The sequence below is a fragment of the Cryptomeria japonica genome, chromosome 7, assembly GCF_030272615.1.
Source record: "Cryptomeria japonica chromosome 7, Sugi_1.0, whole genome shotgun sequence".
In the NCBI taxonomy this organism is placed as follows: domain Eukaryota; kingdom Viridiplantae; phylum Streptophyta; class Pinopsida; order Cupressales; family Cupressaceae; genus Cryptomeria; species Cryptomeria japonica.
The window spans coordinates 653,797,962-653,870,050 of record NC_081411.1 but is presented as its reverse complement, the minus strand read 5'-3'; the positions used below and the strand labels follow the sequence as shown (position 1 = coordinate 653,870,050).

General features: G+C 35.7%; 1 protein-coding gene across 2 annotated transcripts; it reads left to right on the top strand.

The window, feature by feature from the left end:
* Window positions 1–45,118: 45,118 nt before the first annotated feature.
* On the top strand, window positions 45,119–50,541 carry LOC131071208 (uncharacterized). 2 transcript variants are annotated; one of them, XM_058006950.2, is made up of 2 exons: window positions 45,119–45,477; window positions 48,333–50,541. In XM_058006950.2, exon 2 carries the CDS (start codon window positions 48,451–48,453, stop codon window positions 49,987–49,989), a length of 1,539 nt encoding a protein of 512 aa, XP_057862933.2. In that variant the 5' UTR covers window positions 45,119–45,477; window positions 48,333–48,450; the 3' UTR covers window positions 49,990–50,541. The 2 variants fall into 2 exon arrangements, with proteins under 2 accessions (XP_057862933.2, XP_057862934.2); XM_058006951.2 differs by having other exon boundaries at window positions 45,120–45,477; window positions 48,401–50,541.
* Window positions 50,542–72,089: the final 21,548 nt, after the last annotated feature.

Sequence of the window (72,089 nt, the reverse complement as noted above, 5' to 3'; positions counted from 1 at the left end):
CTTCTATGGTTGAATCAACAAATATTTGTGCTCGATTTTTGTTTGGCTTATTAATGTTCAATTCTATGTAGGATATTTTTCCTATATATTTGGTTGTATTTTTTGTTTTGTACGTTTTCAAGTTCTATGATTGTGCCAATAAATTTGTGTGTATTTGTGATGTTTGTATGTTTAATACATGTATGCATATGTATAAAATAAACTAGTGAAATTATGAGTAGAAGAATTCATGCTTATTTTTTGTTTCAAGTATGTGTTGTTCATATCTCTATGTGAGAGATTTTCCTATGTTTATGGTTGTATTTTATTTATTTATTCTTTTTCTCCAAGTTTTATAATTGTACCAATAGATATGAAATTAAATGAGGGTCTAAGACTGTTCAATTTTGTTTGGGTACATTTTGTTCAACTAGCCTAAAAGTTTAAATAATTGTTCAACATAAAATTAGGCAATAGTTTAAATAGTAAAGTAATAATTCTCCTTGCAAAATTCAACTATTAATCTTGTAAATGAGATAAATATCGGACCATAGATTTAATAGTAAAATGAGACTCATGTATATGTCTGAGTGAGTGATGAAAATGTATATAGGTAGGTACTACATGTGCATATAAAGTCACTCAAATTTCTTAGGAACATATATAGTCATATGATCCCCATATCTATGCACATATGTACATTATTTATAAATTATTCATGACATTGTTTTTTGCATGGATACTTCTTTATTAAATCTGCCAAGCTCATATTGAATATATGTTACAACCATGACATTCTGTGAGATCACATTTTTAAAAATAGTTTGTGTCTTGGAGTTTAGGTTAAGGACTGAATAATAACAAACCTTCAAATCCCCACCACAAAAAACCCCAAACTTTATCTCCAAGCCAACCATGACTCCTAAACCATAAAATAATTAAATTTGCACTCTAAACCAACCATGTCTCTTGCACAAAAGAAGAAAACACAAATATATATAGCTTAGATTACACACAGTTTTGCACAAAAGAAGAAAACACAAATATATATAGCTTAGATTGCACACAATTTAGACCTACTTCTGACAACATGCAAAGCCACAAGTAAGGCCTCCAAAGAGAAACCTACATCAAGTTGATAATGGTAATTTATTTCTAAATTTATTAAAAATATTAATTGAAACATGCATAGACTATTAAATTGTCAATGTTGCAAGTGTGGTAAAAAATAAGCAACAATTAAAATAATAAAGTAAAAGTTTTCATTGTAAAATTCAATTGTTAGTCTTGCAATGAGAGAAAAATTGTGTGATTACCATTCTAAACATGGATACAATAAAATAACATGAAGTCATTCAAAAACAAACACACACATGAATAAAAATATTTTTAACAATGATATGGAAAAACAACTATATAAAATGATAATAGCCTTCAAACATTCTCTATATTCATATAATTCAATCCAACTTTTAATAACATATAGAGATGAAAATAACATGAAGCTGTTAAAAAATAAACACACGCCTAGATAAAATATTTTTAACAACGATGTGAAAAAACAACTATATAAAATGATAAATAAACTTCGAATATTCTCTATATTCATACAATCTAGACCCACTTTTAATAACGTACATGCCACAAAAACTAATGCTTAACACTCACTAACCTCCCCACTACCTAACACCCACTAAAGCCTTATGCTCAACCACTAGAAAAACCATTGATTTTTCTTACAATCCTCAATAGTGAAAATGAACAAAATAAAGAACTATAAATAAACAAACACACACCTAAAATTAATTGTAATAATGACATAAAAATCAAGTACATAAAAAAGATAATAGACCTTCAAATTCTCATCATGCAAAGCCCCAAACTTTCCCTTTAGGTCATCCATTATTCTTGTCTGTAAAAGATAAAATTTATGCTTCAAACCAACCATGTCCCTTCCACAAAATAAAACATATATAAGCAAACAAAAGAAAACCTCTCACATAGAGTTGAAAAACACAAATTAAAAAATAAAATACAAATACCTAACACAATCACGAAGCTAGATAAAATGCATATTTTGCTCAACATTCATAGAAAAATATATTCATGATTATGAAATGGATAAGATAACTATATAAGATGATAGTAAACCATCAAACCCTCACCAAATTATTGGAACGTAATATTATTAGGGGTCATACCCATGTAACATTTATATATTGTTCTAATGTAAAGTTATATTTTATGTTTTATAAAGCATGTTCCATTCAATAATTAATTATATGATAATTATTAATTATTAATTATTTAAAAGTGGTTCCTTTGAATAGGTGTAACTAATAACTCCTTAGGTATTCTCCCACACCTTCTCTTATATAAGGAGGTTCTCTCTCATCGAGAGATGAGTATGAATTTGGAGATTTAGATTAAGTTCTATTATTTTGTACATGAGGTATTATTGGTCATATGGAGGTAAGGAAAAGTGTTCACTAGTTTTCATCTATGTTTTAATATACCATTTTGTAAGTGTTTTATAATAAAAATGATGCTTTATGGGTTTTGTTTTCCTAAAAGGGTTTCCTCGTATATATGTTATGTAATGTGTTAAATTCATGCATGTATAACTTTCATTTTATTTAAGATGATTACTATCCTAAGATCTAAATTTTTAAAATGGTATCAAAGCTAGTTAGGAAACGCTAATTATATATTTTCAGGTCTTTTGACAAACTACTTAAGTTTTTTTACTTGGATGGCATACATATCCTTAACAAATGTGAAAAGAACATTTGTAGCATGTCTACTAGGTTTTATAAATCTTGATTTCATTTTCTTCCTATTGGTTTTTTATTTAAGTAAATTTGTATCTTTGAGATGTAAAAATAGCCTAGAATTGATTTGAGATAGTTCATTCTTTTGTGGAAAATGTATACTAAGTGTGGTTCTCTTTATTTCTTGGGTTCAGAAAATCATCTCAAAATCCTTGAACGAAATCAATTTTTCTTACAAACTATGATGATTACTCTTGGACATATCATGATGTCATAATTGAGTGGATACCACATCCTTTAATGGGTAAATTGCACCCTACAAAAGTGGGCGAGGTAATTTTTTGCATCAAAAAAATTGCCATAGGATAAAATTAAATAAAGGTAAGTTTCTATATCAACCATTTGAAATGAGTGATGAAAAGATTAAGGTTAAATGATATTATTTTCTATCTATTGTGTGAAATATACCACCTTACTCATTAGTTGATGCATAAAAAATTAACCTTATCACCACAAACCCAAAGCATAAAGAAAAATGAGATTGGTAGAAAATTTTCACTACTGTAAAAGTGCATTTATTCCTTTGTGTCTTATGTGGAAAATCCCATGAGAGTTCAAATCATCTTTTTCTCAATTGCTTGTTTGCACAAGAGTGTTGGATGTGGCTTAAAGCCATGATATATTGGTATTCTCAACTTCATAATACTCTCCTTGGGCAATTTTAGAGTTGCCCGCTACTCTACAAGATTCAACTTTCCCAAGCATTTGGGAAATTAGCCCATCCATCTTAATATGGAATTTATGGCTTGAGAGGAATAATAGGATCTTTATGAAAACTCTTTCTTTAGTTTTGAATGTTATCTCTATCATTGAGAATTCTATTCCATAAGTCACAATGTCTCAAGTAACAATGAATAGTAATTCAAAAGTGGTACTTTCTTCTTGGGATGGGGATTTACTAAAAATATGGAAGGCCTTAACCCCCACCACCCAAGGGTTCTATTCCACAACAAGACTCAAAACTGCTTTGCCTACAAGATAAATGGATTACCCTCCTTAAAATTAAGTTAAATTAAACTTTGATGGACCCTCATGTGGGAAAAAGGTATTTCAAATATGGGAGCATCTTCAATGATGATAAAGGAGATGTTTAAAAGTAGCATATTGCTGCAAGGTGTGTGCCATTTGTCTCATTGTGTTGTGTAACACAATGCTTAGATTTGTGACATGGATTAACCACCTCTCATGGATTCATTAAATCTCACAGTTGTATCAGGAATTAATAGGTCGATCTTTTGGTGCAACAACAATAGTGCTTCTAACAAGTGTTACTAGAGCCTAGGACACGGGTTCAAACCCCTTGCTTGCGCTAGGGAGGATTGTTACAAGGTGTGCACCCTTGGCCTCCTTGTGTTGCATAGCACAGTGCTCGGGTTTGTGATGTGGATTAACTGCCTCTCAGGGATTCATTAAATCTCACGGTTGTATCGAGCATTAATAGGTCAATCTTTTGGTGCAACAACAATAATGCTTCTAACACATGTAAATTCCTTCCTACTGACACTAATAATGTTGCTAAATTGTTTGCCCTCGGACTTGGATCACTACTAACCATTGAATTTGACTTTAGAAAACTATATATTTGAAGTGACTCAATGGTCACAAAAATTAGTTATATATAAACTGGTCACCACATCGAAGCTTAAGTACATATATGATGAAATTTTTCCTTTTCTTGATCTTTTTTATCAATTCCAAGTTGTGCATTATTTTCGTGAAGCTATATGGATGTGAAAATGCTCTGACAAATAAAGATATTGAAGAGGGTAAAATACTTAAAGTCTTCTCAACCAAATAATTTCTCTGTTATTGGGTTCTTAAAGCCAAATGGGAAACTGATGTCATTTAATCTATTGATGTGGTTTGTGCTTGGATGGCTTGTGTGGGTGACTTGGTTCTTTCCATTAGCTACTTACACACAGGGGATACACTAATCATGAATGGTGTTTTTACTGTCATCTCACCCACGGGTACTAGAGTTAATGTTTTGCATGTGTGAAACGTCCCTCCACCCTAGCTTAATCTCAATGGAAAAATCACTGCATATGATTATTAATCTTGATATTTACTTGACTAACATTGTCTTGTCTTTTTGTTAGTGTGTTTGTAAGTAAAATTTGGTTTGATCATACAACTCTCTATAGACACCTAAAACCGTCTCATCAATCATGTACTAATTTATCGTTTTATTAGTTAAATAATTATTTATATTTAATTAAGGTAATTTGTTCTTCTAAACTAATTTAATCATCATCATCATTACTAATTATCCAATTTCTATTCCTTACTTAATTCATCATTAACCCCCTTCTCAAATATTAATTAAATATGAATTATTTAATTAATTACAATTTATTCCTTGATTAAATAATCTTTATTATTTACTTAATCCTATTTTTAATGATTAAATAATTTCATTTAAATTATTTAATGAATTAATTTATTCCTCCAAATCCCCAAATTTAAATTTCAACTAATTCCATCTAATTTCATTTTCTCAAATTCAGATTTCACCAAATCTGAATTTCAATAAATTTCAGTTAATCTCATGTGCATTTTAGCATTCAAAAATCAAAATTGAAATTCAAATCAAAATGAAAATGAATTTCAATTAAATCTCCTACAACACGTGTTGAAAATATTAACTGGTTCATCAAATCAGTTAACTCAGTTAACTCTTCAATCCCCCCTTTTCACTCCAAATCACCTTTTCTAACTAATCAATCAATTCAGTCTCCTCCTCAATCAATTTAGTCAACTAGCTAATCTATTCAATTATCTCCCTAATCAATTCAATCCACTGATCAATCAAATGAGTTAACAAATCAATCTATCTTGTTAACAGATCAATCAATTCACTTAACTGATCAATCAAAATCAATTGAACCATCAATCAACACTTCAATTCCAAATCTCACCCCATCTCACCTGAAAATCTATAAAAGCAAGCCTCATTTCCCAATTTCAATCTAGAATCACTATCTTCAAAACAATTGTCTATCTTATGCAAGAAATCCCGGTGCAACACCTAAGAGCCACCTACATACACAATTCGAAGAAGAGCAATGGAAACTTTGTGGAATCAATTGAGGGAGTTTAATTAGATTTTATGTTATTCAATTGATTTAAGCGTTATTTCATTGTCATTTAGGTGTTAATTGTAATTAGATCTAGAGTTGTGATTCGCTCTTTTATATCTGATTATCTCTTTAATGATTAATTTTAACCCTAGGAAACATTCTCTACAGTTGGTGCCTAATTTTTAATTCATCTCTAAGCTCACTCTGACATGTGGTTTCCGTTCATGTTGAATCTATAACCATTTATCATTACATGATCCTTGGGTTGACGCCTTTATACTTCTCACCATGGGGTGTTTTGTTAAATTTGACTCTCTTTATATTAATTTTACAATTCTCCATGACCTTCTATGCTAATCTTTGATCTAGTAAATTATCCTTAGTTTATTCATGGTGTGCTCCTAGAGTCAACTTACCAATATGCTTTTGGGAGCATCCTGAATAGTCTCCATATGATATTGAAAAGTTAGGAAGAGTCTTTATCCTTGCATGTGATCAAGTCGAAGTTCTAGTCAGAGCAATTCTCTGGAAGAAATGGTTGACAGAGAAATCATATGTCCTATTTTATGAAGTGAACTCTTGCTTCTTGTCCAACTGTCAAAAGGGTACTTGCTTGTTTTCCATTGAAAAAAAATTACCAAAGGTTTTTCTAACAGTAAGACCTAAGGCATTAGCTACCTTAGTGGGCATTACATTATCTAAAGATTCGGAGTCTATTACACAGTTGCTAAGTTTATACCTGTTAATAAGAAGGGAAATATAAAAGGGCTCAATCCTACTTGAAATGGTGGATGGGATAGCAACTAAATTATTCTGAGAGACTACAGGAACTTGAGTAGTTTCTTTTTCTTTGACAAATTGGGACAATCTATCAAATTGATCAAGATTAGCCTTAAGATACTCAACTTATGACATTTGAATTTTTTCATTTTCTTAGTATGATCAATAATGTTAAAAGGTTGGTATTACAAATTAAAAGGAGGAGAAGACACATCACTCACAGGTTTGGGATTAACTGACACATTCCTTGATACACTAGAAGAAGAAGGATCATGTGTACTTGTTTATTTACAATCGGATCTTTGGGTAAAGTGGGTAAAGTAGGTAAAGGAGTACCTCTTTTTGCAAGTGTCACTGGCAATTGAGGTGCATCTTTTGCTTTGCACTTATCACTAGACTACTGATTAGATTGGTTAGGCACTTGTGAATGATTGAAAACTAGAAATGCTTCACTGTTACTTTCTTCTTTGGCTTTCTGATACTGCATGAACTGGATACTAGAGTCGCCATTTAATTCACTTTCATCTTTTTGAAAGGAATAGCAATGTCTTCAAGGGGAAGATTTTCAACACCGTTATCTCCTTTCTCCATCTCATAATATCCCACCGAGGCATTAACATGAGGTGCTTCAAGGGTCAACCTTTCAGAAGGAGGAAGCAACTTATTCTAGTTTCTAGCCACATAGCTAGAAGCATTGTTTGGATAGGTGCTTCGTGGAACATCTTTATATGGAGCAGAGAAAGACGTTTGTGAAATTTTCTTTTTCAAAAAAAGAACCTCATTCTCAAGTCTTTGCAACATAGGATCAGTTGTACTCAAAGAAAGAAAACTAGAAGTTTTCAAAGTAGAAAAACTTACTTTAGTTTTATTCGGATCCTTCTTAATTTTTCTTTTAAGAATCAAATGATCCTCAATTCCTAAAGCTTGAGACTGTGCCATGACCAAATCTATCAGAGGTGTTTTCCTTAACAAGAAGATGAATTCAGGTTATTGCACGTTCACAAAGAAACACTTGAGATTTTCCTCAGTTGGCTGAGAATTGGTAGGAATTCTATTCTTCAACTTGTTGAATTTAGCCACAAAATCCCTCATGCGTTCATGGAGTTCCTTTCTTATGAATTTAATTGGGCTAAGAGAGCATGTGCATCTTCCGCTGACTTAAAATATGCCTCAAACTAAGTTTTAATCACATTCCAAGTAGTAATAGTTTGAGGTGCCAAATGGTAAAACTAATTTGTTGTCACACCTTGTAAAGTTTCAACAGAGATGTATTGCTACGTCTTAAAATTCCACTCCAAGAATTCCACATGCAAAATGAAATGTTGCAATATGTCCATTTGGGTGTTAATTTCCATCCCCCAAAAAATTGGGAATATTCTTCCTCGATCCTTGTGGAAGAGGATGAAGTGGTGAAGTCAAATTTAGAGGACCAAAATTCTATCTCCATGGTCCTTGAGCAGCCATCTCTACTAGTTGTAAAGGTTGATGTGGAGGAATTGCAAACCTTTGTACTTGTGGAATTACCAAAGACCTTTATGCACTTGAAGCTTCACTTGGATTAGGAGATCTCTGACTTGTTGGCAAAAAACTCCTTGTTTTCTGAAGATAAGAGCTTGCATGCATAGGTAAATAATCATAATGATTATTTTGAAGAAGTTCAAAGATAGGATCAACAACACCTTTATTTATGCATCCACAGGTGTAGCTTTGACTAGCCAAAGTAAAAAACTATTTATATGCTTGTATCCCCAGCAAAGTCACCAAAAAATTGTTGGGTGAAAATTTTGTAAACTGATGAAGGTTTGTACAATGTGAGTTTCACAACAACACATGAGATAATATCTCTCAGAAGGCAAGATATGATCTCTCTTGATTGTAAGGGAAGGCTCCCCCTTTCTATTGCAATTACTTTCTATTCTATCTACCCACTAACTTTACACTATTCCAAGATGAAACAACAACTTAGTCCTCTTATTTTAGAACCATTTATATCTAATTCCCTTTTTAAAACAAATTCCTTTAACTAAAAACAATTCTAATTTTGTAGTGATATTAAAACTAAGCTAACTAGGAAGTAAAGTGTCCATGAAAGAACAAAGTCTTATCTTACTTCCCTTTTCTGAAAATGACTTGGGGATGGGGCTTGTGTACACCAAGATCTCAAAGATTCTTTTGAATGCCTAAGTCCTATCAACCACTGTAACCCAAACACAATATACTTCTAGCTCAAAGACTTATAGGCATATTGCAAGATTTTTTACTCTAAAAAACTAACCAGCACAACACAAAGACATTACTTCATACCCTCTCAATATACACTTTGGAGATAACTTGTAAAATCTCAAAGACTTTAAACAACTATCTCAACCTATTTCCAATTCTTTAATTTACTAAGTAACACAAATATTAATTGTAAAAACTCAAACAACTTTTCAATATTTTGCATCAACAACTATACTCAACATTAATCTTTCAAGAAAATATGACATAAAAGACGTAAGAACATTTATACCAAACACAAGATTGATCTCACCGCAAAGTTTGAAAGCCAAACTTCTCTTCTCTTTGATTAAATTGCAAATTTACAAAATGAACACAAAGTCTCAATTTTCTCTTCACTTTGGTAGAGTTTTGTTGCATAAACAATGATGGAAAAATATCCTTATTACAAAAATAGCCCTCATATGTATAAGAGGGGTGCAACATGAAAATAGGAAATTACAACTAACTAAAATACTAAGTCAAAAGAAGAGTTAGATTTGACTTATGACTTGTGCACCCAACATGTGCACATGAGCATATACAAAATGACACTTAAGGTGTCGATTGACATAACAAAATGCCACTGGGAAAACACAAAAAATGACTGAGTGTCATCTTCTTCATGTTGATTCTCACTTTTGGAACTCTTCAAATTTATGCAAGACATTCTTCATCTAAACTCCATTGGGTCCTTGGGTATGACTGGTGATGTTGTTGACCCATGTAATGGAATCCTCCAAGTTAGTGCAACACTTCTTGTGTTCCTTCAAAAGTGAATCCAAAAAATCTAAGATAAATTGAAGGTCAATCAATCTACAATCAAGGACAAATAGAAATCCTCTTTATCAATTTCAACGATAACAAGCAAGCTAAACTCTTTAATGACCTCATCAACATCAAGAACTTTTTCATTTTAATCAAGGAAAGCACATGGAATTTTAATTTTTTTAATCAAAATTATCTTTCTTCTTGTTAGCACATTCTTTATGGGGTCTCCTCGTGTCCTTAATAAGACATTCTAGGATATTCATTTCATGTTCTAGGACCTCCCGTATACGCCATGAAGAAATAATACCATTCTATATGAGATCATCTAGATCAACATCTTCAAGTTTCAACCACACTTCAAAGTCTTTCTCTCATGATTCAAGTTCTTGGGAGAAAGCTCCTATGGTGTTGTCTATTTTTGTCTTTACGGTATAAAGATTATTGACAATGGTGAAATATGAATTTAAGAGTCATGTGTACCTTGACTTAGCATCCGATCCATCCATTCTCCCATAGCTCTTCTTCATAACACTGCTTGCTCGACTCTTTTCACAACTAGTTCATCTAGTGACGAAGTCACTGGTTCGATAGCTTCTAAGGACTTGGTCACTTTGATGAGTATTGAGGTGAGATGCTCAACTCATGCCTTGAGTTGATCATTTTTAACCTTATCTTCATCATATATGAATACAAGAACCTCTAGAGCTAACGAAGCACCTTGTGTAGTAGAATCATGAGTTTGCTTCCCCAACTCGATCCTTTTGATCACATAGTCTGAATTCTAGATTTTGTCAATATCTATATTTGAAGGAGGAATAGAGAACTCAACATACTCATTCCTCGCTTTATCCACCTTTATCCTTGAAAAGGTTTTAGCTTTCTTGGTGGTCTTGGTTTTGATAGGAACAAGTTGACTAGAGTCAAAGTCATCAAGAGACCCCGCTTACTTCTTTCTTTTAGGAGCATTGGAAAATAACCAAGGTGGTAAAGCAGAATCATCATCCTCACATGTCGCCACATCTTGAGAGGGACTGATTGATTTTTGAACAGTGGTAGTTACAATAGGCGATGTCATAGTAAGAAAATTGGTAGGATTTACAAGGGATGAATCATTTGACTTAGGAATACTCTCTATCATAAACTTATCAAAGTCATCTAACATAGAGGAGGATACCTCAGATAAATTGAGAAAAACGGAGAAAACATTCTCAATATTATCATGGGGGGTATCCAAGGCAAACTCACTAGCACTAGCATAGGCGACATGAACAACATTGTTGGAGAAATACAAGTGACTACAAGAGGCTCTGACTTAGTAGTAGAAATAGGGACTTGCATCATGGATGAAGAAAGGGATACTAGGGGTAAGGACTTATCTACTTGCGATAGACCTTCTTCATCATTTTCTTCTTACTCTTGATCACCTTATTGATCATCTCCCAGCTAGTCGATATCAATAGGTTCTTCATTAGGATGCTCACCTTCTAATTGTTCATTTGGTACCTCAAAATTCTATGTCTCATGAACATTAGAGGTCAATGGCTCTCCTTGGGATTTTCCTTTCTTGGTTCCAACTGTGAACTTCAATTTGGGAGCCTTTGCAGGAGTGGCAGGATCCTATTTGTTTTTGGTTGTGATTTCTGAGCTCTTTCCAATGGGTCCAACTATGTCATCATCAGAGCAAGAGGATAAGGGTTTCAATGAGATACCCTTGCTTGAAAGCCATGTATTAGTATTCGCAAGGATAGTTTAAAATCTATCTTGGATAGAAGTGAACTCCTTTTGTGACCATTGGATGAGAGGCAAAGGGGTAGAGGAGAAATTCTTATCAATATAGGTAAGGTCCAAGACATAACCATCCTCTTCTAGTTCATCCAGGATGCCAACAAGGTCAAACTCCTAGATTTGATCAACTGTCAACCGACAATAATCAAGCTTTCTTATGTCATGATTGGTCTTGCAATCAGCCAAAACATCCTCAACACAATGCACATGAATGTATGCCTTTTTCAACTTATTCCTCATCCCTCTATAATCAAATTCCCTCTTGGCCTTGAATAATTTCATAGTCACTCTTCTCATCTCTTCTTCCATTGCTATATCCTTGTAGATTGAATTGATAAAATATCTACCAATGTTAAGAGTGAACTTCAAACCTGTTTTGTGGGAACCTGATTGGGCCTCATGAACTGCCACCATTTGACGAGCCAACTCCATTAAAACAATTTTGTTTGAAGAATATCTTGGGAGGATGAAAGGCTCACCATTGAAGCATGCAACATTGAGATATGTGAAGGTAGTAAAATGGAGGAACATACATCTATATCCATTTACCACCTCCCAAGCATGATCTAATACTCTTCTATTATACAATTCTTATTCAATATACACATGTAGTATCCAAAGAAAGCACCATTCGCTCTCCAAAAATGATTGAGACTATTCTTTAGTACTAACTGAGAGTAGTACTTGTGCACAACAACTTGCCTCCTATCTCCAACTGTAGATAGACCTAGGAAATGTCTCATTAAAGCTACAACGTACACCAAGTAAGAGGTCATATAGAATTTGAGAGTGGTTGGCACCTTTGTAAGTTGCTCACAAATTGCATCACTAATTTTTTCCCCCTAGAATATCTTCTCCTTATTATGTTTGATAGCATGGATATATTGATACATCCATTTATAGTAGGTGTTAGAAGTGGGAAGACCTTTCACCCTACTCAGGAGAGTTATCAAATCATTTACTTCTTCAATGAAGTCACTTCTAGGAAGAGTTTCCGATCATTTAGCAATGGTGGGCCTTGGGGTCTTCTAAATATATCTCAATTCTAGGACACTTAAATATAGTATCGAAGAAATCCTCATCTAGCCTGATCAACTTCTTACTAGTTTCATCTTTCACACTTTCGCTAGCCGAATAAAAGTGATTGGAAATTACCATGACAAACTCAGGGTCTTGAGTAGACATAGGGAAAGCTACAATTGAATGGATACCATTGTTGATAATGGATTCCATTTTGTAGTATGAAGGAGGCTTTTCCACCCTTTTTAGAAACTCGGCTAGGTCAATATGACCTATCTTTGTGCCCCTTATATGCTCTATGTTTGATGAAACTGAGGAAGGCAGAAAGATTGAATGTGGGTCTTGCTTCTAGAACTTCATTTCCCTCTTGGTTGGAGAAGCCTTTGTCATTTGCATAATAATACCACTATGACAAGAAAAATTATCAGTATTGGAGAAAAGCAATTGATCAACCATTTTGTTCACTTGAGTTGAACAAACTCCTGAATATGATGTATTTGAATCCATTAGGGTTTCCAAAAACCTTAATTGTATCTTGGTAGTTCAAAGGTAAATCGAGCTTATGAATTATGTATGTGCAATAGGTTTAATTTGGGCTGATAAGTCTAAATTACACTTATAACAAAGAGTGGTTAATAGGTATAATTTGGGTTTATAACCCTGATTTACACTTAGGGAAAAAAAGGTTTAATTTGGATTTATAAACCCAAATATCATTTATTGGGTAAAAAACAAGGATAGGTGTAATTCAGACTTATAAGTCTGATTTACACCTATTGGGAAGAACAAAGTGTAAGGTAGGTTTGTATCTCCACCATACACTTGAAAAGAGAAAATGATAAAACAAGGTGTAAGGCGGGATTACAAACCCATCATACACCTTAAAGCAACTTGGCAAACTTGGTGTACGGTAGGTTTGTAAGCCCGCCATACACCAAGGGAAGCATATGATATCTTTGGTGTTTGGTGGAGTTTTGGACCCGCCATACACCAAGCTTTGGTGCATGGCGGGCCTACAACCCTGCCAAGAACTGCCCTTAGGCAAGGCAAATAATGTGAAGGATAAAAAATAATACACTTGGTGCAAGTCGGGGGTCATAGACCCATCATGCACCAATAAAAAATATGATGCATGGCGAGCCTACGACCCTGCCTTACACCATAGGGAAGAGTAATAATGCGGTGAGAATAATAGGCAGAGTGCGGGCCTATGAACCCAAACTCCACCTAAACTTGGTAAAGCTTGGGTCCAAGGACCCAGACATCACCATGCTTTGGGTTTAATGTAATATCAATACCAAAATGAAGGTCACGGATACAATGAGTGTCGCCCGAGTCCATAGACCTAGACAACATCACAAACATGGTGTTGTTCAGGCCAATGAACTTGCATGACACCACTGTGAAGAAAACCATAATCAAAACGAATGAAAATGCAATGCATACGAATCATCATTTCATTCAAAGAAAATAAAGAGGTTATCAAAATCCCTAAACACAAAACCAAAATGAAGAACAAGGAGAAAGGAAAAACATACCCAAAAAATATGGAAAGATCCTTGAATCAAATTCAAAAAAAACTTTCTCCCACGACCTCAAGCAACTTGGAATGGAAAAACACAGTCCAAATTGTTGGAAAAATAACTTAAAGCCAAGAAAAAGACTCGCAATCTAATTGTACAAAGGGACAATAAATAAGTCAAAGTGCCATTAATAGGTATAAACTGGGTTTATAAACTCGATTTGCACCTGCCAAGGTGCATTTCAGGTTTATGAACCTGATTTGCACCTGCCAAGGTGCATTTTAGGTTTATGAACCCGATTTGCACCTGCCAAGGTGCATTTCAGGTTTATGAACCTGATTTACACCTTGGAGGCAAAAAAGGTAAGAAGAGATGTAAATCGGGTTTATAAACCCGATTTGCACCTCAAAAAACAAACTTGGTGTAAATTGGGTTTACAAACCTGATGTACACCTAAATTTCACACTTAGTAAAAAAGGGAACAACTAGGGGGGAAAATACGCTTACAAAGATGAAGATGTCTCATAAAGCATGCATAGAGCTTTAAAACCACAAATGCACAATATTTTAGGGGTATCCTCAAATTTTTGCAGCACACTAAAATTGAGGATAACAATTTGATAAGTAGTGTATTGGCCCCCACAAAAGGTGCCAAGATTTAAAAATAAAAATTAAAAAATTAAAAAATTAAAAAAAAAAAAAAAGAAGAAGAAGAAGAAGAAGAAGATCAAGTGGTTTGGCGCCCACCAAGGCAAACAAAAATGCTAAGATAAACAAATAGATTATGTAGAGATGATAGCCCCCCCTTAGAATGGTATGCATGAAAGGCATGTAATTCTAAGCAGAAGAAATGTTGTGGCGCGTCAACATAACACTATGTTTATGTGGAATGTCATATTCGGTGAATGACACATAAGACCCACAACATGAACAAAGATGCAAGAGCACAAGGGGATCTAATCATTTTGCATTAGAACCCAAAGAAGAGAGATAAAATATGTAATAGAACTACAAATGGGTGTTTCATCTCAATGCCAATGTTCTCAGATTTGAAGAAGACCCCATGAAGACAAAGATAAAAAAAAAAATCGGGTCAACATGGAAGAAGGCCTAAATGGGCCCAATGCTTCATCAAAAAGAAAGATACGAAAAATAGAAGAAGTAGATAACAGATTGAAGAAGTTTTATGACATAAAGTCTGCTATATTCAAGCACCTACACAGTAACTTGGGTCCTCTAGGAGAGCACAACAGATAAAGATAGTCAACCTCTTGTTTCCAATCACCAATGGACTAACTTGGATCCTCCAAGAGAGCACAACAGATAAAGACAATCAACCTCCCATTTCCAAGCACCGATAGAGTAATCTGGGTCCTCTAGGAGGGAACTAACATGTAAACCAAGCACAGGGGAAAACAATCATGCACACATTCTATGCTACAAGATAAAGAGGGTACTATCCTACAACTACTCAATAATCAAGTCATTTTCCTCCTAATATTGATCATACAGGGAAAGAGGGCGAGATCGAAGCATAATAATTGCAAGGGAAAAACCAGGCACCTCACTAGTAGCAAGGGCAAGGGATGAAGTTGCGATAACATCCGTGTCCACAAGCTTGGAAGAGGCAAGGGCCTATGATCGCATTAAGATCATAGGCAGCGTCAATATATCCTTGAGAGAATAAAACAAGCATGCCTCTGTAGAGGAAGTTGGTGACTCAATGCGAGGAGATGAATTGAGAGCTAGACTACCAACCTCGGTGAGAGGGGTAGTGACAAAATTAGGAGAAGGTGGGGCCTTCTCAATAAGACAAATAGAAATAGGCATTAAAGAAGACAAAGATATAGGAGAGGAGCATACATGAGTCGATTTTTGTTGATGAAACTCCAGGACAGGGCCTTGCTCGAACTTGCATTTATGTTGCGCAAGACGAAGAGGTCGCTTGTCAACTATAGAGGACCCTAGGAAAGCTTTGATGAAGAAGCGGCTGCAAAACAAGAGTGTTAGACAAAGCTACACTAGAAACCACATGCGTGTGTAACATATCCAAAGGCTATGAGAATTGAGGGACATCCAATAGTGAGGTGATAAGGGGTGGCTACAAGGAAGGAGCAATGAAGACCCGCACCCGTTTAAGAGGAGGTTCATCGATAGGCCTTGAAACAACCGAAAGCAAGACCAAAGATGATGTATAAGATGGAACACCTAAAGAGATATGAGATGATGTGATAGGAATGAGTGTTGAAGGTGCACCACTAGATTGCAAAGCAACACCACGCTCTCGAGCCATGGCCCATAGATAGCACCTACGCTCATGCGCACGCTGATTATGATGAAGATGAGGACCAAGAGCCGAAGCTTGGGAGGAATCAAGAGCATCATGCTTCATAAGAGAGGCCTCTAAAACCTTTTCGAGGATAGGAGAATGCCCAACCAATGGAATCGGAGGTGGATCTGAGATAGGCACAACATTCACAACAATGGTCGCCCTGCTCCGCTTCGCTCAAGGAGAAACTAGAGGAATAGAGGGTGTTGACATGGGATATGGAGTAGGAGCAAGCAGTGATGAATGAACATGAGAAGAATGCTTCCCCTTCTCATATCGAGAAGGTCGAGGTATATCAGCCATGATCGAGAGCCCGAAGGGAGGGCAGGCTGCAGACTTTGACGTCGCGGGGGCCTTTCCCTTGTCTGCACTAGGTGAAGTCACAAGAACAGAAGACACCACAAGAGGCTGCACAATCCTAGGTGGGTGAGGAGGTCTATTCGAAGGAGCGAGCTTATCCTCAGCCCCCAATGATGAAGGGACATAGGGCACTACCCGCTCCAACATGGGAATAAACAGAGTAGAGGTCGATGCAGGAAGAGGCATCGAATAACTAGGTTGAACCGATTTAGGGGCCAACTCCCCTATCTTGTAAAAATAATATGATTGGTATATCAAGTCACTATGGGGAATCATGGGCCCCACCAGAGCAAGCCAAAAATAATACAATGAAAAATCCCCATGGGCTACGAGGGGTCGATATCTAATATCTTGGATGACATGCACCGAACCCTCATGAAGAAACTTTAGGCACTTATGAATCACTGAAGGGACTCCATCCATAACAATCAACCAGGGAATACCTATTTTAACTTGAAAAAGGTCTGATTCAAGAATGATCACAAATGTAGATGACACAACCTTGGATCCCACCAGAACTGTCAAGGTGATACTGCCCAAAGGAGAAAGTGACAACACATTATATGTTCTTAAAGTTGCACAACACTCGTCATATCTCAGCCTATGCCATTAATGGACAAATAAGGTTTCCTCTATGATGACATCAACTCTGCATGAAGGGTCAACCATCACACCTGTAACAGTTTGACCATTAAGCTTCATAGGGATGTACAGAGGAGCGAGCTCTCCACAATATGGGGCATCTAGAAGGATGAATGATATATCAAATACTTGCACCTTTTGACTAGGAGGTGAGATCGAAGTGATAGTAACCATATTTATATAAGGACCAAGATCCGATTGAATCTGATGTAGAGATAAAATTAGACCAATGCAGAGGGAATGGATCCGTGAATATCTACAACTCACTGTTTGTTTTATCAAGAAACTTGTCAGAATTGTGTTTTTTATCGCCAACATTTATAGCTCCATTGTCAATGTGGTCTTGGACTATGTATCTAAGATGACAGCATGTCTTAGTGTCATAATCAGGCAAACGATGATATTGGCAAAACTCTGAACCATCATACCAACGAGGGTATGGTCTATTGTCTGGAAAAGGTCTAATCTCAAGAAGGGTGATGAGATTGTCTTTTAATAATATTTGCATTATGCTCAGATAAGAGTCATTCAATTTAGTGAAGACCCTATTGCACTATGGTTCATGTGTAACAACTATCAAAGGAGTAGCCACGACATTAGCCACAACTTTGTTCTTTCGAGATCCTTTCGAGGACATGCCTATGAAAGTACCCGTATGAGATTTCTAAGAGGACTCTCTAAATTGAGTCAACGTATGTTGGTAGTCATTGATTGTTTGCCTAGCCAATTAGAACAATAACTAGACTTAAAGTCTTAACTCAAGGATTGGTCATCCATTCTGAGTAGCTATTATTTCCATGACTGAGGTTAATTTACTTGTCAACCTAGGGATGTATTACTTGAAATGAGCCTACATTGTATATGCACAAAGTTCCGGTAAGAGTCATTCTGCACTACTGCAACAACTAAGTCTATCTAAAATAAACAAGCGAAAATATGACAACTGAATGGCTACAGGAAATCTTAACATTAATGGAAGATTCTAACTAAATAGTTGTTAACTAAGTTCAAATCTAACAAACAGGAATTACTCAGTCTGCTTTGGTTGCAGGAACAGTCACAAGATCTGGTTCCAGTGGCTGCAGGAATAGTCAGTTGCTAGAACATCTATTGCAACAAAGGAAAACTTAATCTAACAATCACATAGAAATAATCACCAAGTGGTCCCCCTTGGATGGTGTATCTAGACTTCAAAAATGATTCCATGTGCTCAAAATTACATAACCTTTACTCATTATTTCCAAAATTCGATACAAAGCATAAAATAAGAGAAGTGCTTCTAATTCTGGAAAATGCTATCTAACCTTTGTGAAGAGGTGTGGGTCTTTATTTATAAGAAAGTTTAAACAAAATTTCAACTACTTAGATCATTCTCATGAAACTAGGTGGAAACATTTATTACAGCAAGGAGAAGAAGTCAATTCACAAAGAACGTGGGACTTTACTAAACCGCAACCAAGAATATAGCATGGCGGTTTTTTCTAGATTGATGCTTGCTGGAGCCAACCATAAATGAGTCTGGTATTGCCTCACTGTTCCTTTGACGCTTCACTTGAACACCATCTTCTCCATTGTTTTAAATGCTCAACCGCCCCGAAATTTCTCCAACTGTTTGCATGGCGTGATTCTCCACCTGGCTTAACACAACCGCTTTTGCAACAACTTATTTACTTCTACATTAAAGGTTAGAACATACAAGCATATATATATATATATATATATATATATATATATATATATATATATATGTATGTATATATATATATATAAAAAATCCATTTCCATTAATCACAACATTTATACATGCACGCATGATATTACCATAATAATCCGCATAGCTATAGGAATATTAAGTCAACATAATACAGGGTTCAATGGGTTTGGCTATCATTCAAAATGCGCATAATCAAAACTTTGATATATCACATGACTTTAACATTGTCCCAATATGCAACTTAAAACATAGGAAAAACTTATCAGTCATAGAAATAAAAGAGCTATTATTTTAGCTCATTAGTGATTGCAGAACATAGTTTGGCAAAGTTTTGATATCGATTGAGAGAACTTCTCCCTCAATGTCGGCTGCAAATTTTTGATGAACATCCTTTGTAAATCACTATCTGGTAGGGAAAAGGGGATCCTGGTAGAGATAGATTATTATCGTGAGATAAAGTTTGTAGTTTGAACAAGGTCAATGTGGTGACCCTACTGCCAATGTTAGCTTGGAATTGTCTTAGGAAGAGATCCATAAGGTGATCGAACATCTGGATAGAGTGATAACATCTGGATAGAGTGATCCGGTAATGAACTATACCATTCTAATGCGGTCCCCTTAAGAGAGCGCAAGAATACTTTAAGCAAGACAAAATCTAGACTATGATAGTCGCTACACATGGCCATAAACTAATCCATATGCACATTGGGATCCCCATCACCATTAAATGGATCAAAATTTAATGACTCAATCCCTTGTGGAAGGATGGTATTAAGGATGGTGATGTCAAGTGGGATCTTACGATAATAGATAAACATCAAAGACTGACTATAGGCAGATGCTAGGTTCGTGAGTTGAAACTATAACTGTCCCATGTTCTGCAATACGGTGTTCAGGACAAGATTAGTAGGCAACAGAGGAGGAGGAGGAGCACCATGTGTGCCACCACCTCCACCAACACTGACATGAGGATTGGTAATACCACTAGGGATAACACCAACACATAGACTAAAACTGACAAAAGTGGTGTGCCCTATAGTGGAAGTGGTAGTGGAACTACCAGTCATGCCAGTATAACCCAGGGGAGTGGTAGAAGCATTGATGTTGGGGATGGTGGGTTCAGGGTCAATCATATGTACCATCAAACCAAGTATGTCAGTTTGGCTATCTTGAGGAGAGGTACCAACCAAAGGCACATGAATCTTGACAATCATAGATAATGCCCTCAACATCTCCAAGCCTCTTCTATCTAAGATCATCATGTCTCTCAGATTGCTTACAATATTTCCAACCTAGGGGAGGACATTATCCCGATTCATAAAACCCTCAAAGTCTCTCAAATTTTGTTCTATCACGTTCATTTGTTCAAAATAAATAGTAATGACATACCATGATCAACAACAAGAGGGGAAGGTGGAGGAGAATTCCTCGGAGTGTTGCTCTGAGAATTGGATTGCGAATCAGGTAGAGAGGGTGTTGGCAAATGCACACTCCAATGAGATATTGTAGGTGATTGAAGGTTTTGTCATCGATGGCAACCTTACAATCCTATGACACTGGCAAGACAATTTACTGGCACCAGCAAGGTTAGACTCTACACCGGCACACAGACCACCGATAGTGAAAGGAAGTATACATGCATAGAAGCCGACAAGAATTTTGTTTATAATATATTTTATAAATTATTGTAAAATCATTGTAAGCCGACTTGGAAAGTTGTAAAATGACTCATATATGTATGAGATCACTATAGAACATTTTGTAAGGAAGAAGATAGGCGAACTAAGGTAGACCTATTATGCGAATTATAGGTTAAGAGTTTATGTATAAAGCAGAGCTTAAACTGGTACTAGATCTGGCATAGTAGATGCTATTTTGAAGCAGTACAAGACAATGGATTTATATAATCCATTTTTGTAAGTCAGTGAGACTTCCCATTTTGTAATTGAGCAGTGAGCTCTAGGCACTTGGCCTTCCTGCATGTGCAGGCCTCTCTTGTAGCAGTAATATTCTCTTATTGGCCAGTAAGTGAATATTGTGGGTCACAAATACCATCAAGGTTTTTCCCACACCAGGTTTCCTCGTTAAACTACTGTGTTATGGTGTGTTTTTCATGTGGTTGCTATTATCTCTGTTTATTGCATTATTTCTTATTTACCGGTATATAGTATTGATATGCTTTACATGTTTTAAGTTAAGAAAATCTTATAACTGGTTAGATACTGATTCACCACCCCCCCCCCTCTCAGTATCTTTGGGAATCCTAACAATTGGTATCAAAGCCTGGTCCTCTATTTTTAGAAGCCTAACATCTTGAGGAAGATCTTGACACCAGTAGAGATGGAAAACTTGATGAAGCAATTAGAAGCAGTTCTCTCAGATTATGATATAGAAAAGTTGAAAAATATCAAACTTGAAGATGATCTAAAAGCTGCACAGGATATTATTCAAGCACTTCCAGAAAATCTCACCATTGCAAGGAACAAGAGAAGAGAACTTTGTGAAAAGATGCAAAATGAGAATGATGAAAAGGAAACTCTTAGTGATCTGATGAATAAGCTGAAACAAGAAAACATGACAACAAAGAATGAGATGTGGGATATGACTATGAGATTTTGTAAAGAAATTGAAGATAGAAAGAAGAATGAAGAAGACCTGACTAGAAGGTTGAATGATGCTGCAAATGAAAATACAAGACTTAGTTATGAAAATGATATGTTGAAGACAGATCTGATGCATGCACAAAATAACTCAAATGAACTCATGACACAGAAAGGTATCTTGGAAAGAGAACTAGATACTAAAAATCAACACAAAGAAAAATCAAGAAAAGCTCAGAAGAACTTGGTGACTTGTTGAAGAATCAAAAACCTAATGGTGACACTTGTGGCCTTGGCTTTGAAGCTGGTGAAAGCTCCAAGTACTGCAAACACACATGATCATAGCAAACTGGTAAGACAACCTATTGCTTATAAATTTAATGGCAAATGCTTTAACTCTAACAAATATGGTCATAGAGAAAATCAGTGTAGATCTAGAAATTATTAGAGCACTAATACACCCATCGGTCAATGTTCCAAATGCAACAAAGTTGGTCATAATTTAGAAAAATTGCAAAATGAATGTAAGATGTTATGTTTGTGGAAGATTTGGACACTTATTTAATCAATGTAGAACACAAACCAGCATAGGACATGGAAAAGCTATTCAGAAAAATAATGTGACTTGTTATGCCTATAACAAGATTGGACATATTGCTAAATTTTGTAGAAGCAAGTCCTCACCGGTAAATAACAAAGGTCCTAGTTTGAAAGGTAAAGAAAAAGTTGAAGAGGTAAAGCAGGAAATCTCAAAACAATGGATCAGGAAATCAGAACTAAATGTTGATAAGAATTCTCCTCCACCGGCAGAACAAAGTAACACTCCACCAGCAGGAGACTCTTCATCTAACTAAAGAAAATTCTTTTGAGGGTTTGGCAATCAAATGTGAAACATGCTATTATTCCCTCGGTTGATGGTGAGAAGTTGAAACTACTTCTATACTAGCACATAAGTTAAGTCATTACTTAACCGACAAGCATTAAATGTGGTGGTTGGCAAATTTGACATTATAAAACAAGTGTTTTGGCTCCATTTTCATTTCACTAAGCATTCAAATCTTCAAGAGCGCGAAAATTCCAGAGCAAAGGCATTCCGAGCAAAGAAGTGAAGCAACTCATCAAGAAATCATTCCTAAGGCAGATAAAGGTATTTATAATAATGGCTTCTTCATATGTTCTTCAATTCATAGCAAACCCTACTGTTGTCAAAGTTATTAAATGCCCTAGACCCGTATTTCAGTTAGTTCCCAAAATTGCCAATAAAAATGATAATGTTGGTGCTTTTTCTCAAATCCCTAAAGGAGTAGTTTTTGTTGAAGACCCTAGAATGTATATTCATTGTCACATAGAGGAATTAGGTGATGAGGAAATCAAGAATATGTATAAGTCTGTAATTTGTGATGAATCCGGTAATGTTAAACCTGAACACAAGATAGTAGAAACCCTAGGTTTCACTGAAATTCTCAGTATTCCGGAATTTCCTAAGGATGTTATAAGGATAGTACTAAGTAGGGTACATGGTGCATTCTTCTAGTTGGACTCAATTCACAAAATCACTAAAGAAGCAGTAAAAGCTGTGACAGGGTTACCTTCCACCGGTAATAGACCTGATAAAACAAAGAAGGTCTCAAATGACCTAGTGATTAACCTAATCGATGCATCATCTAATAAAAGATCCTTAAGGGTAAATGATGTAATAGATATCAATTTCATATTCATCAATATGATCTCAGGCTACAAAACCACACATGCAAATAGGTTAAACTCAGTCTCTAGCCTATGCATAAAGAGTGCCTATGACATGATTAATGATAATACAAAAATAGATGTGTGTGAATGGCTTAAAGATGAGCTAATTGACAATTTGGGAAAGATTAAGAAAGACAAAAAGGGGACATTCAGATTTGGAAACCTACTTGCCTATCTAATGCTACACATAACCAAACAAGTACCCGGTATCGGTAACAGAAATCTTGGTTTTGACATACCGGTAGGCAAACAGTTGTTAGATTTACTAAATAACATGGGAGAGAACAGAGAAAAGAACATAGATGAGTATTTTCAGGCATTGAAGGCCAGGATGAAGACTAGAGTCAGATTGTCACAAGAAATTGTAAACAAGTATAAGGATGAAATTTGTTTTGTTATAAAAAAGGATGAAATTTGGATGGAGGCAGTTATCCCAAGAACCATTTGGGTTACCGAAATGGGGTATGAAACTGATGACCATATAATAGAAACATATGCAAAAGCCCTCCTAGAAGCACCTAAGGAACCTAAAGAAGAGGTATTTGGCAGTGTTGAGACTATTGAAAACCAAATTCAATCAAAGAAAAGGGTTAAGAATGTCGAAGCAATAGTTAGAAGAGGATCCAGGCAAGCAAAAGCTATTAAGGATGATGTACTCAAACAAACTGGTATTACTGAAGATGAGTTAGAAGCACTTCAACTAGAAACTCACCTTTCACTGGTTGGAAATTCTTTGGAAAGTGATATACCAGTTGCACTCAAGAGTTGTGAGAAAAAGGAAACCTTCACCGGTATCTACACCTTCTCCTAGAAGAACCAGACAGAAACAACAGGCAGTAAGGCCCACAACTAGTAAATTAACTCCAAAGAAGAAGTTAACCCCCAAGAAGAAGACTCAACAAACCATTGCTCCAATTGACAAACTTCTCAATGAAATAACAGAGGATGGAAAGCTGAAAAACATCAACAAATTATATGACTCATTATCAACTGATGACAAGGAAAAAGTTGAAAACCGTGTAATCCTACACTTGGATATTTGCAAGAACTTTTTGATGCAAGTTGTGGATGAATTACCGGCAGAACTGTTCAAAAGACTTGAAGCTAGAAGGCAAGTTGTTGTAGAGCTTGATAAGAAAATAAAAATTGAAAAACTACTTGTTGTACATCCTGTCAACTCACTTGATGAGATAGATAAATTGATCTCTGAGGCTAACCGGTCAGTATTTTCAACTGCACACCAACATGTAGCACTTATGGCTGGTAGAGTGAATGAGGTTGCAGAGGAAACAAATAATGCATGGGACATATTCCTTGTAGAGAAGGAAAAGCAGGAAGAATATCAAAATCCTAAACCCATCAAAGTATACCAAAAAGATAAGGATAAAGGAAAAGGTAAGGTTGGTGGTCCACCTAGCATAAAAATAACAGATAACTTATCCCCACCGCCTCTTGATACTCCACCAGTAGTTACCACAGACAATCAACCGGCTAATAAGAGTATGGACACATCACACGAGGACACAAATCCAAATTCTGAGGTGTTATATACAATGAACATTGACGCTCAGAAAGTCAATATTGTGGTAGATAAGGAATCAATAGGAAAAACTAATGTGGAAAATGAGCCACCAGTAACAGATAGCTCAGAAGGTAAATCGATAGGTGACAACACTAAGAAACAGGCAGAGCAGTAGGCTCCCTCACAAGAACAGGTTCATCCAGAGACAGTGCCACTGGCAACAACTGAGCAATCCAAACCTTTGTTTAAAGAAATGCAAACACAAACTGACCTACCAGAGGTCACCACAAGCAAAGAGATTGCTCCCACTGGTGGAATACAGATTGTTGGTTCTTCCAATGCAGAATTCAAACCAACAAATGTGACAGAAGTTCTTTTGGATTCTATCAAGAAGATAACAATGTGTAGTTCACAAGCATACAAAGTAATTGATGACACAAGTCCAATTTTGAAAATGATAGCACCTAAGTGCAATGTAGATAATAAAGATTCTTTGAATCAACTTGACACATTGTCTAAGTATATTACTGACAACACTGTGACAGTTGAACAAATAAAAGAGGAAGCATTCAAGGAGAGACTAGAGAAGGAAAAACACAAATTCTTTGAAGAAGAAATAAAGAAGTGTACAAGACAATTTGACACTCTTTACCGGAACTATGTAGTACATTGAAGGAATTTAAAACCTTGTACAGAGATACATGTAAAACTAACTTTTTGACAGTAGATATAGACCGGAAGATCAACAAGATACATGAAGAAATAAATCAACTAGCTGATAATTTCATTAATTCATTTGAACCATTATCAATTTTTGAGCAGAAAATAACAGGTTTCAAGGAGGAACTTCTAAAGTTGGAAAGAGAAAAGGAGAGAATAAAAGGAAAGGCTAAAGATCTAAAATGGAGACTAAATCCAAAATTGGACTACCTCGCCTCCTTAAGAAAAGAAATATCTGATGCTTTAATTCAAGGACAGAAAACACCGACAGAGCAAATGAAACACCTCATTGGTACAATTCAGAGGATAGAGGCCGCAATAAAAGATAGCAAACAGTTCATTAAGAGCCTGAATCTGGTACTGGCAGATCTTTTTCAAATTGTAACCAACCGGTTACAAGGATAAAGTTGGAAACCACACTCAATTGACACTTTGACAACCTTTGTCATTGATGCCAAAGGGGGAGTAGTGGTAATAAGAAAAATAATCAGCAAATGGATCATCAACTCAGGGGGAACACACGTTCTTTTGGTACACAATTTTTGGCAAGACAATTGTGGCAGATTCTTTTTTGGATGACAATTTTTAGATTTTTCTCATGTGTTGCCATCAATGCCAAAGGGGGAGATTGTTGGCAAATGCACACTCCAATGAGATATTGTAGGTGACTGAATTTTTTGTCATTGATGGCAGCCTTACAATCCTATGACAACGACAAGACAATTTACCGGCACCAGCAAGGTCAGACTCTACACCGGCACACAGACCACCGGTAGTGAAAGGAAGTATACCGGCACAGAAGCCGACAGGAATTTTGTTTATAATATATTTTGTAAATTATTGTAAAATCATTGTAAGCCGACTTGGTAAGTTGTAAAATGACTCATATATATATGAGATCACTATAGAACATTTTGTAAGGAAGAAGATAGGCGAAATAAGGTAGACCTATTATGTGAATTATAGGTTAAGGGTTTATGTATAAAGCAGAGCTTAAACCGGTATTGGATCTGGCATAGTAGATGCTATTTTGAAGTAGTACAAGACATTGGATTTATATAATCCATTTTTGTAAGTCAGTGAGACTTCCCATTTTGTAATTGAGCAGTGAGCTCTAGGCACTTGGCCTTCCTGCATGTGCAGGCCCCTCTTGTAGCAGTAATATTCTCTTATTGGCCAGTAAGTGAATATTGTGGATCACAAATCCCACCGAGGTTTTTACCACACCGGGTTTCCTCGTTAAACTACTGTGTTATGGTGTGTTTTTCATGTGGTTGTTGTTATCTCTGTTTATTGCATTATTTCTTGTTTACCGGTATACAGTATTGATATGCTTTACATGTTTTAAGCTAAGAAAATCTTATAACCGGTTAGATACTAATTCACCCCCCCCCCCCCCCCTCTCAGTATCTTTGGGAATCCTAACAGAGGGACCCATGTCAAAATAGTCTTAAGAGGGTGAGAAGCCAGGAAATCATTTGGATCGGGAAGCAAATCTTAAACATTAGACCTGGCTTAGGAGGACTGTAACGATTCGTAGAAACGCTCTTCCTAGTAGTCCTTCTTACAATAAATCTTGTGGCAATTTGGGTCGTAAAGATCATGGACAAGCTCCACAACACTTGGACCACACTACGAGGATGTCGCAAGCCTACAACACAATGATAAAGAAAGTTGTTTTGAGGTTTGTTTCAAAGTTGGAATGCAATTATGCTTGTCTTTTTTATTACTTTTTTTCTCTTTTTACTTTGCTTTTAAATTTTAAATGAAACTATGAAATGAAGACTAGAAACAAAAATATGATGATACAACTGGTTCACGTCAAGTTCACCAAAATGTAGAGGATGAGATTTACTACCCTCAAGGTGATGGACCTCAAGGAGTAAATCTACCTTCACTCTATCTCACTTAAACTAGTGCTAAAGGTGAGCTAAGGGATGAGAATGAAAAGCTAAGCTAACAGACTACAAATGAGACCCCGAGATGACTCTGTTGAGTCTCTATCTTCGGGACTAGCTCACGAGACTAGGACACCAATGTGGTGCACTGTCATCCTATATGAACAAAACACTTAAGTCATACGAAAGCGACAGGTATGATAAAACTACTACATGAGTGATGCAATAACAAACTAAATCAATAGTACATAATACAAACTACTAAAATAAAGTGAGAAAAGATGAGGGAAGCTTACAACCGGTCCACAATTGAAGCCACCTGCAAGATGATTTCCTTCCCATGGTTATAAACATGCACACAAGCAAGAAGGAAAATGTTGGGGGTTGTGTTTAGAGGTTTTCCTTAGTCAGACCTCCATTTTGGTGTTTCCACCTCCACAAAAAGTCCAGATAATAGCAACAATAAAAGAAAAAATGATAAAGATAAGGAGGCACGATTAAGATAATAGGTAAATTGAGATGATATGATTATGGATGTGCAAATAGACCAAGAAGAGTAATTAAACTCCCTCCAACACTTGTGAAGATGACACCATGAGTTCTTCAAGAGGCTGCAACAATGGTGGTCTTCAAGATGTTGGAAAACTTGTATAAGATCAAGAGAATGGATGCCAAGAGCTCAAAATATCTCTGAATGATCAAGAAGTCCCAAGAAAGACCGAAAATGTGAGAGATATAGCCTCCCAAATGAATCTTGATGTCGGTGGTCACAGACAAAGGCATTACAAACTCTTTTAGGTGTAGGCGTACCGCTCAAACAACCACCTATGGGCTGATAGATTCGTGAGACACGAGCGTGGCATGCAGACGTATTTGTGGCATGCTAGAGTCCCACGCTCAATTGGTCAACATGGTTGCTAGAAGCCAAGTTACGGGCTGACAAAGTGATCCATGTGGACAAAAGGACAAATATGATGATGCATGATCTCCATCAACTTGGAGCGAAGATTCTTATGTGACGTGAAATCGCACGTGATGCAATTTATGATATTACCCATCCTTTGGACATATTATAAATTCTTCTCTTTGTAAATTTTTTACATGTAAAAACTGTATTATAGAAGACATATAAGCACTATGTAATGAACATGGGGGAGACTAGTTTGAGGAGTTATGATCTCTAATAATTTTTTTATATGTCCTTGTATAAAACATAACTTTAAAACAATAAGACTATAAATTATGACAAGATGGGTTTTGTGTAGTTTCAGATACATATTCTTCATTTTGGAATATGTTTGTGTCTATTTATCACTATTAAAGAAGATATAGAATTGGGGTGCTTCATCCTTTCTTTTTATAGGAATTGACAAGTGATGCCCCATATAACATCGAGGGGAAGTGTTAGAGCACAATGTTATTATGGTTCATACCCTTATATAACATTAATATATTGTTCTAATTTAAGGTTATAAAACCTTATGCTTATTATATGTTTTACAAAGTACATATCATTTAATAATTAATAAGATGATATACAAATGGTTATTTGAATAGGTGTGACTAATATCTCTTTAGATATTTTTCCACCTATTCTCTTATATATAAGGAGGTTCTCTCTCATTGTAATTCCCTGTGTGAAGGACCTAGGCAAAAACCGACTAATAATTTATTTTGAAAACTTACTTTAACATTTCACCTCATAGAAGATAATAGAGAAATTGATCTCATTAGTAAGAAAATTAACACAACATCTTACACAAAGGTACAATACCAACATGATTAGGTTTAACAAGCAATCATCATCATTTCATAAGCAAGGTGATACTGGTAAAAGACTAATCTTTTCTCAGAGAACACTCAACCAAAAGGGAACATTGGAGACTACATAAGTGCAATCTTGACCTCATGTAGTCATCCTAGAAAGGATCCCTCATTAATGAGATATGGGTTAATGGGGTATATCATTTTCTATATCTCAAAAAACCACAATTTTGGAGTATTCAAAGTGGAAATTGGGGTCAAAAATTTCAGCGATCTCTTAAAACCATTGTCATAGATAGGTTCAAAGAGAATAATTTGAGACCTCTTCAATATATTTCCAACAAGATATGGAAGATCAATTTTTGATCACCAAGCTAAGAGGTATGATCTCTCAAAGTTGGGGTAAAATTTAGTACCAAATTAGATAACATAAGATTCCATGTTGGGGTTGCATATTACCTTGTTTGCAACAATAAGGAAACTCAAATAGAGGAAGCTCGAAGTTTGATTTTCAAAGAACAATTAGGGGTTTGAGGTACCCAAGTTTGAACAGGGCGAACGTGGAACTACGAAGGCCTGATGTTCAATGTCTAATGAACATGGGACCTCCAACATCTAAAGGGTTCTAATCAAGGATCGGGGGTTGAGCATTTGACTTTCCAAGGTTCTAGTCAAATAGTGAAAGTTTGATGCTCGAAACCTAAAAAAATTGTCAAGGGTGCAAGTTTGAAAGTTATCCTTTCAGGGTTTGGGGATCGGGGATGGACCTTCCACTTTCCACAATGACTAAAATATGCAATGTGAACATCCAATGCCAAATGCTTGACATACTAAATAAAATTTAGTAATAGAGAAGATGGTTATGGGGTTCAAGGGTTGGGATTCCCCTATACACTATACACACCATAAGAACTTTAAAGAGCAAATGCCTGATTCCTGAAACCTAATAAACATAGAATATATAAATACTAAAAGAAGGATTTTAGGGGTTGGGGGTGAAGGATACTCTATACCTTGTTTGCATATGAGTGAATTTCATGAGCCTTGACTTCGATCTATGAAGCTCAAAGCACTTAGGAAAAGTTAACTATGAAGAGAAGTCTTTTGGGGGTCGAGGATTGGGGTTTCACTATGCATTGTTCGCACACTTAGCAATCCTATGAGGCATAAAGCCAAACTTTGACACATGAAACACTTATAAATTTTTGGCCTTTTCTTGACTGTGAAAACAACATTTTGAGAGGGTTGATCTAACAAATGATTAATTAATTTTAAGTCCAAATAAATATTCCTACATACATTCATTCTATCTAGACTGCACATTCATAATTGAAGGAAAATACATAAGATCCTTCTGTAGCGTCGTAAAATTGTGACACTTGCAATTTCAACTGCATTTGGGTCTTCACGATGGCGGCGCAACGTTGAACCTGAATGGAGACCTCGAAACCTGTTTACGACATCAAAAACTGCATCTTTCTGCACCTTGGCCTGATCCTCCTTGCACCTTGCTGTCCCGGGAGGTGGGACCATGGCGCCCAGCGCCCTAGTCCTTCAGGACCATGGCGCCTAGCGCCCTGGTCCCTCAGGACCATAGCGCCCAGCGCCCTGGTCCCTGGCCCTATTTTTGGGCTCGGTCCTTTGTTGGGCATCGGGTCTTCAAGTTTGCAATTTGGAAAATAATGCTCCTAGGTCGGCCTAAGGTCGGAAAGATCAGTCTCCTAACCCTAATTGACAAGTATATAAACTACATTTTCCCCTCCCAGAAAGGAGGAAAAATATATGTGTGCAAGAGGCGGAAGCGATATTCAAACATTCAAACATTCAAGCATTCAAGCATTCCTTCAAGCAATTGAGCATTCTAGGTCTCCATTCAAGGCTAGGTGTTGCATTCAAGACAAGGATTCAACCATTGAAGAGGAGATCACCTACAACATACAACATACAACATCATTATACCTTCGCATGTAAGAATACAAACATTCTTACAACAAGGTATCAACACTTGATTACATTACAAACATTTACATTTACAACATTCTCATTTCTTGGTTAATTCCAAAAACTAGGGTTTGACCTGAAGGCAAACCCCTAATCCCTAACCCCCCAATCGTCCTCTCTTTTCTGTGTGTAGATTGCAGGTACGCGGCTGTAATTGAAGATCTGGAATCCTTGGGTAGAGACGAACAGATCCCCCTTCGTTTCGTGGATTTTTCGGAGGACCGTGTGCACTCCGGGTGCCATCGTCCCGTCAACTTTCGCTCAAACTTGCAGGATAGCATCGTCTCGACATTTTACTGCTAATTTCAGGTCCGTAGCTTCATCTTGTGTCTCTATCTCCGTCTACAAGCGAATCTTTCTTACTTTTACATACACTCCTAGTTCAATCCTTCTATCTACATTCTTTACAAAAGAGGGTATCCTTGATGTCTCAACCCTTGAAACTCATTTAGAATTCAATCTTGCATTGTGTGGGATTGGATCTTGTGAGTTTCAACCCCTCTTTTGAATGTAAAGTCTCTCCTAAGTGAAAACCGTCAATCCTAGTGACCTCCTTTCTCTCTCCTTGGAGTGGGGGAACACCTAGGGTTCGATTTTCCGCTTTACATTTTGGTGAACCCGATGTGAATATCCTAATTCTGATTATTCATGGTTAGATTTGAAAAAAAAAAATTTGCTTCCTTAATTACATTTCCATGTTTGATTTTTTTGCAAATTTTAGAGGTTAATTGCATAAAAACCCTAAATTTTCTTTTTAGTAATTGAGCTTGTGAAATGTTTAATTGTTAATGCTTGTTTCAGATATACCCTTCTATTGCAAATTGTCAAATCATATTTGTGCTTTAATTTTGAAAATTAAGTGGTTAAGTGTCAAAACCCTAATTTTTAAAACCCTCTTGATTCAACCTTTGACTGATGATTTCACTGATCAAAACACCTCCAAATCAGCTGTAACTTTGGATTCCGCAACAAAATCACAATATCTCTCATCCCTGAAAATTTTGAAAAAAGTTGCGAGGACCGTGTGCACCTCGAGCGCCATCGCCCCGACATTTTTTCTGAAATTTCGGGAGCTAGATCTTACTGTATTTTTCTGCTAGAATCCAGAATCTTGGCTGATTTCATCAATTCTAACACTTTCAAAATTAAAGTCAAAGTTGGTCTAGTGATTGCTTGGATTAAGGCTTATAATCATTCAAAAATTGTTGAAATTGAAATTTTGTGTTAAAATTGTGTTTCTTACAGTCCTAAATCTGAAAAGTGTGTTAGCATTCATTCGAAGTTTCAGTGCTTTATTCAAATTTTTTGCAATTTGTGACTTTTGAAATTAAGTGTTTAATTGCAACAACTTTGATTTCCGCTTTCAAAATTGAATTTTGCATGAAATTGAGTCAACTTTTAAATTTCAAAGCTTGCATTGCTTTTAAGATTCCCTCTAAAATCATAAAATTCAAAATTTCAGTTTCCCTCTCTTTTTCAAAATTCAAATTTTGCATTTTTCAACAATCTTGGTAGGGTTCAAATTTGAGATTGCAACTTTAATTTGACCTATCTACAGATCGTAAAATCACTCAATTTTTTCAGATTATCTTTAAAATCATCATAACTTTCATCCCTGAAAATTTTGAAAAAACTTGCGAGGACCGTGTGCACTCCATTCGCCACGGTCCCCGACATTTTTTCTGAAACTTCAGGAGATTGTCATGATTGCATTTAACAACTTAAATCTAGGAGATTGGCTGATTTTATTGAAATTTGCTACCTCTAAATTCGAAAATAAATTCAAAATTCAAGATCTCAATTTTCAAGATAACAATTAAAATTAAGTGCTACCCCCTTGGCCCTAATTTTCAATTGTGCCTACCTTTCTTGGAAGTTGTGTTTCCCTCTTCTTTCACAAAATTCAAATTGGATTATCATTATCTCATTGTTCAATTTTGCCAACTTTATTTTCAAAATTAAAAATCTTCTCTCTCTCTCTCTCTAGTGCATGAGTTTTACAACAATAAGCCCTACTTACACTATTCCCGTTAGACGAAGCCTTAGAATTAAGTCTTTCCAAGGTTTAATTACCGAGGAGATGGAACCTAATTTGAATGGCCTTTTTAACGAGGACATGGGTAATTCCTCTAATCCTCTTAATGATGAAGAAGCTCTCCATGAGGTTTCTGTAGAACAACTTTCGAAATTGGATAACCAATTTGATGATTTTCAGCAATGGATGTCTCAAGAATACCCCGATAGTCAAGCTCTTTCATTAATTGAGGGTCTAAAACGTATGGTTCAAAGTGATAAGAATGGAATTGATATTTTGCGTAGTATTGCACACATTGTGGATTCGAATGTGATGCCTATGAAGAGTTGTGCCGAAACTTTAGGTTATACACAACCTCCTACTCAAGTCAATCATTCTACCCCTTTGACAACTTCTATTGCTAGTATACCTACTTTTACATCAAACATAATGACTACTTCAATACAAAACATTCCACCTATGATCACCAGTCATGGGGGCAATCCTTCTTCTTCAATCAACCCTCTCCCTTCATTCAATCCGACTTCCTCATTCATTCCTTCAATGAGTGTCCCTATTACATCTCCACAAATGAACATGATGCAAGGGGGCAATTCATTTAACCATTCCATTCCTCCTTGTAGTGTTCCTTTTTTCCAATCATCTCCTATGACTAACCATCATAGTGTCCCGCCACCTTACTCTCAATCAATACCTTCTTTCAATAACATAATACCTCCATCACAATCTAACATGTCTAATATGAACTCTTCGATTGAAGCGACCATTAACAATCTTGCACAAACTGTCTCTTCTTTACAGCAACAAATTGCCTCTATGAATCAGTCTAAGTTTAATGTGCCCACATTTGATGTTGCGAGCCCACTTTCTCTTGACATTGTTCGAGCTATCCCCCCTAAGCATGTTGAAATCCCGCAGTTGGAACTTTATAATGGTAAAGGTGATCCTCTAACACATGTTAAGACCTTTCAAACAATATGTACCGATTTTGCTCATGACCAAAGGTTGCTTGCAAAATTGTTTACTAGAACATTAAGAGATAAGGCTCTACAATGGTATTGCTCGTTGCCTTCCTATTCTATTACTTCTTTCCAACAACTTGCAAATGCTTTTATTCAACAATTTCAAAACAATATAAGTCCTAAAGTTACTTTGATTGATTTAATGCATTGTAAACAAGGTGTTAAAGAAAAAGTGAATGATTTCATTGGTAGATATAAGCATTTGTGTGCTCAAATTTCTTTTCCAGTACCTGACAATGATATTCAAAGAATTTTTATTTCTAATTTACAAAAAGATATTAGAGAAAAACTTTTGTTTTCTGAGTTTACTTCTTTCCAACAGTTGTGCGCAACTCTTCACAATCATCAACTGACTGTGAGTCAAATGGAACAAGCAAATTCTATGGCTCCGAGTGATAAGGGTGATAGTAGTCAACAACCATTTGGGAAGTTTAAACCGAATAGAGGGTTCATTAAGTTCAATGAAAACATCACCAACAACAATGTGAATGCAGCATCAGGTGTGCCTCCTATTTCTAAGTTTTTCAAGAAAGAAAGAGAGTTTACTCCTTTGAATGAATCATTGCATAGTATTATGAATAAGTTATTGGAACGAAATGTGCTTACCCTCCCTCCTATAAAGCAAATAGATCCTGCAAAGATTAATTCACCCTATTTTGATAACAAATCTTTTTGTCAATTTCATCGTCAACCTGGGCATGATACTGAAAAATGTTTTGCTTTAAAGGGTAAAATTCAAGATTTGATTGATAATAATACTATCTTTGTTTCAGGTGTGAATGATAAAGGCAACACATCTATAGCTCTTCCTAACCAAAATCTTAAGATTTTTACTGATCCATTACCTTCTCATACCTCTAATGTGATTGAGACTAATGATTCCTCTTTCTCACCTGATGGTCTTGTGTCTATGACTCCGAATGTGATTAACTTTGTGGAGCAGCAGAAAATCCCTAAAGAACCTTCCATCACATTTGATTCCAGTGAAACTATCAGGGCACCTGATGGTCCTTTATATATAGTTGCAAAAGTCAAGAATACACCTTGCCGTGGAGTGCTTATTGATCCTTCTTGTATGGTTAATGTCATTACTGAAGAATTTCTTTTTACTTTGCAATTGAATCAAGTGATCTATGACAAAACAAATGTGGTTGTGAAATTATTTGATGCATTTTCTTCTCCTGCAATTGGTTCTATTACATTACCTATTGAGGTCCATAACAAATCCCTCGATGTGAGCTTTGCTATTATTCCATCATCCTAACAATTTCGTGTGAAGCTAGGCTATCCTTGGCTATCTTCCATGAAAGCTATTGCTTCTCCTATTCACAAGTGTTTGAAATTTCCCCATAATGGTGAAGTTGTTACTGTCAATCATAGTCTCTTTAAATCAGCTGAAAGAACTTCTAGCGTTCCTATTGATTATTTTTGGCCTAAACAATTTCAATCTCTTCCACCACGAAGTGATCATCTTTTCAAATCTTATCAAAAGTGGAAAAAATATATGATCCTATCTCTAAGTGAACCTAGAACACCCAAACTTGATATTCCTATCATTCTTGAGAAGGAAGTTCTTCCTTTGAAAGATAAAACTAATGTCTTTCCTCAAGAAGATTCCCAACCCATCCCTATGGATGTGACTACGTCTATGACTAATAAACTTTCTAAAGGTAGACCTATACCTCCTCGTCATGATGGACTTGGTCTCCTTCCTAAACCAGATATTCCTCCTTTATATGGAGCAGTTCCTCCTCCTTCCTCTTATAGAGAGAAGAGACCTTCTTCTTCTCCTATTGTCCAACCTAAGAGACCACAACCTAAACACCCAAGTGATAAGGATGAGAACATTCCTCCTCCTCCATCTTCTCAACTTCCTACTAAGACTAGACGAAATCGTTCTACGTGTGAACGCCAACGAAAGCGTCGTCTTAGAGCTCGTGCAGCTGTTTCCCAAACTTTGCAATCCCCAAAAACACCTTCAGCTAGTATTATTCCATTTTCTCCTCAGCCGAAAATTGAGCCAAAATCTCCTAAACATAAGATGCATGATGGTTTTGATCCTGTGCGAGTTAAAGATCCTATTTTTATAAATCTTGATGATGATATAGATGAAAATGTTATTCATGATGAAAATGTTACTCCTCTTTCTTTTGATAGTGAATATGAATATGTTGATATTGATAACCATTTATCTAACGAATTTTCTAAAGCACTTATCCTAGCTCCTAGACAAGAACAACGTGGCTTGGAACATGAACATAGCCCTTGTTTGGATCTTGTGATAGCTCCATCCGCTGTGTTGGATGTTCCTCCTCTAGCATGTTTCCTGCCTTCCCGAAATATTGATCAGCAAGATCGGGGGGTGGATGACGTGCTAGACTAGTTCATTAGCATAGCAGACTCTCTCCTCCTCTCTCGATCTCTTTTGTTACTTCTTCTATGTGTTATTTTCATTCTTCTATTTGTTGTCCTTAATGTTGTCTACTTGAGGACGATGCAAAGCATTGAGATCTCTTTTGGTCTCTCTCATGTTGACTCAAAAGACACATGTGTTCCCTTCTTCTAGGTGACCTTCCGTGATTGGCGAATGAAGAACAATTATGCATACATACATATGATATACATGAATTATCATACAACATATTGACCCCAAGGAAAGCGAAGTCACCTCGTGCTTTGTGTTTTGGGTCTATTATCCTTGGGTTTATCTCACACTTGGGGGCTAAATCTTTGTGATAACATGCTCCTTTCCCTTCTCATTTCTTATGTGTATCACTACCTTAAAGCAATCACCCCCGATGAGGTGTGTGTGATCGCTTTAACGTAGGGGGCATACACTCCGTTCATATCTCTTCAAGATACTTGAAAATTTCTTGGCGAACTTAGCTTTGCCTTGAAATTTTTTGGTATTATTCTTGCATGACTCATAGTGAGGGAACCTTACTACTGACAGTCATGGTTCTCCCTCGTGATCTTCCCTTTTACTTTGTCAATCAAAGTCGTAAGATCCTTAGTCCACTGGGGGCTTGGTGTATCTTGCCTCCTTGACATGGTGAAAGTCTTTCAATGTTGTTTCCTTGTACTTTACCGAAAGTATGGGTGTAAGCTTATACTCCCACTAGAGTGGGGGCTAAATGTAGCGTCGTAAAATTGTGACGCTTGCAATTTCGACTGCATTTGGGTCTTCACGATGGCGGCGCAACGTTGAACCTGAATGGAGACCCCGAAACCTGTTTACGACATCAAAAACTGCATCTTTCTGCACCTTGGCCTGATCCTCCTTGCACCTTGCTGTCCTGGGAGGTGGGACCATGGCGCCCAACGCCCTAGTCCTTCAGGACCATGGCGCCTAGCGCCCTGGTCCCTCAGGACCATAGCACCCAGCGCCCTGGTCCCTGGCCCTATTTTTGGGCCCGGTCTCTTGTTGGGCATCGGGTCTTCAAGTTTGCAATTTGGAAAATAATGCTCCTAGGTCGGCCTAAGGTCGGAAAGATCAGTCTCCTAACCCTAATTGACAAGTATATAAACTACATTTTCCCCTCCCAGAAAGGAGGAAAAATATATGTGTGCAAGAGGCGGAAGCGATATTCAAACATTCAAACATTCAAGCATTCAAGCATTCCTTCAAGCAATTGAGCATTCTAGGTCTCCATTCAAGGCTAGGTGTTGCATTCAAGACAAGGATTCAACCATTGAAGAGGAGATCACGTACAACATACAACATACAACATCATTACACCTTCGCATGTAAGAATACAAACATTCTTACAACAAGGTATCAATACTTGATTACATTACAAACATTTACATTTACAACATTCTCATTTCTTGGTTAATTCCAAAAACTGGGGTTTGACCTGAAGGCAAACCCCTAATCCCTAACCCCCCAATCGTCCTCTCTTTTCTGTGTGTAGATTGCAGGTACGCGGCTGTAATTGAAGATCTGGAATCCTTGGGCAGAGACGAACAGATCCCCCTTCGTTTCGCGGATTTTTCGGAGGACCGTGTGCACTCCGGGCGCCATCGTCCTGCCAACTTTCGCTCAAACTTGCAGGACAACATCGTCTCGACATTTTACTGCTAATTTCAAGTTCGTAGCTTCATCCCATGTCTCTATCTCCGTCTACAAGCGAATCTTTCTTACTTTTACATACACTCCTAGTTCAATCCTTCTATCTACATTCTTTACAAAAGAGGGTATCCTTGATGTCTCAACCCTTGAAACTCATTTAGAATTCAATCTTGCATTGTGTGGGATTGGATCTTGTGAGTTTCAACCCCTCTTTTGAATGTAAAGTCTCTCCTAAGTGAAAACCGTCAATCCTAGTGACCTCCTTTCTCTCTCCTTGGAGTGGGGGAACACCTAGGGTTCGATTTTCTGCTTTACACGTTCGTGCTTGATACCAACACTGAGACATCTAACTGAAACTAATTCAGCATCAATTGTTCATATTATAGTTGCCTCTTCAAGAGAGGTCCAATGATCATAATCACAATTTACATTTTGTAGGACTCAAATGTCTTGAATTACATATTCTCATGAATAAAAATACTATAATGCATAAAGGAAATGATGGTATCTGGCATTCAGTGTTGCCTCTGATCAATAGCCTTTTCTCCCCAATGGTGGTTCCATGCCATTCGACCATGTGAAACCTATAGGTCCATCCCACCTTGCAAGGAGATAAACATATGGCCCAAACACTCATACACATACAAAACAAGGGGAGAAGGGATTATACTCACACCAAAAATTAAGAATACACATCATCTAATGAAGCAAGGAATATCAACATAAGAAAATAAGATACATCTTTTGGGTTCTACTCATATTACTCTAAGACTAGATGCTAGAGAGCCAATCGAGGAGTGTCATCATAGAGCACAAGCTTAGCTACCACATGGATCTGAATACCCTCTCATATAGACAAGGTTGTTAGATCATACAATTACCATAGCTCCTGAAGTGGGCTTGACTTCCTAAAACATCCTTGGCCTTTAAAAGCACCCAAGGCATATGAGGGGAATCCATTATCTTAGTTAATTATTTTCCTGTGTTTTCATTACTTATCACATAATTTAATCAAATTATATACATGATAACCATTCTCAACCACTTTGTGTCAAGGTCATGTATTGGAAGCCACTCCCATAACCCTCTCTAGTAACCTAAGTCCGAGGCTCATCATGTTCCCAAACAAATGTGGAATAAAACACATACCTTATTGATTTTTATTTTCACATGACATTATACTTTTCTAAAGATTGGTCAACATCATGGTACATGATTTAAATGGTTCCACTTTCACTTTTTACAAGGTATATCCATACCTCCACATAATAATCCAACACCAAATACAACAATTTTACATTTTTCTAGCTTTTCATAATTTTGATAAAAACCAGGAATTTCTAGCCACATCATGAAAATAGCTTAAAATTCATCAATTTTTGAAGATCATAAAATTAAAATTATAATGATATCCTTTTGGTTTAAACATATGGAACATCCCTCTTTTAAAATAAATCATGCAATTCATTCACCCTATAGCGGATTGGGAAGCACGAGGGCATTTTTGGGCAAAAACCATATTTAAAAAATAAATAAATAAATTGACTACTTAATACAAGATTTAAATCAATCTAAATGTCTTTCCCAATCCCTTGAATATTCTTCAAACATGCAACAATAAGAAATGCATGAATAAAGAGAGAAATGGACATTTTTTTACCTCATGTTGGTTTGGAAATCCACACGAATGGTTCTTTCCACACACACAATGGATGCACAATACCTTCCAATAGTCTAAAATCCTTCCAATTCATATTATAATGCAATAAACCCCATGCAAATATCTCTATTCTAGCTTTGACAATTAGCAAATCGAATTTGCAGCTATAGGGTTTATCCTTTCACCACATTTTCTTCCCAAAAAGACATAATATAAAAATGAACCCTTTTCCTATATTTACCAAAAACTCATTTTCACTTTTGAAAATAAAAACAATTAAATTGATTTTTTTAATTCCTAAATGCACGTATATACCACTTTTAATTTTCACAAACACTTAATTGGCAATACCTTCAAAATCGCATTTAATTTAAATCATTCATTTACACTATAATATCATGAACTCATTTCACATTCAAACTTTACAACAATTACTATTTAATCATAAACGTTCACACAATATTTAATAGTCTTTCACATGGGGAATAGGGTTTTCAACATATTATCGATCACGGTATTCAGGCTTTAATGCTAGAACATGTTGGGGGATCATACTTGTACTGAGTATGATAGGTAAGATGAAGTGGAACTTGGCCAATGTGTTATCTCCTGTTAACCACTATCAGGGAAGGTATGATTATACATGTGGAGCTAGGTGGAGTGGATACTTGGTACCTACATCACTCAACAACTATCAAGTATACCTATGCATATACATCGTAGCAGAAGCACATACAAATTCCTCGATCAGGTACAACATCATAATCAAAGTTACTGCATCATAACATTACCATATCGTCATAAACACAATCAATCATTGAATCAACATGTACAATCATCAACAATGATAAGAACATCACATCTATATGATCAAAATGCTATAATTGTATCAAAAGGTGCACCATGTGGATATTAATACAAAATAATGATAATAAACACAATCCAATATATCATATACAATATCAACGATGGATCAAAATAATGATAATAGAATGCAAATACAAGAGGCATTACACTCATTGAGAGGTGTGTATGATTGTAGAGATCTATAATGAATTTCATCACTATGCACATGAGGTATTATTGGCCACGTGGAAGTAAAAAGAAGTGTTCTTTAGGTTCAATCTATGTTTCAATATACCATTTTGTAAGTGTTTTTTAATAAAAATGATGTTTTATAGGACTTTTTACCCAAAAAGTTTTTCCCATTTATATGTTGTGTAACATATTATATCTATGTAGATATAATTCTCATTTTGTTTGTTTTTCATTTTATTTATGATTATTAGTACCCTAAGATCTTAATTTCTAACACATGCAAAGCCCCAAATATGCCCTTTAGACCGACTATGACCCTTACACCATAAAAAAGAACAAAATATGCACTATAGACCAACCACACCACTTACACAAAACATTTATAGTATTAAATCAAAATATGAAACCTATTGACAAAAACTATTGATATACTCACAAAGCTTGAAAAAATACATCATTTGCTTGTAAATCCAACCTCGTATATTTTTTATTTATTTAAATAAGCAAAATAAGAATTACAAATTGCTGAGAAACATCAGAATAATAAACTATAATAGCTAAAACATGAACAACTGATTAGTAATAGCTATAACGAAGACGACTGGAACAAGAGAGGCACACCTAAAAACAACATGAGTTGATAAGTAATAGCTACAACTATAACAAGGGTGGTTGGAATACGAAAGCCATAACTAAAAACAACAACAACAAAAGTGGTTGTAGATACTTGAAAATTACAACTTTAAAATAACATAAGCAGTTACATAAGAATTTAGTGAGATACAAAAAGATACAACAACTATCATGCTTGTCATTCTCTAACCAAAGATGAATATTAAACAATTAGAACTCTATTACTCTTAATACTTGTGTATAGTTGTTGAAGAAGACTGTGAACTTTGTCATTTTGTGAAATTCTATGCCACTTTGTATGCAGTTTCTCTATTTGGAGAGACAACTTAGTACAAATCATTTGTATTTCTATCTACAAGGGAAGGATTATGTTAGAGAAATAACAATACAACGAAGCTTCCAAAGACATTTGATAGTTACATGTCTGCAAATGTGGGATAGAATATCGAAGGATGAAGAAGCACCAAGGAGAGTTGATCTCCAAGACCATGCTCGAGGGAATAAGGCAAGAAAGACGGTAAACAAAGAGTTCCATAAGTTTCAAGAATGAGTGTAGAGCCAAAAAAACATTTTATAAATTTTAATTTGGCACAAAAAGGGCAAGTAGGCTAATGCACAATCTCAACTCTTAGCATGGAAAACTCTTCATGTCAAACTGCCTATTGCTAATTCCATTTGGACTGGAGAAAATAATAGTGCGATTTCCTATTGAGACGAGGTGAGACGATGATATGAGGAAGGAGTTGTTTGTGAATGGTTTGAAGGGGGAATAAATAGATTCTACGAGCATTAGGCTATCTCCAATCACTCAAAAAGTTTGCATGACAATCCAAGGATAACAAATTACAAAGTTCATGAGTAATTAATTGCTGAATTTCAATAATTGATTGCTTGTCAGAGGTTGAGAAGTGCAACAAGGATTTATTGAGAGGCCAAATTTTCCATTGAAAGGTGGGAGGGTCCCATAGATCTCAAAAAAATTGAATACCCTTTTTAAATAGGCGTTTTCCTTTGAACCTATTAATAATACCTAATGGGTTGTCATGTTGTTGAACCAACCAGTTCCACTAGATAAATGAATAAGGGTAATTTAACCCATGGTTGAGAGACTGATCAAACCATATGAATTTAGTTGAAGTGATATTCCAAACTTTCCAAATAGAGTTACACTGTGCAAAGCCATGAGTTTTGAAGAAAGGAGCTAAAATGATCTTGTCTTTCTAGCTAACACTCCCCCAACATTGTCCAAAAAAGGTAATTTGGATGCAAAATTCAATCAATTCCTTCCAAGGGGCATCTCCATCCACAACTTTGATTATCCATTTAGTTATTAGGCAAATTCCTTGTGTGTACAGTTCAATGATTCTGAGCCCTCCCTTATCCTTAGATTGAATGTAGTGCTTCCAAGAAGTAACAGGTAGTCCCTTTTTGTTATTCCTATTAAGCTGGGTTAATTGCTTGTAGTAGGTTTTAGAAGGCAACCAACATGAGGATCTATAAACATGACTAGCAAGCAAGATTTTGTTTGCCACTTAGATGCGATCAACCATAGATAGGAATCTATTAGTCCAATTCAAAAGTTTGGCCTTGATTTTGTTCATAAACCAATGCCACACATCTTTGAGAGAAAATCCAACTCCAAATGGGATGCCCAAATATATTGGGATTGTATCATATTTTATTTCTTTCCATTCAGTAGGAATCCACGATGGGTGGAGATTAGGGTGGGACATAATAAATTCAGTCTTGTGCATAACCAATTTGGATCTAGATATGATACAAAATAGGTCCAAGGTATCCATAATACTAGCCACCTCTTAAGTACAATTTTGGATAAAAAATAAATTGTCATCAACAAAATGTGAGTTGAGGGTAGTGGCATTATTGGGTAAGGAGATGCCATGAATAAGTTGATTAGTCTTTGCACGATGGTGAAGATAACCAAGAGCATTGACAACAAGGACATACAAGAACAAAGTGAGCTCAGACAACTTTGGTAGATAGATCTTTGAAGAGAGAATTGAGGCAAGAGAGATCTATTAATAACTAATCTAGCATTAACATCTATAAAAAGCATTTTGATGTGATCACAGATTTTAGGACCAAATTCGAGCCATTATAATATGTTAATGATGAATGGCCATCAAATGTGATCATAGGCTTTGTTAAAGTCTAGCTTGACAATAAGAGCAATTTGGACAATTTTTTGGACCCATTCAATTGTTTTGCAGACCAACACAAGATTGGCAAGGATAAATCTTCATCCCAAGAATCCCGTTTGCTCTGGTCGCACTATCATTTGGGTAATGGGTTTGATTCTTCGAGCCAAAGCTTTGCCTATAATTTTGTGAGAGGTATTAAGCAATGTAATGGGTCACCAACTAGACACAAAATCTTCATCCTTATCTTTAGGAACGAGTTTAATAAGGCCTTGATTACTATATGGTCCTAAAGTAATGGTTTCAACTACTCCTAGATACACATAGTGGAAGTCTTCAAGAATGTAAGGTCACAAAGCATGATAGAACTCAACATGAAGTCCATCCATTCTAAGGCTCTTTTTAGTGATGATGTCATAAATTGCCTCATCAATTTCCTTCATTGAAAGAGTCTTGTCAAGAAAGTTACTATAGTCTTCAACGATTTTGCGAGGAATACACCCTTCCACACTTTCCTACACAATGGAAATTAGGGGATCATCCGATGTTTCATCTATGAAAAGCTGTTTATAATAATCCAAATTTTTTTGCATGATGTCTGAGTGGCTAGTTTGTGGGAAACAATTAGTTGATTTGATGACAATAATTTGCTCCTTTTTTGTGTTTATGTTTCAAGTATTGGAAGAAGAATTTAGAACCTTGATCTCCATCCTTGTTCCATTAGAGACGAGCACGAATCTAAGTACCTTTACCTTTATAAACAACCAATTTTTTAAGAAGATGCTTAATATGAACAACCAATTGTTGAAAAGATAGGTCATGAAGGTGCCTCCACATATTCCATTCATGTTTACCTATCAACATTAGAAAATAATTTTTTTACTACAACATATTTAATTGACTTTGACTTTTTTTTTCAAAAATAATAAAAATCTAAAATTGAAACAGACTTATCAACATGCCCAAAACAAACATCTTCTTTAAAAAGATTGATTACTTTTTTTTTTAAACAAACTCCAAAATGGATAAATCAATTCAAGTAGTGAAATTAAAAACAAGATGTCACAATTATTCCTTGTTTCTCAAATAAAAAACCAAAAAATGCCCCAGTCTACAGTAACTTACAGCTATTCAACATCGCCAAGTACTTTTTTCACTGTTGAAGAGATGTAAGAAAAAAGTATGGAATGGAATTCTTCGAACGTGGTATCTATTCATCTCTTCGTCCGATATTATTTAGAGTGGTAGGTGTTACGCGCGACATTCGCAGCCCAGCCAAAACATTTAACACAAAATGTTCAAAAAGTACCCAGTTAAAAACTTAAAAATAATTACTCGATAATCTCGATTTCCTTGAGTCATTATCTGAAGTTCGTATTTATCCGCTGTGTTTTCGTATTGGGCATGTCATTTTGGTTGAAATCGATTAAGATTTGACCCGTCTTTAAAAACATCCAATCCAGAAGTTTTTGGCGTGCATTGCAATTGAGGAGTGGATAGCTAACTGTTCATCTTTGGTGCATCTACACAGGTGGGTTTCTTTTCTTTTTCTTTTTTCACTTTTTTCGCCCTGCTTTCAGTTTGTTGTTCTGGATTTTGCCCCCTCGAGGATTATTATTCGAGTCCTCCCATTTCGTTTTACATATTATCTCCTCAAGGATAACTACGTACAGGTTTTCGGAACCCTTAAGATTTTGCTCATATGAATGAAAATGGTTTTGAAAGAGGAAATCTTTGGTCTTATGAGCTCCATTGGGATGCGAATACGGATTCTAACGCTGCACCTTCGATGGGCTGGATTGCCCACTTGATCATGCCTAGGTTTAGGGATAATTTGTTCGATTTATTCTTGCGAACAGTGGAATACAAAGTTATTTTTGGAATGTCTATATGCTGGTTTTCTGAGTCCCTCTATGCTTTCGGAGCCGCCCATAGTTTTGGTTTTGGGATGCCCTAGTGAGGGTTTGTACTGTTTTTTGCAATGATCTATATTTAACTTTCAAGCTACTGTCTTTTGTACGGATATTTGATTAGGTGTCAAAATTTAAAAAAAGAGATTGTGGAGATTTCCATATAAAAAGGAGAGAGAAAAATTCTGATGAAACAAGAAAACCAAATGTATTTGAAGCTTAACAGAAGGAACACTGGCCCATTAATGTTTTAAGCTCTATTCCATTGACCAAAATTCATTGAATACGCAATCCTGTCCATGTTTTAGCCATACCGGATGGCCTTATTTTGTTTCGATCCTATTGTGTCTCGTCGTATATCAGGCGTCCTTGCTTTTTCTATATCGACATCCGATTTATAAGAGACTCCTACTCCTATCTTGTCCTTTTTTATCTAATAGGTGAAGCTGAAGGTATTACTATTTTTTTGGTCAGGCTCCACAGTATCTTTCTATTTATCTTATATATTGTTCTAATTTTGTATTCTTGGGTTTTGACCAAGAGGCCAAGTTCACTAGTAAACTTGGACTTGACAATCTACCGATATGCAAACTATCAAATTAGTCACTGTGTCTTGGCCGTTGGTTCAGGTTAGATAACGGTCAGATGCTCTTTTGAATGCCTTATTGTATTATACCTACCAAATTATAGCTATGCTCCCTGGGGATGCGTCCCTTGCCAATTTGGCCTCAAGGAACGTTTTTTGGATTCGGTGTACCCTGTCTCCAAATTTGCAGACAAACGGGAAACATCCTGGGTGCTTGTATATTTTTTAGGAAATGCCTGGGTACATTAGGGCCAGTGTCTAGACATCTGCTAACTGTTCTGGAGACAGCTAGCCGTGCCCTACTGCCCAGGCATGTTTTCAGTGACTTTTTTGACTCCATACAGCTATGATGCAGTCATTTGCACACCTGCTGCTATTTTTACAATAATAGATTTTGGGCCAGTTAATAGGAAAAAATACACATTAAAGGACAACTTCAGGATGCTCGTTTCATTAGTCTGTACAGTTGCTATTGCAGGTCTGTACAATACAGCTTGAATAGTGGAAAACTTACTTTGATCAAGTTTGATGTCAGGATTGTTGCAGCTATATGAGGGCTTTTTCCTGGCAAAGTGTTCATTTAAGAGAGAATTAAGCACTAGATGGCAGTTTTCATGTTACTGATATTGTCAATCTATACAGTTGATATCACGTCCGTGTATGGAACAACTAGAGCAAGGAAATCGTTACTTTTTCATGTTAAAGGTTGTTGATGGTTTGTCCCAGCTATATGGAGTCAAAATTGCAGTGTTTCTAGATGGTTATTAGGGACATCTGCATATTTTCTATTTTTTTTGGTCATATTTCTTGCAGCCTTTGGGCATTTTGTTTTATCTTTTATATAGTATATATGCACATTGACAATGAAAGTTATTAAAATTCGTCAATTCAAGTTTAACTTTATAATGTCAATGATGAATGCCTTAACAATGTTAATTGTTATCATATGAATATTTGAAATTTCCTTATATTTTAAAAGTTATCCTATTTTTGTAATAGCCGTCCCCTGCTGTGCTCCAAAAAATCCATCTTGGAAACTTGGGAGAGCATGGAATTATAGTTATGACAGCTGATATTCCACATATGTTTTCTAAGTAGCCTCAGATTTTCATATATAAATAAGGATCAGAAATGGGCATATAGGGAGCTCTGTTGTGCTGGCATGAGACAGTGTCATGCTTCAGGAATCGCCATATGAGGGACAGTGTTTTCTGAATGTCCATTTGTGTGGTTCTATTGTTTGTTGTTTCTGAAATGACCGTATGCGGGATTGGGTTGTTCTTGCAATGCCCACATAAAAGTTTGTTTTGATTTTGAGATGCTGACACGAGAGATTGTGTCTTTTGCTGTATGTCCATGTGAGGGGTTGTGTCTTTGAAGAATGCCCACATGGGATTGTGTTTTATACTTTTAACAGACTTGTCACATGATGGGTTGTGCCCTTTATGCAAGGGCCACATGGTTGATTATGTTATTTTCACAATTTCTATATGGTTGATAGTGTTGGTTTTAGATTTCAGTAATGCTTATAGCTCTCTTGAATTGATTGTGGATGTTTTAGAACCCCCCGCATAATGCTATGCAGTTAAATCCAGAGATCAATCTCACAATTTAATCTACAAACACAAGTATGCACCACAACTCCCACATTATTCATTGTGGTGGGTTCTTTGGGATTGCTTATTTAACTGTTTGTGCTAGTTGTGGAGTCTGGGAATACTTATTAGTCATGCTGATGATATTGTCAATGCCTACATGAATGATTACAATAGTTTTTATGATAATAATATGAACTGTTTGTCTGATCAATTATGTCGGTTTTTTTAAATATCATTAGAAGAAAACATCAATAGATGCTAAAATATACCACAATTTTTATGTCATGGTTAGGGAGTGTCGTAACATTGTATCTCTGGTCAAGGCATATTCTTTTGCTCATCAGTTTTCTATGAAGACAGTGCATGCGGGAGCAGTGAGGACTTAAAAGAACCATACCAGAGGATAAGCCATGGCAGGGCTTGGGCTAAATCTGCAGAGAATACCTAGCTTGTTCAAGCAGGCAGCTATTTCTTTCAGGGCTAATATAAAGATTCTTCTTGTCATAGCTGCCTTATCCTCAATGTATGATACGGCCATTGAGAATTCTATTGGTATGGCTGGTTTTTCTTTCAGTATATCACATGGAAACTTTTCACTTGACTTTGATTTCCAAGATAAACAGAATCACATCTCACCAGACTCTACAAGTGGTGCAACACAGCGGCAAAAACTTTTTGTAGATGGGAATAACAATGCAATTGTGCCAGGTGGTCAGGCAGGGCAGAATAAAGATTCTTCCATAGGTCACTTCCTCCCATCTTATTTTGTGCCACCATCTGTCGATGAAGCCAATGGACATCTACATGAATTGATACAAGGTGCAGACGAGAGAACATTTTCCACTAGTCCAGTTGAAACAAATGATGGACACAGGGATAAAAAAATGAGTTCTCAAGCAGAGGACCAAGGAAAAGAGCAATCAATAGAGCATGTAACCACTGGAGAAGATCTTGCTAATGATAACAGTGATACCCAAGGTTACAAGAGCATTGGTGAAGATTTTTCTATTGATAACAGTGATGCTGGAGGTCCACATTACATGAATTTGAGGCTGATTTTTTCTTTGGGAAATGACACACAAAAGGAGGTTACTGAGGATCTTGAAGAATCAGAAGAGGTTGGAATATTTGCAGGAAGGTTATTTGGTGGAAGAGGCTTTGATCATCCAGGAGCAATGCCTCAAGGAACTGGCACTACAATGCTTCTGATTTTACTTCTTTTTGGGGTTATGGCAACTCTTCTCGTTGTAGTAGCTTTGCAGCATTCTGCTGTTCTTGGAGCTGTGGCATATTCTGTAGTGACTACATACATGAACAAGAGAGTTTCCATCCGGCAATCTGTGAGATCAGGCCTCAGAACTGGCATGTGGAGACTAATATGGCTGGCAGTTTTGCATGGAAGTTTGCGAGCCCTACAATGCCTATTCTTGATGAAATCTCTGTTTGGAAAAGTGTTGGAACTGGAAGAAATGGAGAAGTTGGTCTTGCGGCTGTCAACCATGCCATTTGCATTCCAGGCTCCTTGGAAGGATGAATTTGCCACAGATTTGGGCATGTCTTTTAGGATTGGAGCATTTATTAGTTTGGAGTACTTGATTGATGGGCTGGCTTATAGCATCTACATCACAGCTTGCTGGGTAGCCATAATGGAAAGGCAATACAGAGGTGCTGAAACCCTCCATAGAGGATGGAACCTTGTGAAGAGCATGGCATTCCAAGCGGCTACAATTAAAGTCCTTGAGTCTGTTGTATGCGGACGAAGCTTTAAATGGGTACTTCAACAAGTGCTTGGTCATTTCTTGGCAACACTCATAGTATCTTTTATTCAGAGTTATTTCCTAGTGTTGTGGTTGGTTTTCTATTTCTCAGCAAGGGCCAAAGAAAGTCAGGGACATGCACGGCAGTTCACTGAGAGAGATTTGGAGGACTTTCACAACAGGCTTCGGTAGGCTTCCTTCCTAGAAGCTGCAATTGTAACTGTACTTTTTGTAGATCTCTGTGCGGCATGGTTAGCTTTGGCTAAAAATATTTCAAACAGGCAGGTCCTTGTATGAAAGAGATATTTGCTTACCTCTAGCTTGAGTTTTGTTACATTAAGCTTGAATGGAGAACTCATAGCAGGCTTTCTAGGGTGGTTTGTAAAATATAGCTCTACTGCACCAGCCAGAAATTTGTAGGATGTTATCAAATGGTATAAAAGTGAAGTTGTACTTTGAACATTTGAAGCATGCGGTGTTTGTCTTAATTGTACAACTTATTCTTTGATCTAGTTGATTACTTTACCTCACAGAAAGGTCCAGGAAGCAAAGCATCAGACTTACAATTTTCATGGTGCACTTATCTTTAGGAACTCTCATGGCTTTGCTTCCTAACCACCCTACTCTCTTGGCTCTACTTTGAGGTTCAGATTAGATCCTGAAGGCTTCTGGTATGAGTACTGTATTGCTGATTGTGGATATTTCTTCTGAGGTTATGCAATCCATTTTTGAATATTACTTGCACCCAGGTTTTTTTCGTAAATATTTGGAACATACTAAATAAAGTTCTTGTGAAAATGGTACCCCATGGGCCATGGTACATCAGGTCAGTCCTATGAAATTGTTAACTTTTCTACCTTATCTGGAATAGCCTCAGTATTGTGCAAATAGAAATTTAAATACATGCAGCTCTTTAGCAAATACAGTATGAGCTTTTTCTTCTCATGTTCATTGTAATAAAACTGTTTTAATTTCCTTTTAAGGTGTCTAATCAAGTTCATTTCCTGATCTTATTTTCATTTTGTTTGTTGCACTTATGAATTGCCAGTCTGTGCACAGCCTCTCTAGAAGTCTGATGTCTTATTTCTGTTATTATATTTGGTTCATTGCTCTGGGTTCAAAGTCAGAAATTACCTTGCCATGAAAGATAGTTGTTTAATATAATTTCACGTACTACTCAGTTATATAGTTCAGTTAACATCGAGTCTATTGTTTTTCATTCCATTAAATCTAATGGAAATTGAAATTATATTTTTCAACGCGATGTGCCATACGGCATCCTATTTCTCCCTTTGCTGGGCTCTCTGATGCTCTTTACACAAAAGAAACAGAAAAATGAAAAATAAATCACTGCATCCTTTAACACAAACTTGTTTAATTTTCTCACTGTAGAGGTGTCTAATGTTCAATGTTGTAAATCAGTGCAAATTATATAGCATCTGCTCTCTCTAAGTTGTAGAAAGTGCCTCGATTTTAGGCCCAACTCTCTAAACAACTCCTTTATAGGGATCTGGGTTCAATGGTTCCATATACGTTTACTTCCAATATATTTAGGTCTTTCCTAAGATATCATAATTTATATGGGTTTACCAATTTGAATTTGCCTCTTTAATGCTCTTTCCGTAAGCTCTCTGGATAAATTTCTTTGCGAGTTGAATATCACTAATTACTTATTAGCTGCATTGAGATATAATTGCTATCCTCATCTTGCCCCGGTTAAATTTATAATAAGAAATATAACTATGCTTTTTGAAGATTTACAAAGAAATTAATATAATTTCTACTAGCCACGGGGACTCAATCTTCTTTTGTTAGGGACCAAGGTTCAAGGGTTCCATGAAGGTTTATTTCCAATTATCCGTTGTTTTCCAAGCATCTGTAATAAGTTGATATGGTTTCTGCGTTTCAAGTTTGCCTCTTTATTGCCTTTTTTGTAAGCACTTTAAATAAATCCCTTTATTTTAATTGGATATGACAAATTAGTGACCAGCTTATTTGAGATATATTTGCCATATTCATCTTGCACTGGTCAAATTTATAATAAGAAACTAAGCCATGCAGATTTACAAAGAAAGTAATATCATTTTTTATCAGCTGCTGATACTACCTTTTATTGTTAGCAAATTTTTAGCTTCTCATTGTATCATGGAAAAAAAGCTAGAGTCATACCGTCCTTAACTTTTTTAACATATATGGTTGAGTTGCGATTTGTAGATCTTATGTATACTCTATTATTTCTTTTATTATTCTTTAATTAAGCTGTCTGGAATGCTATATATAATTTACTAATAATAGTGCTAACTACAAATTTGTATAGATACTATCTTGGAAGGTTGTTCCTTAAGTAAACTCTTAATTGGATTGCAGAAATTTTATGATCTTCATGATGTGTTGAATGCTTATGGCATTTGTTAGTTTCTCATTTGCTTTCCTCCAAGCTCAGTATTTGTTTTCTGAAATATGTTCTTTCTTTGCTTCTTTTGTAAAAGGTCACAATTTCTAATTGCATCTTTGCAATAACAAACTCTTGCTTTATTTTCTGTTATCAGTACAAGACATTCTCCTCATTGTTACTCCTGGTACTATTTGGCTCTGACATTTGATTATATATGCGCAATTCTTATTCTGTGTATGACTTAATTAGATGTATGTTGTGATAGCCTATGGTAGCTTGCATGTGTCCTAAGCAGGGAAATAGCTATGCATATTAATCTTGCTTTGGCTTTCATAGTTAATTAGAGAGGGACTAATCTTCAGTCCGCAGCACAAATTACTAATTTTGTTGTGAAGTCTTAATATTCTATTTCTCTGGGTCTTGATCATGGCGTGGGTTTCCTCGAATAATTGGCACAATTGGATTGGCCATTGATCCATGAAACGATAAAAAATGAAATTTTTTTTGGCTTTCTTGAGAGTCACATTGAAGAAGCTATAATGTTTTCTCTGGTTAAGATGAACTTGAAGCTCTCATCTCTTTGATGTTTTGATGTTGCAGTGACTGTTAGCACCGAACACAGAGGTTTTATTAACCGTGCAATATATTTCTTTAAAAAATTCACTTTGGCTTTATATATTTCCATTATCACAGGGAGCATGGTGACCGGGCAGGAGCCTGGACCATCATGGTGATAGTGTTCTATCTCTAGACTGTGGTACTCAGTATGTGGGCCTTTTAAAGTTGACTGGAGATGCATTTATTTGTAGCAGTGATAAACAAAAATTCTATTTCCCATTCAAAGACAGGTTTGTGTTGAAGGCAACTTACTTTGAGATGATTCATCAGAACATCTGCTTTTTCTCAATTTGTAGCTTCTATTTGGTATGCTACATCACTATTGATTGTCATGGTAAATGGATGGTCACGGTTAGTTTTATATTGATTTGTATGATTCAAAATGTGGCTCTCAAGAACCATAGTTTGTCGTACCATCTGCCAATGCACTTTTAAGGATTCATAGGAAAGCAACTCGAAAGTTTAATTTTATACCAAAGTGTGGCTCTTTTGTAATTTTTTATATATAACTTGCTATTCAAGGACAGCAATGTTTGCTATAATTGACAATTACTCAATATTAGTATTCATAACATGCTTGCTTGTGTGTCAAGTAGTAATTTAAAAAGAACAACAGATACAGTCAAGGTAAGATCGTATGCCATGATTGTGATGTCTGTAAATGGTAATGTCCAATCTTCTGTTGTGTTATTCTTGTCTTTGTCCTAAAAGAAAACTATCCAAATCTGTTTTATATTTGTTCCAAAAAATGTTTTCTTCTTCTTCAAAACTTCCCCTCTTTTCAAGGATCGATTAAGTTTCAAGCATGCTTCTTCCCTTTACTCTTATCTATGATTGTCTTCTATTTTCTCCCAATACAAGTTTTTTACCTTCTTAATATTGCTACCATTGGGGGATATTTAAAAATAAGTTCTGTTCTATTTGTTCCATTTTTTCATAACTTTCATTACATTATGCAGTGTTATAGTAGATAAATAAGCTCTGTGATATCTCTGGAGTTACCAATCATAGGTTTGAATATTCTAAATAGTTTCCTCACCCTTATTTGTGGCTCACCATACAGGTAAGCTTCTAGAGCATCTTCTAAATCTTTCCTCAGAGATATATCCTCTAGGTTTATTTGTCTTCCATTGAGCGGAAATCATGAATTTAGTTGTGTTTTCCCTATCTATATACTCTACATATGCATTTGAAATCAAATTTATCACCATCTTTCCATATTTCTAACTATGTCACAACCTATGGGTTCTCAAAACCACCTATGGGTTCTCAAAACCACCGCTCCTCTCCTCAAACCATTCTTCAAACTAAGACTGGGAATTTGCTATATCATGTAAAGAGAAACATTTATAACAAAGAGAGGAGAAGCATTTATAACAAAGAGAGGACAACTTTGGACCAAATCATAGGGTAGGGCAGCTATCTTTAAGTTTTTGCAAAATCTAGGAGAGATCCTTGAGTCTCCTTGAAAGACAATTAAAAAAAGTGAAAAACAACAATTTAGGCCTTGATTACCATGCCCAAATGGCAACCATGAATAGACCTACAAGACCTTATTACAAGCAACATATACACACATGGATATGAAAGGCAAATTTATATTATTCTTGATGAATTCCCAAAACATTTCATACACATGCATTTTGTGATTTCATCAATGTGGCCTCATGGCTTGGGCTAAGTCATAGTGTAGGGCAAAACATTTCATACACATGCATTTTGTGATTTCATCAATGTGGCCTCGTGGCTTGGGCTAATTCATAGTGTAGGGCAGGCTCTCTTTTGCTCCAGGCTCAACAAAATCCATGAGGGTGAGGTCTCCTTGAGAAGACAATTAAAAAAATGAACAATAACAACTAGGCCTTAATTAACATGCCCCAATAGCGACCATTAATAAACCTACTAGACCTTACTACTAGCACATGTGAATAGACAAGTTTATATTACTCTCAATGAGTCCCCTTAAAACATTGAATATGCTCATACATCTTGTGCTTTCATCAATGTAGCCCCCTTCAATATTTGTCACTAAAAGGCTTAGTGACAATATATTTTGCTAAAGCAATGGGCTACAAAGATGAGGACTCCTATATTCTTAACCCTTTGATATTGTGGCTCTGAGAGGTCTCTTAAGTTACGATAAAGTTGTGAAGCTAGAGTATGCATATAGGTATACTACACTACAACTAATGAAGGATATGTTTCTTGAGTGAATATAGAATGGTGTTATAGGGAGGGAGGTCATCACAAAATGGTGTTATAGAGGACATTATGCAGTGTTATAGTGGACATTATGCAGTGTTATAGTAGATAAGTAAGTTTGTGATATCTCTAGAGTTACCAATCATAGGTTTGACCATTCTAAATAGTTTCTTCACCCTTATTTGTGGCTCAACATACAAGTAAGCTTCTATAGCAGTTTCTAAATCTTTCCACATGGACATATCCTCTAGGTTTATTTGTCCTCCATTGGTCGGAAATCCTGATTTTAGTTGTGTTTTTCCAATCTGTATACTCTGCATATGGGTTTGAAATCAAATTTATCACCATCTTTCTATTGGTTCTCAAAACCACATTTCCTCTCCTCTAAAACCATTAGTGGTTCTCAAAACCACATCTCCTTTCCTCTAAAACCATTATTGGTTCTCAAAACCATATCTCCTCTCTTGGTTCTCAAAACCACATTTCCTCTCCTCTAAAACCATTATTAATGCTGAGAGGCATTCTACAATGGCAGCAAGGGGTGAAGTGAAATGTTGTGTGTTAATGTTAACTTTTATCTTTGAGCTTAAATTTGACAACCATTCACATGTCAAAATATTAATATTAATTATAAACTTGATATTTTTAAAATAAACATCATATAAAACAAAATATACTCCCCATCAAAATTATAAGTTTAGATAGACATATAAATATAAAATAAAAACAAAGATATTTAAAAAAAATCTACCATTTCATAATTACAATATTCTTCTTAAAAAATATATTTAATAAATTTTTATTTTTGATGATTTTTTGAACAATGACAAGAAATTTAAAATTTAAATATAAAAAATTAAATGTCAATTATCCAAAAAAAAATAAAAAAAATGTAGATACAATATAATTTAAAGTGATAAAATGATTTTAATGTAAATAAAATAGTTTGAATTGATATGTCTCGGCATTTCTTTAGATAGATGTATTTAAGATATCTATACTAGTCCAAACTAAAACAGGGGGAGTATTTTAGCTTAGGTAAAGAGAAGCGTTCATAACAAGGAGAGTACAACTTTGCGCTAAATCATAAGGTAGGGCAGCTATCTTAAGTGTTTGCAAAATCTAGGTGAGTGATCCTTGAGGTCTACTTGAAAGACAAGTAAAAAGAAATGAAAAACAACAATTTAGGCCTTGATTACCATGCCCAAATGGCAACCATGAATAGACCTACTAGACCTTATTACAAGCAACATATACACACATGGATGAAAAACAAGGTTATATTATTCTTGATGAATTCTCTTAAAATATTTTACACATGCATTTTGTGATTTCATCAATGTAGCCTCTTTGCTTAGGCTAAGTCATAGGGTAGGGCAAACCCTCATTTATTTTAGGCTCTACAAAATCTAGGTCTCTTGAGAAGACAATTAAAGAGATGGACAATAACAACTGGGCCTTAATTAACATGCCCCAATAGCAGCCATTAATAGACCTGCTAGACCTTACTACAAGCAAATGTGAATAATCATTCAATGCACCCATGTATAAAGGACAAGTTTATATTACTCTTGATGAATCCCCTTAAAACATTTCATATACACATACATCTTTTGCTTTCATCAATGTAGCCTCTTTGATATTTGTCACTCAAGGGTTTACTAGCGATATATATTACTGAAGCAATGAGCTACAAAGATGGGTAGGACTCCTATATACTTAACCCTTTGATATTGTGGCTTTGAGAGGGGTATCTTAAGTTGTGATAAAGTTATAAAGGTAGAGTAAGCATATAGGTAGAGTACACAACACTACAACTAATGAAAGATATATTTCTTGAGTGAATAGTGAATGGTGTTTTAGCGAGGGAGGTCATCATAGACCGATGTCTTGATCCACTTGTCAACGTAATTATCAATATACCATCAACAAACACACAAATGCAAGCTTACGCATAAAAACTAGGCTAGCAACTTATCAACCATAAGCCTAGCTCTATGTAAACCTCTAAATAATCAAACACACATGCAAGGGCAATGATTAAACAATTAACAATCAAATCAACTGAATCCACACAAGATATATTGAAAGAGTTCAAATGCATTTTGAACCATTTTGCAAGCCTTTGTGCAGGCTAACCAATCAACACCATAACAAATTAGTGAATGTAGCCCTAGAGCTTGACATGGTGTGCCGACTTGTCAAATCACTCAACCAATCATAGAGACACCCATAAACCAGCAAAATCTGAACTCACATCATGTGGAAGCAAAAACAAAACAATGCAACATTTCTGTTGCCTTGGAACTTCTGATCAGATTATAGGGATTTATATTAGAGCTAGGCCCTCAAGCTAACCAACAGGCATCTAACTGATTATAATTTTTAGACAGCATTATAATCTATCTCATGGGTGTGGAGAACAAGTGGCTAACAACACTAGAAACACGTCACATCCATCAAACATTTGTAGGAAAAAATGAAATATTTGCATGAGGAAAACAACATAGGAACAATCGCAAGGTACAATATAGCATTGGGCAAAAGTGTCTTTCTTCATGTAAATCACCATGGTCAAGGAGCAAGCCTGTAGCAACATGAGCACCTTTGCATTTAATACGAATCTGACTGTAGACTGCACCTTGCCCATGCTCATGCAATAAATCCTTGGGTCAAAGCTCCCTGTACAAAAGTCCTCTGGTGACCACATTGACACCATGAAAGTCGTAAGGAACCCACCTGCCAACGTAGATGTACCTGGTTACTGCTAGAAGGCCAATTTAATCAATGGGAAGGACCGTCGAAAACAAGACAACGCGTGGATATACTTGGCATCATAGACTCAAACACATAATACTAACCCAAAAGTGATGAGGTTTGACTAATCAATAATGAAATGCATATTCAAACCATCTGGAGTTCACTACCCATATAAGACAAAATGAACCTCTTGTGACCTTATGCTATTTTCGAAACCCCAATCATATATAGATATGAAACCTACTATTACCTCAAATTGCTTGTAAACATAGGCCATGCACACCACAAGGGTAAACAAACTTGACCAATTTTGCAATTTCAATGCATGCACCAAAACAACCATCTTTTTGTTTAGTGATAAGTGTACTGTTAATAATGTATTACCTTGTACTATAATCTCCTCTTTAGGAACATTAAATTATTATAATATTATACTATTCTAAATTCAACAACATTAGGCATGAATTTGGTTTACTTTTGTCAATATGTGTATTGGAGATTATGGTGTGCCATTGACCAAGGTGATCATAACTCATTGGTTGGAGTTTAGGTCTTCCCATCATCTCCCAAGTAGTTCTAATTATTGTATTTATAATAACACTTAAATTTGATAACTCTTATTGAACAAAATATCTAGTTCTTGTCATATTAATTGATATATAATTTTCATTTCTTATATAAATGTGTTCTTTTTTGTGTTTTTTCTCTCCTATCCTTACCTTCTATACGTTGAACTTAAGATTCTCATCTCCCACGTATTCCTATGCTAACAATCTATTTGAGTTTTTAAGAAAGCCTTGTTTTTGTCCCAATTTGATTATTTTAATAATGTTTTTAACTTCCTCTTTAGCAAAATATTTAATTTTCCATATCTTCGTGTTTTGTATCTATGTGACAAAAAAAATGCACTTTCTTGAATGATTTACCCATGTTTTCTTGTATATGGATGATATCTCACTTTCTCTACATCAGAGTCTATCTTGGTACTTCTCCTTGTCATAACAAACCTTGGTTTCTCCCTTCTTTCCTCTTTAAGATCCAAAGCAAATGAATTAAATATCTTTTTCTTTGAAAATTCCTTTTCATCCTTAACAATCCTTTGACATTTCTTTAGACTCTTGGATAATGATGTGTCAACATTGGTGCCCTCTTCATTCCTTAGCTACTTTGAATCACATTATTTTGCTATGTAAATCTCACAACATATGCCAAAAGTCTCTTGAATGTTTTGTAACTACCTAAGGTAGTTTTCTCTATTAGAGGGTAGTGTAATGAGGATATGCATGCCTTATTCACTAGGGGTGTTTTGGAGTACAACTAGATTAAGCTTATAATATAACACGGTTTATTGGCAAATTGGATGACTCATTTACACATTATATAATTATGTGTATTTATACAACGAAGCCCTCCATAATATGCTAACAATTGTCACATGTGCATGGTGCACTTTTCATGTGGTTAGAGTTGTGCCAATTGTTGAATTTGTATTGTGCTGATTTGATCATGTGGAGTAGGCATGGCCAAGTGTTGGATGCATATAGATTTGAATTGTTTATATTATGTAGATGCACATGTTTCCCATTAGTAGGTCACACACAACACAAAAGGGTTATAAGAGTTGATAATTCTATTGTATACTGTAAACTCCAAAGGCTGTGTGGCATGACTAAAGTGTGTGTGCATTGTTGTCTTGTGTTGCCTTGCATAGAGCTATTATAATTGATACTTATGTATATGTGCTGAAGTCATTCTTTCTCCATGTGCAATTTTTTGTTGGTGTGTATTGTGTGTGCAAAGAACATGTCAATATATGGAAGACAATGAAGTTGAGTTGTCACACAAAAGTGTTTGAAGCAAAAAATCATGCATGGATCATTCACCCTTTCTTGTAGAGCAATATTCTCCATTACATCTAGTGCATAAATTTAAAGAACTTAATTAATTTTTTATTTGAAATACACATTTATGTTGACCATCGTGTAATTGTGTCTATAGCACTTTTCCCTTCCTTATAGAATGACATATTCATTATATTGGAAAATCCCTAGGGTACTAGCATAGAAAGTGGGTCTAGTTTTGCATAGGTCATGGCTTAGTAATGTGTGTGCCTATTAATGGCTTGTAGATATGAAGCAAAAAATATTATATGAAGCTTAGGAGTTAATGAAGGCTTGAGGCAATCATACTTCTACCCTAGATCCAATAAATGTCCAAAGTGTGCTAACATGGTAGCAATTTGAGATGCACCTAACTATGAATTCTTGTAAATGTCAATGGGAGATTGTCCCTATACTTTATCAAAAGAAAGAGAAGTTGTCATTGAACCCATGTGTCTTTGTCAAGAGAAGTTGGTCATTGTGCATAGAACATGGAATATATTGTACATGGGAAAGATATTAAAGACTCAAATTACCTTTGTTAACTGAAGAACTAGCTCAAATTGTGCTAGAGGGTTGGAGTTGTGTTGTACAATATTGCATTAAGAATTGCTAAGAATCATTTTGACATAGCTATTACCTAACACAACATGAGATTTGCATATTCAAATTGAGAGCTTGACCATTATAATGATATTATGGAGGCCTCATACACTTCTTGCTTAAGGAAAGTTGAGTGCTTCTTATGTGTGCATGAACATTGCTTGTTGCAAGTGTGGAGTTTTAAATGATAGCATTTTGTAAAGATGTGCCTAGAGAACAATCAAATGTTCCTACTTAGGTTACCACAAACATCATAGTTTGAACAAGTTTCCTACTGAAAATGTCATTTCTCTTTCCATCCTATGCAATGTGAATTTTGTCAAATTTGGTAAGAGATGAAAGAATGCACAAGTAAAAGGTATGAAAAAATGGCTTCTTCAACTATTTGACTTCAACACTACTAGAAATTATTATAATGACTAATGCAACATTGAATTTGTGGTGCACACATAGTCTAAATGATTATACTTTCCTAGGTGTTGACTAGAAAGTATGTGTTTTGAACTTATGTGTGCACCACCATTTGGCCAAGTAGATTAATACCCAAAGATATTCCTTATTCATAGAATGTTGCTAATATTAGCAGTTGTTAACGTGTAGGGTTCTATTGGATGGCAATGTGTTTTCTTTTGGTGAGTGTGATTAATTCTCTCCTTAGGAACAACTATAGCTCTTAGGATAGGAGTTAAGATCCAATAATGTGGCATAATTCTACCAAGGAGTTGCAATGGGGTATGATAAAACTCAAACCCCTAGACTCTAGAGCATGTGTTATTGATTGGCTCCAACAAAGATAAGTTTGAATCATTACATGTAGGTGATTGTATTCAAAGAGGCTAGAAAATAACTATGTTCATTGAGAGAGGTTAGCAAAAGTTTGCAACTCTCTAGTGTTTATTTTGTGTTGTACATTATTCTTCTAGGTAATAAAAAAATGATATGAGATTGAGCCTTTTCATTTTAGTAACAATAATCCAATTTTGTTTGATAGTAGATGATTAGTTTACATGTAGAAAAAGTTATAGCTAAGCCAATGGAAATAGGTTTACTTCTAATGGAAAAATTGAGTTGCAAAAGCATTGTTATACTTTCATGGCTAGAGAAAATAAAATGCATGGAAAATGAATTAAGTATAGTCATATATTCATTGATGTTTACATGTGAAGAATTAATATGATATGATAGGAAGTTGTAGTGTAGTAAATTGTATCCCTCTAAAATTTCACACTCTATTTGGGCCCTTTCTTTAGTGTGCTCTATCCTATCTCATTAAAAGCCTATTTTTTTCTATATCCTACCTAATTATCATCATATGCTAATGTTGAGACTAGATCCTTGATATGTAGGAAATGAGATCCTAGCCCTAACAATGCAAACTAAGATCTCAAATCTCCATGACATATCATTAGAAGCATAAACTAGGTTTACCTATAGTCTTAATAGGAGAGCTAAGCACTTGTGGGTTTATGACTCCCTTTTTTATTGCTATGAATTTTGAGACTGTGGAGTGTATGTAAATGAACTAGGTAAAATGATAGGAAAATGATAAATTTCAACATAAATAGTAAACCAACACAAAATCTCAAATCTAGAAATGAGATGTAGAGAGGAGCCTATAGCTACAATTTAGAGAAAAAAATGCTAGACCATGGAGGAAGGTGCCCTAGTCTTGAGGGTGTCCAAACTGAGAAAATAATCAAAAAATTACTAGGGAGGTTCTATAAGTCTATTTCCTAGAATTTTGGCCAAAAAGTATCGGACACTAGAGCAATTCAACATAGTCCAACAATTTTCACCTCTTTGAAGTTTGAGACTATTTGTTGCTAAATTTTCTCTGCACAATTCTATAACTCTTAGTCATTAGATACCTAAACACTTGAGAGAGGGTAAAAATGGTTGTGTTGTATAGGGGTTTCCTAAGTCAACTCCCATGTTGGTGTTTCCACCACAACAAAAATGATGATGTAAAAAGAGAGCTAAACCCTAGTAGGACACATTCTACATCATAATCAAAATGTTCAATTGACAAGATTATACCTTAAGATTGATAATGTAGGCAATGCAATTCTCTTTAGACAAGTTCTCCAAGTGTTGATGCAATAACATGACTAAACATAACATAATCCATCATGAAATCATACTTGAAGATAGGTTGTTGTAGCTTGTTGCTCCTTGTACTTAGATATACTCTTGATTAAAGGAATTAAGACTCTTGAATTGTGATAGTAGCTTCTTAAATTATGATTTTTGAATGATAAATGATTGTTTTATATAGGGTTCTCAAGGTATTTACGAATTTAGCCAACTTCTAACAATCAAGGGAAAATATTAAGATCGAATCACAAAAGGTAGGAATTGACACACACATGTTTAAACTTGGGACTCTTTTAGAGGGACCATAGTGCCATGCACCCTATTCCACTAGGGTGAGGGTGCCAGGTTCCATAGTCCACTCAAAGAGCAGCGATAGAGTACGAGGATCTATGACATAGGATTTGGTCTCAATCTTAGTATATGATGATAGCAGGATAAGATAAGGCCAAAATAGGCTTGAAATGACCTAAGAGAGGGCACACCAAAGTAGAGGCCCAAATAGAGTGTGAAATTGTGAAGAAATATAATTTACTACACTAAATTTAGCCCCCACTTTAGTGGAAGTATGAATTTATGCTCATACTCATAGTAAAGTAGAGATAGAGAGTATCCAAGAGCAAGACAAACTAGGGATAAGATGACACTAAGTTGAGAGAAACAAGCCCCAATATTAGGATACTATCAATCCACATAAACATTAAAATATACACAAATACAAAGCAAACAAAAGGTTCCAAGTCAACTAGAAGTAGAGACCTCGATGTAAAGGTTGTGTCAAGTAGTGGTATCATTCTAAAAATATTATTGCAAGAGCACAAGTGAACTTCTAGAAATATATATGAACATACACCAATTTTAGGGAGTAACCGCTACATAACACTCGAGAATACAACATCCAAGTTGTGTTGATGAACATACCCAAGCACACCATACAAACGGGTCATTTACGACTCCAATACTATGCAACAATCAAGTATCAATACACACAACTATGCACTCAACTCAGCTTGCAGACACTAACAATTTCAATGAAATACAATCACTTTATTACAATGCGAGGAAAATGTAGGGGTTTATACCACATCCACATGAAGTCCCTTTAATATGAGGATCAAGATCAATTAGAGCACCACATTCTTGGGAAAAATTCACAACCACAAGGACATGATGTATAAGATCATCTTCATCACACATTCACAAAACAAGGCTAATTCAAGGCGCATTTAGGTTCTAAGCCAGATGATACTTAACTCATTCAGTCATGCATGGAATGAGTAACATTCAACCATGCAAAGATTGTCCACATAAGGGAAATGCATTCACTTTCACCATAACTTACTACCATAGGGTCTAGAAAAAGGACATCCACATGCTCAACAAAGACAATACAATAGAGGCACATGGCCACACCAATTCAATGTTGCTACAATGCAGGTTTTCCTTTAACAACTCAATTATGCACACTATGCAAGATAGGTTCAAAACAAGATTGTATGATACCAATGTAGGATACTTCAATGCATAAGGACCATTTCATTTCATTTCTTAACCTTTTAAACAATGTAGTTAACCACACAACTTCTCATAAGAATATGATAAACAATGCAATTTGGGGACACAAGTCATTAACCCAAATGATCTATTACAATAATTCACATTTTCTTATCTTTCCACACTACCATTTCACATATGCAAAAATGCATTCTCATAAAATTGATGCACAATGCACATCAACCAAGTACAACAATATCAATCATGAAAATCAATCTTTTCAATCTATCACATTCAATGCATCACTCACATAATACATATAAAATTCTCAATTATGAATTAATTTATAGAAATTCAATTCAAATAAAAAATATTTCATAGTCATACCATCCGTGAAGTACACAAGAGCAAGGAAAACCACTCAAGGATCACTAAACATCCATCCTAAGAAAGAATCGAGACATTGAGAGGGAAATCACACACAAAAGCAGTCCTTGACACACATGAGGGTAAAAATAACCCTTTACCAACAAGAATTCATCCAACATATCATACTAGGGAAAATAAGGAAACAACAACAACTATCATCAATAGCGTCCACATACTCCAGAATACACAAAGATCCAACAAAAGCTCACATACAAGAGGAACACACCAAAGAGTGATCATTATCCACCTTAGGAGGAACTCAAATAGGGTTATCTATCCTTCCTTTATAGGTGTATAAGGTCCTAGGAGTTACTCTCCCTCCACAACATGCTACTTGGGTCGATTCCTACTGAACCTACCAAAATGTCATACAAGGCACCCAAGAAACAAGCCAAATAGTCGACTTGAACAGAATCACCTACTCACTATGTGACAAGTATTAACAACCACATTAGAAACAACATGAACCAAATATCCCAATGCTGTAACATGGGATTTGGTACTAGATGTAATGCCCCATCTAAAGGACCAAGGAAAAAACCCAATAGAACTACTTTTTTTGACAATTGACAACATACTCGATACGACAAACACATGTTGCATTTGTGTTACAACATAAACACAAGTGTCACAAGAAAAATACAACGCTGAAGAATGATTCCGCAAGACCACACCATTGCATAAGCAAGGTGGCACCTAAAGACAGGAAAAAAAATGCCTAATGGTTAGTGCACAAATCAAATAAAACACAAATAAAGCATTCAAATGCATGAACAAACCATTATACCTTAGTTCTTCACTTCTTCCTCGGATTGAGCTTGAAGTGGAGTGCGCCCTTGATGTCCACTTGATTTGCTCCTTGGATGAGGGATTGTGAATTGCTCTCCACTACACAACACTGTTGGATTGGATTAAATGATAAGTGTGGATGAGATGGATATGGCTTAGATGGGATATGAATTTGGCATTATGAGGGTATGATGGAGAATTTTCTTCCTCAAATGGACAACATAAGAATATGATAGAAGTGGATGATTTGTGAAGGGAGAAGACCCTAATTTATAGATTGGAGGAGGCCAAAATGGAGGGCCAAGATTGATTTGAAAATGAAGGGTTGAGATTGAAAGAAAGAGTGGGAGAGGATTGAGAGGACAAGGTGTGAGAACCAAGAGATATTCCATAAAGGCACTTATTGTCTCCACACCTCACAAGGTACATGGAGGAGTTCTCCAAGTACATTGGGAAGAGAAAAGGAATATAAAATTCCTTGGGGGAAGGGAGAAGGAATAAAAAATTCTAAAATAAGAGGATGTGTGGGAAGACTAAATGAGAAGAGGAATTAAAAATTTCTTGGGAAGGGGATGCATGGGGAGATTCAAAGAATTTGAATTTTCTTGAAAGGATCAAAATGGATAGCATTTAAGGTTGGAGGATGAGATGGGAAAGCCATTTATGGAGAAGAGTTGACTTATCCCTAATCAAGGTGATTAGGGATGTGCAAATGATTAAGGGGGTTGATTAGGTGGGTTAATGAGGGATTCAAGTGCAAGTGGGAAATTTAGGAGGATGTGACATGAGGAGAGATAATGAGTGGAGGAATATAAAATTGGGGGATAATGATAAGCATGATTACAGAAGAATTAATTAGGCTAAGTGAGGATTAGAAGAAGTGATTTGTAGGAATCACATAGTTAGGTTAATTAATTAAACGATAGAGGTTTAGAAGAAATAAAATGATGAAGAAGAATGGGGAAATAATTAATTTATTGATTAATTATTGGAATATAGTGATAAAATTAATTAAATTTGATTCTATTAATTTTAAGAAGAAAGGGACTCGCACAATTAAATTAATTAATTATGCGAGAGGCTTAAATTAATTAATTAATTTTAGGTGTCTACAACACCAATGGAAGACTAACCTCCATGAGACAACTCACCACAATGAACCAATGAGAGAGAGGATGACACCTTGCCAATGATCGATAAAATCCACGATTTTGTTCTCCCACAAATAAAACTAAGAAGGGATGAGGGAATCATCAACCTCCAAACCACTGATCATGCCGGTGAACATAACCAAAGATCTCCAAGTGTTTCTCAAGTGTTGATAAGTATTGACATCAATGACAAAACCAATGCAACACATCCATAATACCAACAATCTCCCCCTTTGGCATTGATGGCAACACAAGATGGAAAAACCATCTAAGTGCCAAAGCAGAAATGCCAAAAACCAAAAACCAACAATCTCCCAAAGAGATCATCAAAATACAGATACAGAGAGTAACAATCTCTCCCCCAATGAATAATCTCTCCCCAAAAGATAATGTGTTTTTCTATAGATATCTCTCCCACTTTGACATCAAATGCCAAAGAAATACAAAACCAAATACAATCAGTTCAAAGAACTTGTTACAAATACCAATTGTTATAACCACAATTTTTCAATCTACTCCCCCTGAGAAGTAGCTCTCCTTCATCAAAACAGGAAAAAAGATTTCTCTATTAATTCTGTCGGTCTGATGCCATGCTCCAACTGTCTAAGTTTCTACCATTGAGGGTATAACTCCAAGCTGCTCTCTACGATATTCAAATGTTTCCTTAGGCAAAGGTTTGGTAAAGATATCTGTAGTCTTCTCTTTAGTATTCACATAAACCAATTTCACTTCTTTCGCTTCAACATTCTCTTTCAGAAAATTGAATTTGATAGAAACATGTTTAGTTTTTGAGTGAAATACCGGATTCTTTGATATATCAATTGCTTCCATATTATCATAGTAAATGATTATAAGTTCCTTGCATTTTACCTTTATGTCCTTCAAAATTTGCTTAATCCATAATACCTGTGTACAATTAGTTGCCGCTGCAACATATTCTGATTCTACTGTTGATAAAGATGTGCAACTTTGTTTCTTGCTCAACCAAGAGATTAATCTGCTACCAAGAAAGAATGCTCCACCGATGGTGCTTTTTTTGTCATCTACATCTCCTGCCCAATTTGCATTTGTGTATGCACATAAATCAAAGTTTTCATCTCTAGGATACCATAAACCAAGATTTGTAGTTCCTTGTAGATATCGGAAAATCCTTTTCACTGCTGATTCATGATTTTCTTTAGGATTACTCTGAAATCTTGAAACAATACATACTGCATTCATAATATCAGGTTTGGTTTGTGTCAAATACAATAAACCTCCTATCATAGACTTGTACCTAGTCGGATTAACAGGTGCTGATTCATCCTTCAAAGATAGTTTATCAGTTGTAGTCATAGGTGTAATTACTGGTTTAGAGTTTTCCATGCCAAATTTCTTTAGTAATTCCTTCAAGTACTTTGATTGATTTATGAATATACCTTTATTAGTCTGTGAGATCTGCAATCCTAAGAATAATTTTATCTCCCCAATCATAGACATTTCAAATTCTTCTTGCATCTTATTAGAAAAGTCTTTACACAATCCATCTTCTCCTCCAAAGATTATATCATCAACAAAAACTTCTATAACCAAGATGTCATCATTAGTCACTTTGTAATATAGATTGCTGTCAGCATTACCTTTAGTGAAACTAATCTTCAAAAGATATTTGTCCAATCTAGCATACCAAGCTCTAGGAGCTTGCTTTAGTCCATATAAAGCTTTCCTTAACCTGCAAACCATATCTTTGTCATCTGTCAATGAAAATCCATCAAGTTGTTCAATGTAAACTTCTTCTTCAAGATCACCATTCAGAAATGCATATTTAACATCCATTTGATATACTTTATAGTTCGTGTGCTGCAAAAGCTAAGAATAATATGACTGCCTCAATTCTAGCTACCAGTGCAAAGGTTTCATTATAATCAATTCCTTATTTCTGTGAATATCCCTTACACACTAATCTTGCTTTATTTCTGATTACCTTACCACCTTCATTGAGTTTATTTCTGAATACCCATTTAGTTCCAATTACATTTTTGTCTTTAGGCCGGGAACTAATGTTCATGTGTTATTCTTTTCAATTTGTTCCAATTCATCTTCCATAGCCTTAATCCAATGTTTATCTTCACATGCCTCATTAACTGATGTTGGTTCAATTTGAGAAATAAGACACACCTCTTCATTTTCCAGTATTCCTCTAGTCATAATACCTTGATACTTGTTCCCAATTATCTGATTTTCAGAGTGATTCAATCTTACATACCGGGGTGTTTTTACTTGCTGTTGTTCTTCAGTCACTATGGAATTTTCAGATGATGCTGGTGTGACTGGATCAACATTCTGTACCGGTGTACTCATTGTAGGTTCATTTGATATTATCTCTATTGCCGGTTCAGAGTCCATGTACCTTCTAAACTGTTCATCAATCTTCACATTTGCACTTTCAATGATTTTCTACAGTCTCTTATTAAAACATCTATATGCCTTGCTCTTAGATGAATAACTAAGAAATATTCCTTCATCACTTCTAGGATCAAATTTGCCAATATACTCATCTCTTCTAATATAACATTTGCTTCCAAATATTCTGAAATATTTAAGAGTAGGAGTATTACCAAACCATAGTTCATGAGGGGTCTTACCGGTTTCACCTTTGATGTGAACTCTGTTGAATGTATAAATAACTGTATTGACTTCTTCTCTCCAATACACATGAGGTAGGTTTGCTTCTGATATCATGCTTCTAGCTACATCCAAAATAGTTATGTTCTTCCTTTCCACAACTCCATTTTGCTGGGGTGTCTGAGGTGCTGATAACTGTCTTCTAATTCCATTCACTTCACAATTTGTATTAAATTCCTTAGATGTGAATTCACCTCCTTGATCCGATCTCAAACATTTGATTTTCTTACCGGTTTCATTCTCTACCATCACTTTGAATAGTTTGAACTTCCCAAAAGCTTCTGATTTCTCCTTGAGAAAAGTAACCCAACACATTCTAGAATAGTCATCAATGATTAGCATAAAATACCTATCTCCTTGTAAACTTCTAGTTCTTGCTGGACCACATAAATTAGTATGAATTAAGTCAAGAACATTATTGGATTTTTCTGGTATACTCTTAAAAGATGCTCTAACTTGTTTTCCAAATTGACATTCCTTACATACTGGATTGTGAGGCTTAACAATCTTAGGTAAATCTCTTACTGCCTTAGTTGTACTTATTTTCACAATGCAATCATAATTTACATAACATAGTCTCTCATGACATAACCAACTTTCATCAATATGTGCAATCAAGCATGTCTTCTCATTGTTATTCAAATGAAAGATATTACCTCTAGTCTGATTATCGGTTGCAATTTCTGAGCCAGTTATGTTCATGATTTTACATTTACCATTCTTGAATTGTAACTGAAATCCCTTTTCAACTAATTGACCAACACTCAAAAGATTATGCTTCAAACCTTCAACATAGTAAATATTATCAGTATTGTGCTTACCATCAAAAGATATAGTGCCTTTTCCTCTGATCAAACAAGCTTTATCATCTCCAAATCTTACTAGACCTCCATTGTATTCCTGAAAGGTTAAGAATTTACTCTTATCATCAGTCATATGATGTGAACATCTAGAATCAATAATCCATTCATCCTTATCTTCAATTTTAGCTGCTAGGGCATGCTCTACCTGTTGAATAATAGGTGCCGGTTGATCTTCTGTTATAGCAACAAAAGTCCATCCATTGTCTACTGGTTCCTTATCAGAATCATCAGTAACTCCTTCATCAACATAGTAACATGATTTGTCTGGATTCTTCTTAAATCTGTATCTCTGATATTCAGGGTTAGGCTTATATGTTCTTTTAGCTTCTTCTTTCAATCTTGCATGTCTATCAGGACACCTAGATGCCATATGGCCAATCTTATTGCAGTTAAAACATTTAAATGGTGCTTTACCTTCATACTTACTTCCAACTAGACCTTTAGGCATTTTCCTTGCAAATAGTGCTTCAAGTTCTTCTAGTTCTTCATTCTCCCTTCTAATTTCTTCAAGTTCTCTTGCATAAAAGGCTTTCCAATCAGATTTCTCAGATGATGATGATGATGATGCTACAGATGACGATGCCTTGAAAGCTAAATCTGTCTTAATAGTAGCAACATGACCAAATTCCTCAAGTTCAAAAGATGAAAGTTTTCCAACCAAAGTATCTTTAGATACTGATGTATTAGGCATTGTTCTCAATTCATTAATAGCAGTTACTTTCATTTTGTATGCCGGTGGCAATGCTCTTAAAAATTTAGAAACAATTTCATCTTCACTTAATGATCCTCCACAATATTGTATACCCAAAACAATTTCATTAACTCTTTCCATAAAAGCAGAAATCCTTTCATCTTCTTCCATTTTCAGATTTTCATACCTGACTCGGAAGCATTCCAATTTTGCAATTTTGACTGTGGTATCACCTTCATTCAATGTTTCCAACTTGTCCCAAATAGCTTTAGCAGTATATCTGTCTGATAATCCCATGATTTGCTGATCTGACAATGCGCTCAAAAGTGCTTCTCTTGCTTTGCAATCATTTTCTTCATCTTTAGCCAAGGTTGGTGGAATAGGTTGATCTTGAGTAGGAACAACATAACCATTATTTGTAACATCCCATATGTCCTTTCCAATGCAATTTAGATGTGTCTCCATCCTGATCTTCCATATGCCATAGTTAGTTCCATCAAGTTTCGGACTGTCCTTCTTGAAATAGTTAGAAGACATTTGATCTCCTCAAGTTGTTAAACTTCTGCAAAAAGAGGACTAAGCTCTGATACCAATTGTTAGGTACCAAAGGCAACTGAGAGGGGGGGGGGGGGTGAATCAGCTGTCCAATAAATACAAACCAAAACTAACTTAACCAAACTTAATGCTTAATGCCGGTAGACAGTTTTATCAATTAATTGCAGTATCGGTAAAGTTTAATGCATGAAACAGAAAGGCAATAACATCCACAACACATAACATAGATATTTGTACGTGGAAACCCTGTAAGGGGAAAAATCACGGTGGGAAACCTTACCCACAATAATATGATAGTACTGCAGATAGTATGTGTGTACAATATGGAGTCTGCACATGCAGAAAGGCCAACTGCCTAGAGCTCACTACTCAATCACAAAATGGGAGTCACACTGACTACAATTGGATGGCTAAATCCAATGATAATGTACTACTCAAAATAGCATATTCATATGTCGGATTCAGTACCGGTTAAGCTCTGATTTACCTTCTTCAAACCTTCCTTCAATCTTGAATGATGTCTACGTGTATAGGTTTGCTTATATTCGCATATAACTTATTATATTCCTCTTCCACTATCCTTACTACAATCTCACAAATGAGATCTTACATTTATACCAAAACCTAAGACCAAATGAGTAGGTCGACTCACTAGAAGATATTACAATAAGATCAATTACAAATGAATCAATATGCGATGCATGATGTCAACTCAATGCATTTACAATAATAATGGATCATCTTCATGACGTGCCGTGCTGATCTGGAATAGATATGCTTGCCGGTGCATATCCTGGACCTATTGCCGGTAATAGTAAATATGCAAACCCGATTAGACCAATGAACAAATCACCAAAACCAAGTGTCCAAACAATGTCTTCGACATAAACAAGTAATCTCCAGATGATAACAAATCATCCTTAGTGCCGGTGAACAATATAACCTGTTGGTGAACCAGATACCGGTGACTGTGCATAAGTCACTGATCATGCCGGTGAACATAACCAAAGATCTCCAAGTGTTTCTCAAGTTTTGACAAGTGTTGACATCAATGACAAAACCAATGCAACACATCCATAATACCAACATATGATGCTTTTGACAAAA

Coding starts and splice junctions, on each gene's coding strand:
- LOC131071208 (XM_058006950.2), top strand. CDS start 48,451: ATGGCAGGGCTTGGGCTAAATCTGCAGAGAATACCTAGCTTGTTCAAG.